The sequence below is a fragment of the Hordeum vulgare genome, chromosome 5H, assembly GCF_904849725.1.
Source record: "Hordeum vulgare subsp. vulgare chromosome 5H, MorexV3_pseudomolecules_assembly, whole genome shotgun sequence".
In the NCBI taxonomy this organism is placed as follows: Eukaryota; Viridiplantae; Streptophyta; class Magnoliopsida; order Poales; family Poaceae; genus Hordeum; species Hordeum vulgare.
Genome location: NC_058522.1, coordinates 95,674,818 through 95,746,906, shown reverse-complemented (window position 1 = coordinate 95,746,906; position 72,089 = coordinate 95,674,818). Strand labels below are relative to the sequence as shown.

General features: G+C 44.0%; 2 protein-coding genes across 3 annotated transcripts; one reads left to right on the top strand and one right to left on the bottom strand.

Annotated features, from left to right (window-relative positions):
* Positions 1-23,891: 23,891 nt before the first annotated feature.
* Positions 23,892-30,695, top strand: LOC123398613 (diaminopimelate epimerase, chloroplastic). Of its 2 annotated transcripts, XR_006610220.1 has the most exons (11): positions 23,892-24,247; positions 24,413-24,580; positions 25,286-25,356; positions 25,548-25,605; positions 26,148-26,327; positions 27,143-27,227; positions 27,306-27,365; positions 27,633-27,706; positions 27,792-27,908; positions 30,012-30,068; positions 30,303-30,695. XR_006610220.1 is itself a non-coding variant. In XM_045093067.1 (10 exons), the coding sequence occupies exons 1-9, from the start codon at positions 24,005-24,007 to the stop codon at positions 27,906-27,908; spliced, it is 1,056 nt and encodes a 351-aa protein (XP_044949002.1). In that variant the 5' UTR covers positions 23,892-24,004; the 3' UTR covers positions 30,303-30,695. The 2 variants fall into 2 exon arrangements, 1 of the variants encoding a protein (XP_044949002.1); XM_045093067.1 differs by lacking the exon at positions 30,012-30,068.
* Positions 30,696-35,395: 4,700 nt separating this feature from the next.
* Positions 35,396-38,700, bottom strand: LOC123398612 (myb-related protein MYBAS2-like). Its single transcript, XM_045093066.1, has 5 exons — positions 38,528-38,700; positions 36,639-36,730; positions 36,469-36,579; positions 36,214-36,343; positions 35,396-36,122 (listed from the first exon to the last, which is right to left on the bottom strand). The coding sequence occupies exons 1-5, from the start codon at positions 38,683-38,685 to the stop codon at positions 35,660-35,662; spliced, it is 954 nt and encodes a 317-aa protein (XP_044949001.1). The 5' UTR covers positions 38,686-38,700; the 3' UTR covers positions 35,396-35,659.
* Between the last annotated feature and the right edge of the window lie 33,389 nt (positions 38,701-72,089).

Below are 72,089 nucleotides of genomic sequence, written 5' to 3'. Positions count from 1 at the left end.
GGGGGGGTGAATAGGCTATTTAAAAACTTCTTCGGATTTGGCTTAAACCTAATGCGGAAATAAACTAAGAGGATACTTTTCAAGCACAAATCCTAAATGCAATAGGCACCGCAACGTGTACCAACAACACGATCTACCAAGATAGACACAATACGGTTACTGACAAGCACAAGTAAGTTACACAAACTTACTTGAGCTATATCACACGACAAGTAGGTGAACGACACAAGATACTAGATCACACTATAGCACACGATATATCAAAAGTTGCAAGTGTGAACGTGTGGATATAGAGGGTATGCTTGAACGATTAATCTTGTACAAATAAATAGCCAACACAATATAATGAGCACAAACAATATGCAATGTATGTATGCTCAAGTAACACAAGTAAACCACAAGTAAGGAGTTAGGGTTAAGGATAACCAAGGTCACTGAGACAAAGATGTATCCCGATGTTCACTTCCTTGGAGGGAAGCTAGTCACTGTTAGAGAGGTGGATGTTACCACGAAGGCACACCAACGCCACGAAGGCTCACCCTATTCTCCCTTTGAGATAACACCACGAAGGCGTTTCTCAACCACTAGTGGTAAGCCTTTGAGGTGGCTTCCAAACCCTCACAAACTTTTCCAGGGGTAATCACATGGATTGATTCCTCTCCGAAGAACTCCTACCGCCTAGGAGTCTGCAACCTCCAAGAGTAACAAGATCACGGGGAATGCTCAAAACTTGCTCAAATCTCAAATAGCTTGGGTTGAGAGGACGAGAGGGACACGATCTATCTTTTGATTGGAACAACTCTCAAAGGGGCTCAAAAATGCTCTTGGGATCTAAGATTTGGTGTGAGCAAATGTGTGTGAGGTAGAAATGTGTTCTTATGAGGATATGACTGTGTTGGGCACCCTCTCACGAAGTGGGAGGGGGTATTTATAGTGGAGAGGGGAAAGTGACCGTTGGGGTCACTTAAGTCTAACAGTGGTCGGACGTCCGGCGGTTCTCGGATGTCCGGACGCCCACAAGGCGTCGGACGTCCGACAGCGGTCGGTCGTCCGAGAGATGTATATATATCAGGAACCACTGTATAGACGAACAGGGACCGGACGTCCGGAGGGAGCCGGATGTCCGAGACTTTGGCTCTGTTCACGGGCACCGCTTTTCCAAAAGCGGTCGGACGTCCGGCCCTCGGACGGCAGGGGGAGGCCGGAAGTCCGAGTTATTTGACTCTGGATTTCTCTCGTGCAAGGTTCCGATTTTCCGAAGTGGTCGGGCGTCCGGCCCTCGGACGTCCGGAGGGAGCCGGAAATCCGAGTTATTTGACTCTGGATTTCTCTGGTATAAGGATCCGGATTTCTGAAGTGGTCGGGCGTCCGACCCTTGGACGTCCGGAGGAAGCCGGATGTCCGAGGCATTGGTTCTGTTTTCAGATAAAAGCAGAGCAGTGGAGATGTGGTATGAGCAGAAAAGTAGAGATGTAGTTTGAGCAAGTTCATCGCAAAACCTGTGATCCCCTCTTAATAGTGGGGGATCCCTAAAGACTCAAGAATCATAAAAGGGTACTGATGATCCATAATTGAGTGTATACTTTTATTCACTCATCATCACACCGCACCACTAACGTCAAAGGAACTGATACCTTTGAGTTAGCCCTTTCACTTGAGCTTGATCTTGTTGTTCCTTCTTGGCTCAAGTTGAAAGCAAGACATGATGAAGTCTTCAAGTAGCTCTCCCATACACAATGTGGAAAGCCTAGGTTATGTATTCATCTTCATTTGTCCACCATGTGAACATCCACAAGAATCAAACATGTAGTGCTCAGGAATGCTTATCTTGATCTTGTCCTTGTTAGCACATGAGCTTGTCCTTATCCACACATGATCATTAACTACAGCTTAAAGGGGATTAGTGATTAGTTATCTATATGTGTGTTGTCAGCAACACCAAAACACGATTAAGGGCATGACTGCACTTTCAATCTCCCCCTTTTTGGTAGTTGATGACAACATACATATAGCTCTCAAAAATAGTAATAAACATGTGTGGCTTAGGAGAGATTTGTTACGATGCTTATGAAGCTCCCCCTGATTATATGCATAGTAAAATAGGTAAGTCCGGGAGATCCCCCTTAGTGCATGCTTTGAAGATAACAGCATGATATAACATTACACCATAATAGTTCAACAATACATAGCATATCATATGAATCAAAGCATATCATATGAATCAATAGGATAGCATAAAACTCATCATCATATGACACAATGATAATAATATGATATCTCATCACCACATGATAGTTCAATACATCATCCATAAGTGATGGCATAGCACATCATCCATAAGTATCGTTACATGATGAGTTGATGACACATCATTAAGTTCGACATACTACATCATACCATACATTATGAGAGAAACCAAAATCGAAACTAAGACAAGATAATGTCCTCCCCTTTGGCATCAAGGACCAAAAAGGAAGGAACCCGGCAATGCTACCACATACTCAAATATCACCCTCATCAACATCATCATCATCAGGCAGGCCACTGCCACCAGCCTCGTGAAGGAAGTCAGCCCACTCAGGGCCAGATGGGAAGCCAAAGTCAGAAGGAAGAGCAGCAGGAAGATCCTCATCCTCACTCACATCAAGAGCGCCCGAGTCTCTCAGACGAGCCTTTAGGGCATTCTTGGAGGAGATGAGGCGAGAAACCACATCATGAGTTTGACCGCACTGGAAAGAGAAAGCCTTCATCGTGGCAGAATGTGCCTTGCCAATGAATTTGGCAAAGCGACCGAGAGGAGCTGAGCTGGATGAAGGGGTTGCTGACCAGGCAGCAGTGCGGTGAGTGGAGGTGGATGAGGTTTTCTTAGGAGTGTAGTCATCCGCCATGTGATTGGGAATGGCCCACTTGTGATTCGTGTGAGTGGGAGCAACAGTGAATTCAGCAACATGGTAAGTAAAGGCCTGGATGAAGGGGGCATGAGGGAAGGCTCGCTTGTATTGAAGACTAGCGAGCCGAATATCATGCCAGAGAAAGTGAGGCACGTTAATCTTGCGCTTGGGGAACTCGTGTAAATGTGACATGATATCAATACAGTAGCCGCTGCAGGTTCCCCTGTCACCCATCTTGGGATAGATGGTGCGAATAAGACACTGAAATATGATAAAGAAGGGAGAGCGCCAGATGGATACTTGGTTAAGATCCTTCATTCGTTCGTCTGCATCAAGTTCACGAAGTGGTTTGAGGAGAAGGCCACACGCCTCAACGGGCTTATGTGCATGGTTAGGATCATTCTTATGGATTTTTGTGCCGGAGTCGGGGAAACCGAGTGCGGCAACAAACTCAGCATAAGAGGCTATGAACTCAACATCAGAAGTCATCCAGCGAATAGTGTTGTTTGAGCCAAAGAAACACGTGGCATAAAATTGATGAATAGCGGCACTGTTAAAATCGCACCGAAAGCAAAGGGGGCAGCGAGCCCCGATGACTCAATGAGCTCAATGGCACCCGGGTATTTCGCCGGGTGAGTGCGAATATGCTCAAGATCAATATAATGATGTACTGAGATACCCTTAGGAACGATGATAGTAGAAAAGATGTCTGATTGGACGTGTGTGTGGAAACGTGAGTCCATAGAGTCATGTTCAATAGAAAAATGGTTAACATCGCGGCGGAATGTAAAGTAGGAAGACTTAGGAACCTTGGTGAAGTCCTTGACTTCACGACCTAAAGCAGGAGGAGGTTCAAGGGAGATGCGACGAGCATCACCTTCAGGCTGTTCAGGAGGAGGCGGTGGCATGTATGAGGGCCTGCGAGTCCCCGGCTTCGGCATAGTCTTCCGAACGACAACGTATTCAGCATGTTCCTCAGCTGCAAGCTCATCCTCGAAGTCAGAGCCATCATACGAGGAGTGGAGCTGTGGAGGAGGACGTGGGGCGAGCCGTTTGAAGGGACGGCGTGGTACATCGGAGTCATCCGATCCCGTGCCAGGAGGGGCACGAACGGATGAGCCAGCAGAGTTCTTCCAGGCAGTGTGCTTAATCTTGGGCATGACGGAAAAAAGGCCTACATGATTGGAAACCCAAGGGGGACGGTCACGGTCAAAACACATGAACGAACACATGAACTAGTGAGAAAGGGGAACCAATCATGAGAGAGACCGGGAGGATACCTGCAGATCGAGAGAGGAGAGGAATGGAAGAAGGATCCCACGGAGGAGAACGGCCAGATCGCGGGGCAGGGCCCCTGTGGCGGCGAGGTCGCAGGGCCGAGTTCCTCAGGCAGCTCGCGGCGGCTGTGGAGGCGGCTGTGAGAAAGGGGGCGCGTGGGGGCTAGGGCAAGGCCCAGCCCGCGCCCCTCTATTTATCGAGGCTCCCGATGTGTCGGACGTCCGACACGCGTCGGATGTCCGGAGAGCATCAGCCGTCGGACGACCTACATGTGCCGGACATCCGAAGTGTGTATAGCCGTCGGACATCCGAGACTCGTCGGACGACCGAGAGAGAAGTAGGCAGAGGCAATTTCTGGGATCTGGATGATGAGGTGATTTGACATGGTTTATCACAAGGGACACCCAACAGTGTTGCCTACCAGAATTATATATACTACTTGTGGAAGGTAGTTGGTTTATGCATATTATAGGGTTAAAACAAAAATTATGACGTGAGATGGTTCAAGTGAATAGAGTGGAGGTAACATCCAACAGTATTTCATATAGTGACTATACCTTCCCAACGCTCGAACAATGGAGTGTGTGGTGGGTTTAACCACCAAGCTCGAGTGCTACCTCAAGACAGGGACACTTAAGCATTTTCTGTCTCGCTCATGATGGTGAGGTGATAAGGAGTATTCTCGCATGTGTAGCAACCAAGGGCCTCTCAACTAACATATTTTGGACATGGTATGATGTAAATCTTCTAATTCTATTACTATGATAAGTGTGGGTCCAAAATATGGTCAAACGCATGAGTGCATAGAATCATGCACAAGTTATCCTATTATAAGAGCAAGGCACATGACACAAGGGTCATGGCACAAATTTATCTCATTCATATGACCATGAAGTGCTAAGAGAACACCAACACTAAGCATTTCATCAGTGTGATTGACAAGGACATGCAGGAAATTACAAAGTGGAAAGAGTATTATGTTCATGCAATGATGCAACCTACACAAGGTTGACTCTAATGTTATACATGCATGAAGTAAATACTTGTTACCGGAAAAGCATTGGTAGGGCGTAGAAGTAGTCGAGTCCTGTCTTGACTCTAATTTCTTCGTGACCAGCACCATCTTCTTCTGAGAATAAGTCAAGATAGCAATGCTTCTCCAAAGTACCTAAAACACCAATTAAGCACAATATGGTCCCCAAACTTATTGGGTCAGAAGTAGTTAGTCCAACTACAATATATATAGGGTAAGATCACTCAATTATGTGCATAGATATAAGTTTTACTTTCAAGCACACCTTAACCTTTTAATGGATACGTCTGATTTACCATATACATATATTGGATCAAAGATACGATAGACACGGCATGTTCATCTACACATAGTAGATATGCCTACACAAGCCTATCAAAATCCAAGGATATACAATTTGGACAAATGAACACATAATTGTCAATTACAGAACATTCATGTCATCCAAAATGGATCAGAGTGACAAATCAACATATGATAGCACCCCAAGTTCAACACTTGAACCGGTCAAGGCATCAAACCATGTAAGGTATGCATTTTGCACAACCTTACATGCATGTCTCACCCCAGTAGATGTATAAGTGTAGGTAATATGATAATAACTCCCACAACATTATGAAATAAATAGTACGAGCTCAAAGACATGCATGGGAGATTACCGGGAGACACATGAATTTCTCGGCAAGTTATGTAGGTCAAATGAAGACAAAACCGAAATAAAATGACCATGAAAAACACTACCAAGCCAGAGATACCATGTGTGAGAGAACACAATGGTATTTAGAATTATCAGTGGTGGTAGATGCCAAACGAGCACAAAGATCGTTTTATACTCACACAAGTGTGATATGGGAGTTCAACCATAAGCATATTGCTTCGATGTCATACGTTAACATCCCAATTAGTTAGATCATAGTGTAGAGAAATAATTCGAAAGGCATGCATCAACTATGCCCTTCTTTTAGGTACGATCTAGCGGCTAAGCCATGGGTATTGGTGTAGTAGGACGTCATACTCACGCACATCTAAGGGATTTAGACACCAACAGGATTATTATGCGAATTAAGACATGTGGAGCATGACACGCCACACAATTATAGAATAACCCCATGTGGTAGATTCTGAGTGGCATACATCGGATGTTTTATCTTACCAGGGGATGTGACGTGCACAAAGCATATCACACTCCCTTAATGTGATAATCCATGTATTTATCATACAAGGCAATCAATCATCCAACTAAGCTGATAAGTGGATGCCAATTTGAACTTCGGATGGCTTTGACATCAAACGAATTGATTGGATAATCTTTCACCGTGAATACTAGATGGAGACCAATACATATATACACATTTTGGGTTAGTGATGTGCGTAGAGCAGAACACTCCCCTTAATGTGATGAGCTATTAATGTCTCAAAAGACCCACACAACGGTGCAACTAGGATGCAAGTAATGATCAGGACTACACACAACTATATGACATACATAACAACCTACACATGATAGATAACACATAAAAATCATACTAGTAGGTGCAACATGTCAAAGTACATGCTAGGTACCAAACCTAGACATGAGAAGGAGTGGGGCAGGCAACTTCCAATGTAAACAATTTAAGTACAAGTTACCGCAAAGAGGCACATTGGATATGGGATATGGGCTCGATAATCCAAATGACTTGGCTTGAGATAATACGAATGATGAAGAGTCCTCAAATCTTCTTTGTGTATCCAAGTCTCCAATGTCCTCCAAAGTCACCTATTGATCAAGTTTGAGCTTGTTGGTCCCCAACTACGTTGGGTCCTAAGAGGTTAGTCACAATAGGCTTGGCAACCCAAATGGTTCTTTTCTTGACACCATTTTGAGTACCAACAAACTTGGCAAACACATTGCCAACCTTATCCTTCCCAAGGGAATAGCTATCATCAATAGTGATTGGGTTGGATAAGTTACCTCTCGTGCAAGACGAAGCGACGTGACCCTTCTCACGACATAAGGAGCAACATCTACCCTTTGCTTTCTTCCTAGTTGATTTCACACCTCGGGGAGTGTTGGCTTGGGTCTTATTGGGAAGAGGCCTTCATTCAACTTGTAGTTGAGTATGTGATTGAGTTTGTGGCCGCTTCCCTTGTTGCTTGTGACTTTGAGACTTCGTCTTCAGAGGGCAAGATCTAACATGGTGCCCTTTAACTTTGCACATGAAGCAAATGATTTTGGCCGAATTCTTAACTTGTTCTAGTCCACTCTTGTTCTTGTTTGAGTTTACTCCAACATCATTTTTGTTATTCGGAGATGTTTGCTCACACAGGACGTTGTTGGGTGTGGACATCCCTTCATGACACTGTTCCAAGTCTTTCTTCAAAGAAGTGACTTGGGCCTTGAGCTCTTCGATTTCCTCTGCATGGTTATTATCAACGCAAGTACTAGAGGAAGTGTAAGCTTCAATGTTAGGGCAACAAGGCAAGGAAAGTAATTCATCACACAAGGTAGCAACATTATGAGTAGACGAATTACGAGGACTGGCACATGGAAATATAGTACTTTGACTAGAAGTAGTGCCATTGTCCACATGAGGCTCACTTGATGTTACCTTGGTGATGATAGCTTCATGAGCTAACTTTTGCACATTTTGGGATGTTAGAAGATTGGCATGAGAGCTTGTGAGCATTACATGGTTTTATTCCAACTTCCCATAATTGCTAGTTAGTAAATCAAGTTGAGCACGTAGCTCAACATTCTCCTTCAATGTTGATACTTCAAATGAGGTAGAGTTAGATGTACAAGTATCATCAACAATATGAGAGGAGTAAGTAGCAGTTAGAGACTTCTCATGAGTAGATTTAAGCTCATCATAGATCTTAGAGGTTTTGATGAGCTCTCCCTTGACACTATTGCATTCAAGGAGAAGGACCTCAAAATCCTTTTTAAGTTTATCATGAGCAACTTCAATCTCTTCTTTTTAAGATCTTAAGTCTCTACATGCTTGATGACTCTTCTCAAGTTCATGTTCAAGTTGTTCACTTTTAGCTTGTTCATGATTAAGTGAATCATTACAATTTTCAAAGTAAGCAAGAACATCTTGGAATCTTTGAAGAGCGTTATTTTTAGCTTTATGAAGAATTTACTGATCACATAGATATTTTCAGTCAAGTCATCATCATCATCCTTATCGCAAATATCATCGTTATTGCACAGGGAAGATGATACCTCATTATTACCTCTTGCCATGAGGCACATGTGAACTGGAGGAGTTGATGATGATTCTTTTGGTGAATCAGATTCTTCATTAGTCAAAAGTACTTCATATTTCTTGATTTCCCCTAAATGATTAGTCATAGAGCAACTAGGGAGAAACAAGATATTTTGATCAAGAGGACACGGGATAGCAGGCATATCACCACAGACATTTCTCGAGGGATCTTTAGGTGAAATGCATGACCTATCACCACAATAATTTACACTATGTGTGGTGTTAGATATGCTCGTGTCCATAGAGGCTATGAAATTTTTATCAACATATATTTCTTCACTCACCATGTCATTACCTTGTGAGATTGAAGATGCTGCGGTGTGCAAGCAATCGGATATGGAAGTAGTGGTGGACTCTTTATGATCGAAAAGAGTGAAGAGCTCATGCACCAACTCCTTCATCGTAATATCGTCTTCATCAAGATTGGACCCACCATATAAATCTTCAAGTTTAGTCCAAACTTCATGAGCTGACTTGCAAGTCGAGATAGACTTAAACACCTCAGGACTTATGGTTCGATGAATGGCAAGAAAAGCCTCACAATCAAGATACATTTCATTAGTAGATGAAGATGCATCATCCTTTTTGTCGGCAATCCCTACAAGAACAATTTGTAAATTATTTGGGCCCATGGTCCGAAAATGATGAAGCATACGAATTCTCCATAGGGTATAATTTGTGCCATCAAAGTCAAAGGTGTCATTGTGCACTAATCTAATAGTCGACATCGATACTCTCTAGGTCGTGAAACCTAATTAAAGAGAGACCTTGCTCTGATACCAATTGAAAAGACCACGATGACGCCTAGAGGGGGGTGAATAGGCTATTTAAAAACTTCTTCGGATTTGGCTTAAACCTAATGCGGAAATAAACTAAGAGGATACTTTTCAAGCACAAATCCTAAATGCAATAGGCACCACAACGTGTACCAACAACACGATCTACCAAGATGGACGCAATACGGTTACTAACAAGCACCAGTAAGTTACACAAACTTACTTGAGCTATATCACACGACGAGTAGGTGAACGACACAAGATACTAGATCACACTATACCACACGATATATCAAAAGTTGCAAGTGTGAACGTGTGGATATAGAGGGTATGCTTGAACGATTAATCTTGTACAAAGAAATAGCCAACACAATATAATGAGCACAAACAATATGCAATGTACGTATGCTCAAGTAACACAAGTAAACCACAAGTAAGGAGTTAGGGTTAAGGATAACCAAGGTCACTGAGACAAAGATGTATCCCGATGTTCACTTCCTTGGAGGGAAGCTAGTCACCGTTAGAGAGGTGGATGTTACCACGAAGGCACACCAAAGCCACGAAGGCTCACCCTATTCTCCCTTTGAGATAACACCACGAAGGCGTTTCTCAACCACTAGTGGTAAGCCTTTGAGGTGGCTTCCAAACCCTCACAAACTTTTCCGGGGGTAATCACACGGATTGATTCCTCTCCGAAGAACTCCTATCGCCTAGGAGTCTCCAACCTCCAAGAGTAAAAAGATCACGGGGAATGCTCAAAACTTGCTCAAATCTCAAATAGCTTGGGTTGAGAGGAGGAGAGGGAGACGATCTATCTTTTGATTGGAACAACTCTCAAAGGGGCTCACAAATGCTCTTGGGATCTAAGATTTGGTGTGAGCAAATGTGTGTGAGGTAGAAATGTGTTCTTATGAGGATATGGCTGTGTTGGGCACCCTCTCATGAAGTGGGAGGTGGTATTTATAATGGAGAGGGGAAAGTGACCGTTGGGGTCACTTAAGTCTGACAGTGGTCGGACGTCCAGCAGTTCTTGGATGTCCGGACGCCCACAAGGGTCGGACGTCCGACAGCGGTCGGTTGTCTGTGAGATGTATATATATCAGGAACCACTGTATAGATGAACAGGGACCGGACGTCCAGAGGGAGCTGGATGTATGAGATTTTGGCTCTGTTCACAGGCACCGGTTTTCCGAAAGCAGTCGGACGTCCGGCCCTCGGACGGCAGGGGGAGGCCAGAAGTCCGAGTTATTTGACTCTGGATTTCTCTGGCGCAAGGTTCCGGTTTTCCGAAGTGGTCGGGCATCCGGCCCTCGGACGTCCAGCGGGAGCCAGAAGTCCGAGTTATTTGACTCTGGATTTCTCTGGTATAAGGTTCCGGATTTCCGAAGTGGTCGGGCGTCCGGCCCTCGGACGTCCGGAGGAAGCCGGATGTCCGAGGCATTGGTTCTGTTTTCAGATAAAAGCAGAGCAGTGGAGATGTGGTATGAGCAGAAAAGTAGAGATGTAGTTCGAGGAAGTTCATCGCAAAACCTGTGATCCCCTCTTAATAGTGAGGGATCCCTAAAAACTCAAGAATCATAAAAGGGTACTGATGATCCATACTTGAGTATATACTTTTATTCGCCGATCATCACACCGCACCACTAACATCAAAGGAACTGATACCTTTGAGTTAGCCCTTTCACTTGAGCTTGATGTTGTTGTTCCTTCTTGGCTCAAGTTGAAAGCAAGACATGATGAAGTCTTAAAGTAGCTCTCCCATACACAATGTGGAAAGCCTAGCTTATGTATTCATCTTTATTTGTCCACCATGTGAACATCCACAAGAATCAAGCATGTAGTGCTCAGGAATGCTTATCTTGATCTTGTCCTTGTTAGCACATGAGCTTGTCCTTATCAACACATGATCATTAACAACATCTTAAAGGGGATTAGTGATTAGTTATCTATATGTGTGTTGTCAGCAACACCAAAACATGATTAAGGGCATGACTGCACTTTCAATCTCCCCCTTTTTGGTAGTTGATGACAACATACATATAGCTCTCAAAAATAGTAATAAACATGTGTGGCTTAGGAGAGATTTGTTACGATGCTTATTAAGCTCCCCCTGATTATATGCATAGTAAAATAGGTAAGTCCGGGAGATCCCCCTTAGTGCATGCTTTGAAGATAATAGCATGATATAACATTACACCATAATAGTTCAACAATACATAGCATATCATATGAATCAATAATTCATAGCATATCATATGAATCAAAGCATATCATATGAATCAATAGGATAGCATAAAACTCATCATCATATGACACAACAATAATAATATGATATCTCATCACCACATGATAGTTTAACAATACATCATCCATAAGTGATGGCATAGCACATCATCCATAAGTATCGTTACATGATGAGTTGATGACACATCATTAAGTTCGACATACTACATCATACCATACATTATGAGAGAAACCAAAATCGAAACTAAGATAAGATAATGCCCTCCCCCTTTGGCATCAAGGACCAAAAAGGAAGGAACCCGGCAATGCTACCACATACTCAAATATCACCCTCATCAACATCATCATCGTGAAGGAAGTCAGCCCACTCAGGGCCAGATGGGAAGCCAAAGTCAGAAGGAGGAGGAGCGGGAAGATCCTCATCGTCACTCACATCAAGAGCGCCCGAGTCTCTCAGACGAGCCTTAAGGGCATTCTTGGAGGAGATGAGGCGAGAAACCACATCATGAGTTTGACCGCACTGGATAGAGAAAGCCTTCATCATGGTAGAACATCATCATGAGCTCAATGTGACTAAGGAGTTATTCACACGATGACGTGCTATGGAACGAGTAAAGAGACTTACCAGTAACGAGATTGAACAAGGTATAGGTATACCGACGATCGAATCTCGGGCAAGTTCTATACCGACAGACAAAGGGAATTGTATACGGGATTGATTTAATCCTTGACATCGTGGTTCATTTGATGAGATCATCGTGGAGCAAGTGGGAGCCACCATGGGTATCCAGACCCCGCTGATGGTTATTGGCCGGAGAGGTGTCTCGGTCATGTCTGCCTGTCTCCTGAACCCGTAGGGTCTACACACTTAAGGTTCAATGACGCTAGGGTTATAGGGAATTGTTATACGAAGTTATCGAAAGTTATTCGGAGTCCCGGATGAGATCCCGAACGTCACGAGGAGCTCCGAAATGGTCCGGAGGTAAAGATTGATATATAGGACAGATGGTTTTGGACACCGGAAGTGTTTCGGGCATCACCGGTAACGTACTGGGACCATCGGGACCACCGAAGGGGGTCACGACCCCGGGAGGCTAGATGGGCCAAGTGCGGGATGGAACCAGCCCCTAGGTGGGCTGGTGCACCCCCACACTCAGCCCATGGCTCAAGAAGAGGGGAGAGGGGGGAACCCTAGCGCAGGTGGGCCTGAGGCCCACCAAAAAGGGTGCGCCACCCCTCCTCCCCTCCTGGCCGCCGCACCTCCTCCCCATCTAGGGCTGCCGCCCCTCCCAGGAGAGGCAAACCCTCAAGGGGGGTGCAACCCCTCCCTCCCCCTATATATAGTGGGCACTTTGCATTGTTGGAGAGACGAATCTTCCTCTCCCTCGGCGCACCCTGCTCTTCTTTCTCCTCCTCTCCCACGGTGCTTGGCGAAGCCCTGCCGGGAGACCTCGTCTCTCCATCGACACCACGTCGTCGTGCTGCGGAGATCTTCCCCAACCTTTCCCTCCTCCTTGCTGGATCAAGGTGCGGGAGACGTCACCGGGCTACACGTGTGTTGAACGCGGAGGTGCCGTGGTTCAGCACTACACCGCAATCTGAATCGCCGCGAGTACGACTCCATCAACTGCGTTCTAGCAACGCTTCCGCTTAGCGATCTTCAAAGGTATGAAGATGCACTCACCCCTCTCTCGTTGCCGGTCTCTCCATAGGAAGATCTGAATATGCGTAGGATTTTTTTTGAATTTATGCTACGTTACCCAACAGTGGCATCCGAGCCAGGTTTTCTATGCGTAGATTCTATGCACGAGTAGAACACAAAAGGTTGTGGGCGATGATTTGTCAATTTCTTGCCGCTACTAGTCTTATTCTTTTCCGGCGGTATTGTGGGATGAAGTGGCCCGGACCGACCTTACACGTACGCTTACGTGAGACTGGTTCCACCGACAGACATGCACACCGTGCATAAAGGTGGCTAGCGGGTGTCTGTCTCTCCCACTCTAGTCGGATTGGATTTGATAAAAAGGGTCCTTACTAAGGGTAAATAGCTTTGGCATATCATCGTTGTGGCTGTCACGTAGGTAAGAAGGCGTTCTTGCTAGAAACCCAAATCAGCCACGTAAAACTTGCAACAACAATTAGAGGACGTCTAACTTGTTTTTGCAGGGTTTGACATGTGATGTAATATGGCCAAAGTTGTGATGTTGCATGAATGATGTATGAGATGATCATGTTATTGTAATAGGTTTCACGACTTGCATGTCGATGAGTATGACAACCGGCAGGAGCCATAGGAGTTGTCTTAATTTATTGTATGAGATGCAACGCCATGTGCTTACTACTTTTACTTCATTGATAAAGGTTAGCTATAGCAGTAGTGATAGTAGTAGTTGGCGTGACGACTTCACGGAGACACGATGATGGAGATCATGGTGTCATGCCGGTGACAATGATGATCATGCAATGCCTGAAGATGGAGATCGAAAGAGCAAAGATGATAATGGCCATATCATGTCACTATGATTGCATTGTGATGTTTATCATGTTTTTCATCTTATTGCTTAGAACGACGGTAACATAATAAGATGATCCCTCTTAAAATTTCGAGAACGTATTCCCCTAAGTGTGCACCGTTGCGAAGGATCATTGTCTCGAAGCACCACGTGATGATCGGGTGTGATAGATTCTAATGTTCCATACAACGGGTGTAAGCCAGATTTACACACGCGAAACACCTAGGTTGACTCGACGAGCTTAGCATGTACAGACATGACCTCGAATACAAGAGACCGAAAGGTCGAACATGAGTCGTATGGTTGAATACGATCAGCATGAAGTTGCTCACCACGGTGACTTGTCCGTCTCACGTGATGATCGGACACGGGTTAGTCAACATGGATCATGTATCACTTAGATGACTAGAGGGATGTCGATTTAAGTGTGAGTTCATACTTAATTTGATTAAATGAACTTAATTGTCATGAACTTAGTCTATAATTTGTCTTTTTAAATATTGTAGATGGCCAACGTCAACCTCAATTTCAACGCATTCATAGAGAAAAACAAGCTGAAAGATGATGGTAGCAACTATGCGGACTGGGTTCGCAACTTGAAGCTCATCCTTGAAGCAGCTAAAAAGGCTTATGTCCTTGATGCGCCGCTAGGTGACCCTCCCGCACCCGCAGCGGCCCAGGACATTCTGAACGTCTGGCAAACGCGGAGTGATGACTACTCTCTGGTTAGGTGTGGCATGTTATACAGTTTAGAAACGGGGCTCCAAAGGCGTTTTGAGCAACACGGTGCATATGAGATGTTCCAAGAGCTGAAGCTAGTTTTTCAAGCTCATGCCCGTGTTGAGAGATATGAAGTCTCCGACAAGTTCTTTAGCTGTAAGATGGAGGAGAACAGTTCTGTCAGTGAGCACATACTCAAAATGTCTAGGTTACACGGTCGTCTGACTTCACTTGGAGTCGAACTTTCGGATGATGCTATAATTGACAGAATCCTCCAGTCTCTCCCACCAAGCTACAAAGGTTTTGTGCTGAACTACAACATGCAAGGGATGGAGAAGACCATTCCCAAGTTGTACTCGATGCTCAAGTCTGCAGAAGTAGAAATCAAGAAAGAGCATCAAGTGTTGATGGTCAACAAGACCACTAGTTTCAAGAAGGGCAAGGGTAAGAAGAACTTCAAGAAAGACGGCAAAGTCGTTGTCGCGCCCGATAAGCGAGATGCCGGGAAGAAGGAAAAGAATGGACCCAAGCCCGAGATTGAGTGCTTCTATTGCAAGGGAAAGGGTCACCGGAAGCGGAACTGCCCCAAATACTTAGCGGACAAGAAGGCCGACAACGTTAAAGGTATATGTGATATACATGTTATTGATGTGTACCTTACCAGTGCTCGTAGTAGCTCCTGGGTATTTGATACCGGTGCTGTTGCTCACATTTGCAACTCAAAGCAGGAACTGCGGAATAAGCGGAGACTGGCCAAGGACGAGGTGACGATGCGCGTCGGGAATGGCTCCAAGGTTGATGTGATCGTCGTCGGCACGCTACCTCTACATCTACCGTAGGGATTAGTTTTAAACCTTAATAATTGTTATTTAGTACCAGCTTTGAGCATGAATATTGTATCAGGGTCTTGCTTAATGCGAGACGGCTACTCATTTAAGTCAGAGAATAATGGTTGTTCTATTTATATGAGTGATATGTTTTATGGTCATGCTCCGCTGGTGAATGGTTTATTCCTGATGAATCTCGATCATGATGTTACGCATATTCATAGTGTGAGTACCAAAAGATGTAAAGTTGATAATGATAGTCCCACATACTTGTGGCACTGCCGCCTTGGTCATATTGGCGTTAAGCGCATGAAGAAGCTCCATACTGATGGACTATTAGAGTCTCTTGACTTTGAATCATTTGACACATGCGAACTGTGCCTCATGGGCAAGATGACTAAGACTCCATTCTCAGGAATAATGGAGAGAGCAGCCAACTTATTGGAAATAATACATACTGATGTGTGTGGTCCAATGAACGTTGAATCTCGTGGTGGCTATCGTTATGTTCTCACTCTCACCGATGATTTGAGTAGGTATGGGTATATCTACTTGATGAAGCACAAATCTGAGACATTTGAAAAGTTCAAGGAATTTCAGAGTGAGGTCGAGAATCAACGTGACAGAAAAATTAAGTGTCTACGATCTGATCGTGGAGGAGAATATTTGAGTCACGAGTTTGGCACACACCTAAGGAAGTGTGGAATCGTTTCACAACTGACGCCGCCTGGCACACCGCAACGCAACAGAGTGTCTGAACGTCGTAATCGCACTTTATTAGATATGGTACGATCTATGATGTCTCTTACCGACTTACCGCTATCATTTTGGGGATACGCATTAGAAACTGCAGCATTCACTTTATATAGGGCACCGTCTAAATCCGTTGAGACGACACCGTATGAACTATGGTTTGGCAAGAAACCTAAGTTGTCGTTTCTTAAAGTTTGGGGCTGCGATGCTTATGTGAAGAAACTTCAACCAGAAAAAGCTCGAACCCAAAGCAGAGAAATGCGTATTCATAGGATATCCTAAAGAAACTATTGGGTATACCTGCTATCTTAGATCCGAAGGTAAAACCTTTGTTGCCAAGAACGGATCCTTTCTAGAGAAAGAGTTTCTCTCGAAAGAAGTAAGTGGGAGGAAGGTAGAACTTGATGAGGTAATTACACCCCCTCTCGAACAGGATAGTAGCGCAGCGCGAGAAGTTGTTCCTGTGGCGCCTACACCAACTGAAGAGGAAGTTAATGATAATGATCATGAAGCTTCGGATCAAGTTACTACTAAGCCGCGAAGGTCCACAAGGACACGCTCCGCACCAGAGTGGTACGGCAACCCTGTGATGGAAATCAAGTTGTTAGACAATGGTGAACCTTCGAACCATGAAGAAGCGATGGCGGGCCTGGATTCCAACAAATGGCTTGAAGCTATGAAATCCAAGATAGGATCCATGTATGAGAACAAAGTATGGACTTTGGTGGACTTGCCCGATGACCGACGAGCCATAGAAAATAAATGGATCTTCAAGAAGAAGACTGATGCAAACGGTAATGTAACCGTTTATAAAGCTCGACTTGTCGCAAAGGGTTTTCGACAAATTCAAGGAATTGACTACGAAGAGACTTTCTCTCCCGTAGCAAAGCTGAAATCAGTCTGAATCATGTTAGCAATTGTCGCCTTTTATGATTATGAAATTTGGCAAATGGACGTCAAAACAACGTTCCTTAATGGGAACCTTAAGGAAGAGTTGTATATGATGCAACCAGAAGGTTTTGTCGACCATAAGGGTGCTAACAAGGTGTGCAAGCTCCAGCGCTCCATCTATGGGCTGGTGCAAGCATCTCGGAGTTGGAACATTCACTTTAATGAGGTGATTAAAGCGTTTGGGTTCATACAGGTTTACGGAGAAGCCTGTCTGTACAAGAAAGTGAGTGGGAGCTCTGTAGCTTTCCTCATACTGTATGTGGATGACATATTATTGATGGGGAATAATATAGAGATGTTGGAGAGCATAAAGGCCTATTTGAACAAGAGTTTTCAATGAAGGAACTTGGAGAAGCTGCATACATATTAGGCATCAAGATCTATAGAGATAGATCGAGGCGCCTCATAGGTCTTTCGCAAAGTACATACCTTGACAAGATATTGAAGAAGTTCAATATGGAAAACTCAAAGAAAGGGTCATTGCCAGTTTTGCAAGGTATGAGATTGAGTAAGACTCAGTCACCGACCACTGCAACAGATAGAGAAAAGATGAGCATTGTCCCCTACGCTTCAACCGTAGGCTCTCTAATGTATGCCATGTTGTGTACCAGACCTGATATAAACCTTGCCATAAGTTTGGTAGGGAGGTACCAAAGTGATCCCGGTATGGAACACTTGACAGCGGTCAAGAATATCCTTAAGTACCTGAAGAGGACTAATGAAATGTTTCTCGTTTATGGAGGTGACGAAGAGCTCGTCGTAAAAGGTTACGTCGACGCTAGCTTCGACACAGATCCGGATGACTCTTAAGTCACAGACCGGATATATATATGTTTTGAATGGTGGGGCAGTGAGCTGGTGCAGCAGCAAGCAAGAAGTCGTGGCAGCATCTACATGTGAAGCGGAGTACATAGCTGCTTCTGAAGCAGCTCATGAAGGAATTTGGATGAAAGAGCTCATCACCGACCTTGGAGTGGTTCCAAGCGCGTCGGGTCCAATGACACTCTTCTGTGATAACACTGGGCCATTGCCATAGCCAAGGAGCCCAGGTTTCACCGGAAGACGAAGCACATCAAACGCCGCTACAACTCCATCCAGGACCACGTCCAGAGTGGAGTGATAGAGATTTGTAAAGTACATACGGATCTGAATGTTGCAGACCCGTTGACTAAACCTCTTCCACGAGCAAAACATGATCAACACCATAATGCTATGGGTGTTCGATACATCACAATGTAACTAGATTATTGACTCTAGTGCAAGTGGGAGATTGTTGGAAATATGCCCTAGAGGCAATAATAAAATGGTTATTATCATATTTCCTTGTTCATGATAATCGTCTACTGTTCATGCTATAATTGTATTAACAGAAAACAGTAATACATGTGTGAATAAATAGATCACAATGTGTCCCTAGCAAGCCTCTAGTTGGCTAGCTCATTAATCAATAGATGATCATGGTTTCCTGATCATGGGCATTAGATGTCATTGATAACAGGATCACATCATTGGGAGAATGATGTGATGGACCAGACCCAATCCTAAGCATAGCACTAGATCGTATTGTTCGTATGCTAAAGCTTTTCTAATGTCAAGTGTATTTTCCTTCGACCGTGAGATCGTGCAACTCCCGGATACCGTAGGAGTGCTTTGGGTGTATCAAACGTCACAACGTAACTGGGTGACTATAAAGGTGCACTACGGGTACCTCCGAAAGTGTTTATTGGGTTGGTACGAATCAAGATCGGGATTTGTCACTCTGTGTGACGGAGAGGTATCTGTGGGCCCACTCGGTAGAACATCATCATGAGATCAATGTGACTAAGGAGTTAGTCGCACGATGACGTGCTACAGAACGAGTAAAGATACTTATCGGTAACGAGATTGAACAAGGTATAGGTATACCGACGATCGAATCTCGGGCAAGTTCTATACCAACACACAAAGGGAATTGTATACGGGATTGATTGAATCCTTGACATCGTGGTTCATCCGATGAGATCATCGTGGAGCAGGTGGGAGCCACCATGGGTATCCAGATCCCGCTGATGGTTACTGGCCGGAGAGGTTTCTCGGTCATGTCTGCCTGTCTCCCGAACCCGTAGGGTCTACACACTTAAGGTTCGATGGCGCTAGGGTTATAGGGAATTGTTATACGAGGTTACCGAAAGTTGTTCGGAGTCCCGGATGAGATCCTAGACGTCACGAGGAGCTCCGGAATGGTCCGTAGGTAAAGATTGATATATAGGATGGATGGTTTTGGACACCGGAAATGTTTCGGGCGTCACCGGTAATGTACCGGGACCACCGGGACCACCGGAAGTGGTCCCGGGGGTCCACCGGGAGGGGCCACCAGCCCCAAGAGGTAGCATGGGCCAAAATAGGGAGGGCAACCAGCCCAAAGTGGGCTGGTGTGCCTCCCACAAGAAGGCCCAAGGCGCAGGAGGGGGATGGGGGGAACCCTAGGCGCTGGTGGGCCTAAGGCCCACCTAGGGGTGCGGCACCCCTTCCCCCTGCCCCTGACCGCCGCACCTCCCATCTGGGGGGGGGGGGCTGCCGCACCACCTAGGGTGGGAACCCTAAGGGTGGCACCCCCTCCCCTCCTCCTATATATAGTGGGGGGTTTCGGGGCTGTTTTGCACACAATTTTCCATCTCCCTCGGTGCAACCCTGCTCTCCCTTCTTCCTCCTCTCCCACGGTGCTTGGCGAAGCCCTGTCGAGAGACCTCGTCTCTCCATCGACACCACACCGTCGTGCTGCCGGAGATCTTCCCCAACCTCTCCCTCCTCCTTGCTGGATCAAGGTGCGGGAGACGTCATCGGGCTGCACGTGTGTTGAACGCGGAGGTGCCGTGGTTCGACACTAGATCGGAATCACACCGCGATCTGAATCGCCGCGTGTACGACTCCATCAACCGCATTCTAGCAACGTTTCCACTTAGCGATCTTCAAAGGTATGAAGATGCACTCACCCCTCTCTCGTTGCTGGTCTCTCCATGGGAAGATCTGAATATGCGTAGGAATTTTTTTGATTTTATGCTACGTTTTCCAACAAATACATGTGTGGATACATAGACAACACAATGTCCCTAGTGAGCCTCTAGTTGACTAGCTCGTTGATTAAAGATGGTCAAGGTTTCCTGGCCATAGACAAGTGTTGTCACTTGATAACGGGGTCACATCATTAGGAGAGTGATGTGATGGACAAGACCCAAACTATGAACATAGCATATGATCTTGCCAGTTTATTGCTACTGTTTTCTGCATGTCAATGTATCTATTCCTATGACCATGAGATCATGCAACTCCCGGACACCGGAGGAATACCTTGTGTGTATCAAACATCGCAACGTAACTGGGTGACTATAAAGGTGCTTTACGGGTATCTCCAAAGGTGTCTGTTGGGTTGGCATGGACCAAGACTGGGATTTGTCACTCCGTGTGACGGAAAGGTATCTCGGGGCTCACTCGGTAATACAACATCCGAACAAGCCTTGCAAGCAATGTGACTAAGGAGTTAGTTACGGGATCTTGTATTATGGAACGAGTAAAGAGACTTGCTGGTAACGAGATTGAACTAGGTATGGAGATACCGACGATCGAATCTCGGGAAAGTAACATACCGAAGGACAAAGGGAGCAACATACGGGATTAACTAAATCCTTGACATAGAGGTTCAACCGATAGAGATCTTCGTATAATATGTAGGAGACAATATGGACATCGAGGTCCCGCTATTGGTTATTGACCGGAGAGTGTCTCAGGTCATGTGTGCATAGTTCTCGAACCCGCAGGGTCTGCACACTTAAGGTTCGATGATGTTTCGATATACTTGAGTTATATGTGTTGGTGACCGAAGGTTGTTCGGAGTCCCGGATGAGATCCAGGACGTCACGAGGAGATACGGAATGGTCCGGAGGTAAAGATTGATATATAGGAAGTCATGTTTTGGTCACCGGAAAAGTTTCGGGCTCATCAATAGTGTACCGGGAGGGTGCCGGGGGACCATCGGGAGGGGTGTGACGACCCAAGAGGCTCATGGGCTATGAGAGGAGGTGGGCCAGCCCCTGGTGGGCTGGCCTAAGTCTCTCTCAAGGGCCCATGCGAAAAGGATAAAGGAAAAAAGGCAAAAAAGCCAAATTAGGAAGGAGTCCTAATAGGATTCCACCTCCCTTGTGGTTCAGCCGAACCTCCTTGGATTGGAGGCCAAGGCTGCCTCCTCTCCTCCTCCTATATACTACTAGAGGTTTTAGAGGTGAGGGCTAACCCTAATTGCCACGTGCTCCCTCTACTTCATCTAGATCGGTTTCTCCTCTAGTCTAGTTCGGCGGTGCTTAGGCGAAGCCCTGCTGGATTAGTTAACCACCGCCACCACCACATCACCGTGCTGGAGAACTCATCTACCTCTCCACCCCTCTTGCTGTATCAAGAAGACGGAGATCGTCATCGCGCTGTACGTGTGCTGAACGCGGAGGTGTCGTCCGTTCGGCACTAGATCAGGATGGATCGTGATGGGATCGCGGGACAGATCGTGATGAGATCGCGGGACGGGCTGCGATTTGGATCGTGAAGATGTTCCACTACATCAACCGTGTTATATACGCTTCCGCTTAGTGATCTACAAGGGTATGTAGATTCACTCTCCCCTCTCGTAAATGATCATCACCATGGATAGGTATTGCGTGTGCGTAGGAAATTTTTTATTTCCCATGCAACGTTCCCCAAGAGTAGTTACTTTTGTTCTTGAGGCCACGGGAGAAGTCATGTTGCAAGTAGTCATGTGAAGTTGATATTTGTTCGATATTTTGATGGTATGAATGTTGTGATTCCCTTAGTGGTGTTATGTGAATGTCGACTACATGATAATTCACCATCTCTGGGCATAAGGGAATGCATTGTGAAGTAGTTATTAGATGATGGGGTGCGAGAGTGACAGAAACTTAAACCCTAGTTTATGCGCTATTCCGCAAGGGGCTGATTTGGATCCCTGTGTTTAATGCTACAGTTAGAATTTATTCTTAATATTTTTCTCATAGTTGCAGATGCTTGCGAGGGTGTTAATCATAAGTGGGAGGCTTGTTCAAGTAAGAACAACACCCAAGCACCGGTCCACCCACATATCAAATTATCAAAGTACCAAGCACAAATTAATCCAACATGACGAAAGTGACTAGATGAAATTCCCGTGTGCCCTCAAGAACGCTTTGCCTATTATAAGAAACCGTTCCGGCTTGTCATTTGCCACAAAAGGATTGGGCTACCTTGCTGCACTTATTGTTACTATTGCTACTGGTTACTTGTTACAATTATCTTGCTATCAAACAACTTGTTACTGCTATTTCAGTGCTTGCAGAAATTACCTTGCTAGAACCGCTTGTCATTTCCTTTTGCTCCTCGTTGGGTTCGACACTCTTACTTATCGAAAGGACTAAGATTGATCCCTTATACTTGTGGGTCATCAATGTGCATGGCTACAACATGTGCTACTATCTGATTGACGGTATCTATCCTCCGTGGACGGCCTTAGTCAAGACCATCTTTGAGCCAGTTGGTCAGAAAAGAGTTCACTTTGCCCAAAAAACAAGAAGCAACTAGAAAGGATGTGACAAGGGCATTTGGAGTGCTCCAAACTCGTTTTTCAGTTGTTCAAGGGACCTGCAAAAATATGGGATACAGAAACCTTGTGCAAGGTATAACCTATTGTGTGATCTACTACACCATGATTATGAAGGACGGGGGTGAAGATGCTATAGGAGGTTTGAATTTTGAGAACATGTGTGTTCCTATCTAACTTTCAAATCGAAAACTAGAACCCGACTATGTTTGAAGAGTTTGTTCAAATGCATTAACAAATTCATCATCAAGTAACTCGTGAATAATTTAAGAAAAAAACTGATGGAGCAAATTATGGACGCTTAAAGAGGAGAACTAGAATATATGTGCAAGGTGAATTGAAGTTTGAACTATTTCGTTGAAAAATTAGATGGATTGTAATATTTACATTTGAATTATTACCTCTTTGATATTTTCACTCATCGAATATTTAATCTGCTACTATTATTACGAGGGTCGCAGAAAATAGGGGACAAATATTTAGTGGACATGATTGGATGGTCAGTTTTTGTATCACCGTTTGTAAACAAGTCTGGACCAGTCCACATGTGAATATTGTTTACAGTTTGAAGGAATAAATTGACAATGGACTAGCACAACCTAACCTTTTTCTTCTCTTGAGATGGGTCAAGATCCTTCCGCCAACTCAAAAGAAGAAAAATCCCCTAAGAACACGGAAACACTAAATTTGGCATCAGATTTTTTGGCATAGCAAAACTGACGCTTTTAATGGCAAATTATATTGGTGATATGATAATTTCCTGACGAAGAAATTGAACCAAGATGGATTTACTTTGCTTGTGAATTAAACTTGTACTCCCTTCATAAAAAAAATATAAGAACATTTAGATCACTAAAGTAGTAATGTAAACGCTTTTGTATTTGTTTATAGAGGTAGTAATTCTCAAATAATATGATTTGTTATGAAAAAAGTTTGATTTGTCAAGCTAAAAAATCTAACGTGAGATTTGCAGTGGGTTCAAAAAAATAAAACTGGGCCACGTCAACCCAGATAACCCTCGCTATCCATGGCAGTGGGCCAAGGTCTCACGTGGAGCCCGCTTGCATAGAGCTGAAAGCTCCCAGTCATTAGCCGGCAGCGACGGCGACAGTGACCCTTCCCCAAACCCCTCCCCGCTCTCGCACTCGTCGCCATGTCCGCCGCCGCCGCCAGAGTCACATCCAACTTCACCAACTTCACCACCTCCACTGCCCCCTCCTCGGGCGGTCGCCTCCTCCGTCCGTTCCGTGGGACTCCGCCCTCCCGCCGCGCCGTCGCTTCGATGGCCGTATCCACCCCAAGGTCGCCATCCGCCGCCTCGTTCCTCGAGCGCCGCGAGTCCGAGCGCGCCCTCCACTTCGTCAAGTACCAGGGCCTCGGCAACGACTTCATAATGGTAATGCCTTTTCCTCTCTCGTTTTTCTGTTCATTTCAAGCTACCACACGCCGTGAATACATTTGGGGTGACATGCTGCTACCGATTCGTGCTATCATTTTAGATTTTGTGCTGTTGCTACTTTTAATTATGTTATTTTGATGATGATTCTGGTTGGATTGGTAGGTCGACAACAGGGATTCGGCAGTGCCCAAGGTGACGCCAGAGGAGGCGGCGAAGCTGTGCGACAGAAACTTTGGTGTTGGTGCTGATGGCGTCATCTTCGTCATGCCGGGGATCAACGGTGCGGACTACACTATGAGGATATTCAACTCCGATGGCAGCGAGCCTGAGGTGAGCCGCTGTTTCATCACATCACCGAATAACGTTTGGCCATAGGAAATGAGTTATGGGTTGTCCGGCATTATGTTCATATCTGTTATGACCATTCTCTGCCCTGACATCTTTGCCGACGAGCATTGTGCGTAGAAGGAAACATGTAGGATGTAGCTGTACAAGCTCCTGTGATGCTTTGAAGTGTTGTGGGGAAAACTATAGCCTGCAAATCCAGTCTCCATAGACTATAGCTGGTTTTATAGTTCACATTTCTGTATACTGATACAAGTACTGTTAGTCTACTTACATAATACGGAGTAGATCATAAAGTTGGCCATCTAGAGTATGTCCGTACTCTATCCAATATATTGAGGATCTATCTAGAATCATCTACAGTTTTCCTTACATGTCCCGGCGTAATATGCATGTTTTGCATTTTTGTCAAATTGTGAGCTTGACGAACTGTATAGGTTGGGAAGTGCTATTATGTTTGAATCCTACTGTACAAAGCAGCACTTTTGTCGTACACTTCACGCCATGTCAATGAGCTCCCTTCCAGATGGAATTAAAGTTGGCTATGTTTATTTTCTTCTTGTTGTTCACTTGTTCTGCGCGGTGTTCTTTTTCATCTCAATTTTTTGCTAAAAAGATGTTTATTATGGATCTTGTTACCATGAGTTATTTCATATGTAGTTTTCATCTATTATGTATTTTATATTTCAGATGTGTGGCAATGGAGTTCGTTGCTTCGCTCGCTTTATAGCGGAGGTTGAAAATCTTCAGGGAACACATAGGTGCCAATTCATGCATCAACTTTTCAATATCTGTAGATAATTAAATTAGGAGTGAAATGATAGGAAAGTTCCACCTATAGATTTAATATGTTTATCAGAATCTCAGTTTAATATTGTGGGTGCTGGAAATTTGGTGATATAGATAAACCATTATATTAATTGCCCCCTAAAGTTACATTCTCATGTTTCAGCTTCAAAATTCATACTGGGGCTGGATTAATTATCCCTGAAATACAAGATGATGGAAAGGTAAATGCCATTTAGTTTGTTTAGTCATTTGCTATTGTTGTCGTTAAATTTGGAAGCCATACACCGCTGTAGTTTTCCATTCACCTTATTCAGTCATGAGCAAGGTAATCTACTTGTTTTCATCTCTAGCAGCCTGCTATGGTTTGCTCCTGGTTCTGCAGCGGTTCAGGATTGTTTTAAACCTGCCTCAGCTTTCATGCCTCTTGCAGTTTGCTAACACGACAAACTTTTATGCTAACATTGTTGAGTATCTGGTAACAACCTGCACAATGTTAGCGTGTCTGCAAGAACAATATCACGCATAAGCATTTCATAATGATTGTTATAATCTTAATTATTTTCCAAGTTTTGCTATTTTTGTACACTTTAAACTGTTGAATCCCCTGGCGCCTTTTCTTGGCTCAGTTAGCCTTGAGAGTATTCCCTTCCTACCAATTTGAAAGCACCAATTCACCCATTCTTGTCGATATGGTTGTTCTCCAATTCTGGACTTATATTGTTGACAATAATCACTTATTCCAATATATTTTTCTTGTTCCCAGGTTAAGGTTGATATGGGCCAACCCATTCTGCATGGACCAGATGTTCCCACAAAACTGCCATCCACCAGGAATGAAGCTGTTGTTCAAGCTGAACTGGCAATTGACGGGTCAACATGGCATGCAACCTGTGTTAGCATGGGCAATCCTCATTGCGTCACGTTTGGTTCAAAAGAGTTAAAGGTAATGGATTTGTGAATCATCTGTTTACATGTTTTGAACCTTGCTTTATTCTATCCATACGAATGAAAAAAAACCCTGCCTTTCCTCAACAATAGGTTTGCAACATCATTTCCTTCTCTTTCAAATTGCTTTTTGTCAAAGCTCAGAAATTTCTTTATGCCTACCAAATTTCATCTCTGTTCTAACTCCAATTTTTTATTTGACCAAAAGGTTTTTGTAGCAAAGACATAGCGTAGCAATTTATATGGAGTTCTGTTTTGTTTTGTTTTGGCTCTGCAAGCTTTTCTGCCTTCTTCTGATACAAAATGACACAATTTTGGTGAATGTCCGTTCAGGGAAAAAAAAAGTGGACCAGTGGTCTTTGGAAACAGGGAGGGACCGGTTGTCTTTGCATTCCATTTTGTTTATTGCCAGTCGTTACCTACTCCCTCCGTCCGAAAAAGCCTGTCCCTCAAATGGATGTATCTAGCATCAAATTAGTGCTAGATACATCCATTTGAGGGACAAGCTTGGGACAAGCCTTTTTGGACGGAGGGAGTAGTGTTTTTCTCTTTGATAAATTTGTGACAACATCTATGCTGTATGCCTTTTGACTGCAAGGGAAGTTTCTGTAAGATGCCTATTGTTACTGCTCATTTCAAAGTCCATTTTTGCAGATATTGGTAACAAATTGCCTCTACCAACCTGACTGCTGTGTATTTTGCTACAGCTGAAGAGACTGCTATGTTGATTGACTAAATTTGCTAGCAATCATATTTACATTAGCCTACTTGAGTTGTTCAGATGAGTTGATTATTTTATTATCTGGACCACAGGTTCTGCAGGTTGATGATCTGAAGCTTAGTGATATTGGGCCCAAATTTGAGCATCATGAAATGTTTCCTGCTCGGACCAACACTGGTAACTTTTTATGCTGCTATATGCTTAATGCAAATGCCCTTGCATTTGTGTTCTCATTAAATAAGTTTCTTTGTGCAGAGTTTGTACAGGTCTTGTCTCGTTCACACCTCAAAATGCGAGTTTGGGAGCGCGGTGCTGGTATAATTGATATCCCCTTGATCTTCCTTAAATTTTGTAGGATATGCATTGTGCTTGAACATGAGAAATCCTTTCCTCATTGCATTATCTGTTATAAAAAATTAAAAATGTTACACATCTTTTGGTCCTCCAAAACATTAACCCATAATGTAAATAATGTAATTAACTGCAATGTCTGATGATTTTCAGTGAGATATCCTTTTATCTCCAGGCATTTCTTTCATGTAGTGGATATATACAAAATAAACTCTATGATCTGGACTGTAGGAGCAACTCTTGCTTGTGGGACTGGTGCTTGTGCAGTTGTTGTTGCAGCTGTTCTTGAGGGCCGAGCTGAACGGGTCTGTACCTTATTATTTTGTTTACACTGTCAATGTTACCTTGCTTTAACTTATGCGTTAGTGTTTATTTTTTGTTGTGATGCAGAAATGTATAGTTGATTTGCCTGGTGGGCCATTGGAAATTGAATGGAGGGAGGATAACAATCATGTTTACATGACTGGTCCTGCGGAGGCTGTCTTCTACGGATCTATTGTACACTAGGTCAGTTTGCTGGTAGCTGCTCTATGAGGACCTAAGATTTAAGAAAATATTTAGAAGTTTATTACACAACTCATCATAATCAGCGTGCACCAAATATATGTTTCTTTGTTTTGCTAGGACCTTCTGAATGGCAAGATTATTTTATTCTTTGTAGCGAGTCTATTACTATCTTGAAGGTCATGCGTGTTGATTTAACCAAACTTTATATTTTCTGTTGTCTATACTCCATTAATATGTGTTTGTTGAAAATGCATTCCTTGATCCTGACTAGGAAATATTATTAGGGCAACACAAAATCTGATAGGGCAAGTCACCGTTTTGACAATTTTACTTGAGAAACTATAGTTACAGAGTTAGGAATTACAAGGGAATGTCTAACCTGTAGCCTCCTGAAGGAATATGCAATTACAGTAGGGTCCTCCCTCACTGTTCTTGTGAAAGAGTAATAGGCTACTAGGCTGCTGTTTTTCGAGAAAACGCAGAGATGTGCTTTTCTTTGTATTGAAAAGAGGGGAAGTCAGTCTCAGAGGAGACGATTACAGCAGGTTACTAGGCTGCTGTCATCAAAGACTTCTCAATATAGTTGTTTATGGTGTTTTATATATTTTTAGGAAATACTTAAAATAAGTTATAGCTAGCCCTTTTGTTAATAATTCTTCATTAAGTATATCACAACTTGTTTATTACTCGGCACATTAGAAGCCCATATTACCCCACTCAGGCTTTTGTTTTGAAGTACAACCTCCAACTCTCAGAGCAACTCAAAGACCCCCCCCCCCCCCTGCCTGTTTGACTGTGGTTGATCACGGTTTATTCCTACGTGGCCACCACCTCAGATTCTCTCCATATCAGCATGTTTAGATTTCAGCCCAAATTGATAAACAGTTTAGGAGAACATCAGTTATGAAGTTCGTTGCTTCAAATTTTGACTCAAATTAACTGTCCAGAAAAATCTGAAATACAGAAAATACAATATGGTCCTCTGCAATGAGGCACTGATACGGATACACGTATTGGTATTGGGGCGATAAGGATACATAAATTTGTCATTTTTAGAAGCCCATGTACGAGGATACATTTTACTATTTAAAATCACAAATAAATGTATAGTTGCTAGGAACATCAGATTACCTTGTTGTTTGCTCTTGTCCTAAACATACCGAAGCCTCCAAGCCTGAACAATGTAAATATTGTAACTTTGAGGCTCCATTCGGTTCACGGGTGAAGTGGAGGAATTTTGTAGGTTTAGATTCCTCTGGTTTTATTTCCTTCAACGGCGTTCGTTTCAAAGGAATCACAGTGCTCATTCCGTAGGAAGGTTTTCCTATCCTATACTTTTTATGGAAACAAAACATCCACTTGTAGCAAAGGAACACCACGAGAAAAGCTGGTTCGCGCAGTTATCTCGCTCATGGCTCAAACACCCCACTTCTTTTATTCGTCAGTTTTAGATCCCAGTAGGTTTGCACCACACGCGGCAACTCAATCCCTGTACTTTTGTAGGTTAAATCTGTTTTCTTTACCTCCAGTCCGAACAAACCCTGAATAAATGAAAATTGGAAGGTTCAACAGTACATCATTACATCACCTTTGATAGTTTGAAGCATTGATCTGCACTCCAAGTTCCAATTTCCATGTTCCCATCTAGCGACAGCCAACAACAAGTGTAAAACGATGTCAAGCAGTGAGCAATCAACAAGCCAACAACCAAACATAAAAAAGTTTGTATTACATAGCATAGGTGGCAGTTCAGAACTTAAGTTCTAGACATAGATAGCAAACAGATACGAGCAATTCAGCACTTCAGTTCTAGACATTGATACAAACACGACAGGTCAGTACCTATCCGTGTTTTCAAGGTCCTCTGAAAGAACTGTTAAGAAGTCCAGCCCAGACCTAGCAATAGTTTCGGAGAAAATGAGTCCTAAAGTTTTTGGTTCAAATTTTGGCTAAAAAAATCAAATTGCCCTGAAAACAATTCAGAAAACATTACAGAAAATCAAACATGATCCCCTGACTCTACCGTTAAATTTCCAGTCAGAACTGAGCAATAGTTTAAGAGAAAATAAGTTCTCAAGTTTGTTGCGAGGTGCTGACTTGAAGAGGAGCTGAGGTGGCGCCTACGTAGGACAAAACCACGGTTAACCAGAGTCAAAACAGGCAAGGAGGGTACTGATTGATAGTTGTAATGCCATGCACAAGTTAGTACTTATTTAAGTGAAATGAAGATGTTTCTCTGACCTAATATTTAACATAGTATACGTATTTCATTATGTTACAAGTCCTTCTCTAAACCATGATGCTGTTGCACTAGTTTGCCATAATTCATGAGTTGACATTACACATGCAAAGTCTTATCACTCTTTTTTTATTGTACTTGCCAAACTTTTTTAGGTGCTGGGGACGAAGATGGAAGGGTTTACTTAACTCAGAGCCTAAAAATAAGGTCTCTCAAACCACTTTCCTGGTACCAGTGTCACTCCGTTACTGTGGGCAAAAACGAGGGAATGCTATTGGCAGTACTAGAGGCTTTTTTTGGAAGCATTTTAGGTGTACTTTACATTTTAACCTTTTGTACTCCTTCAGTATCATGTTAGAACCCTGTGCTGGGTTATGGATCTGCCCTGTCTTCTTTATTTGCTAATAAGTGGGCTGCCTATGCATAACTTGAATATTGTTCTCTACAAATTTACCTTGATTTACTGCAGAATGATTGGGCTTACCTGTTAATTGGCGAGATTTGGTATTATCAGGAAGTTGTTATATGAATGGGCTTCTGATTGCTGACGTCATGGGTCATTAGTCATTCTTTTTTTCTTTTTTCGAGAAAGCGCAAGATGGTGGCAAGGCTACCCTGAGCCCTTTGGCCCCGGCCCTTGCCCAGCATCTGGACTCATCCTTGATCCTGTCAACAAGCACAACAAGCGATGGGGTTACATGATCAAAACACACGTGTTTCTATGCTTCCATATCATCCATATGGGGTTATTAGTCATTGTTAATTCACAACTATAACTATATATGTAGGAAAGAATACTGAATAAGTGTTCCTTATCTCCAAGATATGTTGGATAGTAATCCATGTTTGCTAGTTAACATTTCTAGTATCGTGGATCTATCATCTGATCAGTTGTTTTGAACTTGACTGGTTAGATGCAACTGCTATGTACCCGGCCCCTGCATATATTTAGAATGTGTGAAAAGAATTTCACCCAAACCAACTGATATGACTATGTCCAGAAAGAAAAAAGAAATAACATCATACAAGTTGGTGAATTTGTTGTTCTTGTTTGCATTTGCTGTAATTTCACTTGAAGACAAGCGTGGGACTTGGTTTGGACCCGTTTGCTCCTCCCTGCTCGGAAAGTCTTTCCTTGTTTTCTCATTTCTTTCTCTCAAGCACTATTATACTTAACATCACTCATGCATCATATCGTTGCACTCGAGTGTGCTCATATTTTAGTAGTCATGTGACCATTCGGATTTAGACCATCGCCATAAAATTTTGACATGTGATGCCTTGGATTCCCTGTTTGAACTTTTGATTGCTAGATTTACAAAACATTTACTTGTAGATTCGTCAAAGAACAATTGAGCAAAGCTGCAGAACACTGTGATCAGGATTCACCCTGCCAATGCTCTCTCCATTTTGTAGCACTGGTGTTCTGCCAATGGAGTAGGCATCTTGGTCAACAAGAGCCTTAGGGATGGAGTTGTGGACGTTAAGAGGCAAGGGGACCGGATGATCCTTGTCAAGCTGGTAGTTGGGGACTTAGTCCTCAATGTTATCAGCGCGTATGCCCCGCAAGTAGGCCACAATGAGAGCACCAAGAGGGAGTTCTGGGAAGGCCTGGAGGACTTGGTTAGGAGGGTACCTATTGGTGAGAAGCTCTTCATAGGAGGAGACCTCAATGGCCATGTGGGTACATCTAACAGAGGTTTTGAAAGGGTGCATGGGGGCTTTGGCTATGGCATCAGGAACCAAGAAGGAGAAGATGTCCTGAGCTTCGCTCTAGCCTACGACATGGTTGTAGCTAACACCCTCTTTAGGAAGAGAGAATCCCATCTAGTGACGTTCAGTAGTGGTCTACACTCTAGCCAGATTGATTTTGTCCTCTCTAGAAGAGAAGACAGACGCGCTTGCATTGATTGTAAAGCGATACCTGGAGAGAGTGTTGTCCCTCAACATAAGCTTGTGGTTGCTGACTTCCGCTTTAGGATTTAGGCGGGGGTACTTTGACAACCTTTACAATGGAGAGGTTGATAGCTCAACCATTGAGCTAGACGACTCCTTTGATGATACCAGCATGTGCTTTGTGCTACGTATTCAGGAGTGTGAGGTTAAGGAGGCGTTAAAAAGGATGAAAGTAGGCAAAGCGATGGGTCCTGATGGTATCCCCATCGAGGTGTGGAGAGGCCTTGGAGACATAGCGATAGTATGGCTAACTAAGCTTTTCAACCTCATTTTTCGGTCAAACAAGATGCCCGAAGAATGGAGGCGGAGTATTTTAGTACCAATCTTTAAGAACAAGGGGATGTTCAAAGTTGTACTAACTACCGCGGAATCAAGCTGATGAGCCATACTATGAAGCTATGGGAGAGAGTCATTGAACACCGCTTAAGAAGGTTAACAAGCGTGACCAAAAACCAATTTGGTTTCATGCCTGGGAGGTCTACCATGGAAGCCATCTTTTTGGTACGATAGCTGATGGAGAGATACAGGGAGCAAAAGAAGGACCTTCATATGGTGTTCATTGATTTGGAGAAGGCCTATGATAAGATACCTCGGAATGTCATGTGGTGGGCCTTGGAGAAACACAAAGTCCCAATAAAGTACATTACCCTCATCAAGGATATGTATGATAATGTTGTGACAAGTGTTCGAACAAGTGATGGCGACACCGATGATTTTCCGATTAGAATAGGGCTACACCAAGGGTCAGCTTTGAGCCCTTATCTTTTTGATTTGGTGATGGATGAGGTCACAAGGGATATACAAGGAGATATCCCATGGTGTATGCTCTTTGCGGATGATGTGGTGCTAGTCGATGATAGCCGAACGGGGGTTAATAGAAAGTTAGAGTTATGGAGGCGGACTCTAGAATCGAAAGGTTTTAGGCTTAGTAGAACTAAAACTGAAGACATGAGGTGCAGTTTTAGTGCTACTAGGCACGAGGATGGAGAGGTAAGCCTTGGTGGGCAGGTGGTACCGGAGAGAGACACGTTTCGATATTTGGGGTCCATGTTGCAGAAGGATGGCGGTATCGATGAAGACGTGGGCCACCGAATCAAGGCTGGGTGGATGAAGTGGCGCCAAGCTTCTGGCGTACTCTGTGACAAGAGAGTGCCACAAAAGCTAAAAGGCAGGTTTTATAGGACAGCTATCCGACCTGCGATGTTGTATGGCGCGGAGTGTTGGCCAACCAAGAGACGACATATCCAACAATTAGGTGTAGCAGAGATGCGCATGTTGAGATGGATATGTGGCCACACAAGGAAGGATCGGGTACGGAATGACGATATACGAGAGAGACTTGGGGTAGCACCGATTGAAGAGAAGCTGGTCCAGCATCGTCTCAGATGGTTTGGACATATTCAACGGAGGCCATCGGAAGCGCCGGTGCATAGCGGACGGATAAAGCGTGCTGAGAATGTTAAGAGGGGTCGTGGTAGACCAAACTTGACATGGGAGGAGTCCGTTAAGAGAGACCTGAAGGTTTGGAATATCGACAAAGACTTAGCCATGGACAGGGGTGCGTGGAAGTTAGCTATCCACGTTCCAGAGCCATGACTTGGTTTCGAGATCTTATGGGTTTCAACTCTAGCCTACCCCAACTTGTTTGGGACTGAAAGGCTTGGTTGTTGTTGTTGGTGGTGGTGTTCTGTCTTGTTTCGTGTCCAAAGCACTTTTGTCTGTCTTATTTTGATCTTTATCATATTTTTAATTCACCCTCATAAGTTGCAACTATAATTTTTGTTAAGGGGAGGTGCACAATCATCCTATCCCTATCGGTGCTACCCCGTTTTTGATTTTTTTGGAGGCACCATACGACAATAATTGTTGGATCCAGGTGGTTAAGCACTAGGGATTTTGTTCAATCAAAAGATAGATGAAGGGTCAGTTTCACTAAAGTAGATGTTACAAAGCTCTATATACGGGTCACGTGTAACCACCTTCCAATTCCCCTATCACAGTGAAATTTCAACTTTCCTGCAGGCATAACCTGCAAGATTGCTAAAGGATTAGCGCAAACCTAACTTTAATGAAATAAAAGAACTAGAATTCTAATGATGTAAAGAAACTAAAGAATAAAAGATAGTCCACTTGCTCTTTTTTAACTTTTCATCTTGTAGGCTAGGGTGTAGACGTTGATACTTCTATAGCACTGTGAAAGGGTGTGGCCACGAGATGATGCGCCCATTGTAGTGCATTCTGTAAAAGAAATAGACAGCTTTTGCTTGCTTGCTGCTGTTTATGACGTGTTTCAGAAGTTTTTTATGGGCTATTTGGCCTGCTTAGATCAAAGATTTTCCCCCCATTTCAAACTTTTAAAGCCAATGAACACTTTTAGGGTCAAATTTTGCAAGCTTTAGCCAACAATTAGTCCATCAATCCGTAGGTTTGGTCATGTAAAAACTAAGGCAATGTAGTTACAAAAATAAAATAGAGCTAAGACCATGTATACTTCTATGCTTGAAAATATCAGTAAAGTACCCATGCTGTGATGTAGATATATTGTCGAAATACATCTCGGAAAACATTAAAAGTTCTGAGCCTTTTATTTAACAGTACAACATCCATGAACTTTGCTTATAACTTTCATGTAGCATATATGGTTACACATTTATTTCCCGAACCACTGTTTCTAGGTAGAAGGTAGCCAACAGGGCCATCAATCTGCTAATCAACTTCTTTGCATGCTTGTGTTGCATTACATGTCAGAATTGACTATTTTGTCTCTTTTGTAACCATGAATCTGAAATCTTGTTCTCCAGCTGTATGATTTGTTCATATGCATGAAGGGTTAGGAAATAAAATGTTAAACTTGAAGAAACGCTTTCTCAATCTAGAGCCTGATTTAAGAAACAGTTCTAATATAGAGTTGGGAGGTTCTGTAAATTGAAAGGTCATTTTTGGTGGAATTAATTATGTTTCATTTGCTCTTCCAGATATCTTGTTCTGTAATGTTTTGCCATAGTCTTTTGGCTGTTCGATCTAGCATTTTATCTTCGAGATGTCGTGGACATGTGGCTCCTGACTCCTGATAACTGTGCCTTTTATTTACCTATCCCATAACTTGCAAGTTGCCACTATGGAATAGTATCACAGCTAGATGGGGACACTAGTTCCAGTTGACTTCTCCCTGGTTAATGCAAAGCAATCTAAAGTGGTTTTACCATTGTTTGTACTATATTTTCAATTAAATCAGCATGATCTTCTCAGTTACAACATTTCTAGATCCAATCTGTAAGCATTTCAGTTGATATAACACCTGCTAATCATGTTTGCATTAGAAAAGTCTTTCAGGGGATAGCTGATTATATCGTGAATACAGAGTGGGAGTGTCCTTGCAGTACATGTCTTGCACACTAGATACTACTACATAGCAGATACATAAAACATGAGCACACTTGGAATGCTAGATAGATATAAATATTTTTTAGATCCATGCTAATGGTTCTTTCTACAAAAGCATTTCACTTCTGCTAGGTTGCAAGTAACTTAGTAATCTGATGCAATATATATGGCTTCAATAACTGGGGCCAATTCCTTTACTGTGACCAACTTGTGGGGCCATTTTTATCTCATCCATCTTCCATCCTGACTCAGGGCTGTAGTAATCCCACATCGGTGATGTTAGCGGAGGGCCAGAGGGGCTGCTGTATGAATTATCCTTCCCGTCATGAAAGTTGACCCCAGAGGGTGCCTCAATCTCCATCCATATCTGATCCATGAGGTATCCATCCATGTCACCAGGCGTGCCCTTCAGTATGCTTGTGATGCAGCTATTGCCACCATGAAGCTCCTGGTCGCCAATTCCAATGATCGATGGCGTCTGTGGCTGACAGGATTGGTATGTCACTGAGGATGAAGATGATGAGGGTGACACGTTCCTCTTCCTCTCCTGTGCTTTCTTCCTCATATGTGTTCTCCAGTAGTTCTTGATCTCATTGTCGGTACGCCCTGGCAGCTTCCGTGCTATCCTGGACCACCTATTGAAGAGCCTCCAGATATATCATTCATACATCATAACAGCAGATGAAAGCTGTTACCCTATTATTTAGGTTGTTCTTTGAATCAAACCTGTTTCCCCACCGAGCATGTAGCTCAAGGATGAGGCGTTCTTCATGAGGAGTCATGCGTCCACGCTTGAGGCCAGGGTGGAGGTAGTTGACCCACCGGAGGCGACAGCTCTTTCCTGTGCGGTTGAGGCCTGCATGAAGATTACAGAGGTTGAAGCAAGAAGAGAGTTATTAGAAAAGGTGACATTTCTTATTGCGACTTGGCGCAAAATACTTCAATATAGCTACCTAATTTTGGGATCCCCACCCCTCAAACCTGATACTTTGGCAATGAAATCCCAACGGCGTTCACCGAACAAACGGACAGTGCATACCAGTTGCATGTCCTCCTGCTCTGTCCATGGCCCTTTGCGTGTCTCTTCTCTCACTGTCACCATATCAACTCAGGAGATATAACGACAGTACCCTAACGTTGTTCGCTCCTACCTTGTATCGGCTGGGAGCCCGTCTTCTTGCTCTTCTTCCTTTGAGTGCTTGTGGGCTCCAGTTTCAGGACGGGATCCTTGATGAACTCCAGTCTGTTTGGAAGAAGAAGAAGAATGAAGCTAGTAGGGAGAGAAGCAAGCTGACCTTTGTTGCCTAAGGGTCTGATGACTTTTGCCTCTCATTTATAGGCGAGGGAGGGAGCTCTTGGCCTCTTGGGAGTCATGTGATCTGGTGGGTGTGATTTGGAACTCCCATAAAGACTCTATATTCCATCATTTGGGCTGTCCTCAGATTCTAACTTATAAAGGCAGCTTTTTGATTGGCTCATGCTGCATAAGCTATATTGCAACTTCATATGTATATTATGAGGTAGTTTTGTTTGGTTAGTGTGTGGATTTCATTAGTGCTAGCAGTATATGCCTTTTGGGGCTTACAAGGTACACACGAGTGCTGATGCATTATACTAGTATATTGGTTGTTAATAGTGGGGTGTGGTTTCAAATTCATGAGCTTCATATTTCTTGTTTGCAACTATACCTGAAAGGCTGAAACCTTTTAGCTCTGGTCAAGCCGTCCAGAAAAATAACTTCTAAATCTTGTTGAATATCATATGCCCACCATTATTCATTATTGCGAGTGTTGATAATAAAATCCTTGTTACAACTGTTTAACTACCATCAATTAGGCAATTAGTACTTCCTCCATCCGGGTTTATTACCTCTCCGTTTAACAAATTTTGATCATAAAAATTATACCGTGGGATACCTCTTTCAAGTACAAATCTAATAGTATACTTTTTGTATCATACATATCATATTATTTTAGTCAAATAGATGGTCATAATTTGAGCCAAAATACGAGGCGATCCAATAAAGCCGGACGGAGGAAGTACGAGTAATAGCTAACTGGAATGTACACAGTACTGGCTAGCAAAAAATAAAACATTTGACTCTTGCTGGTGATAGCCATCTGTTATGCTTTTAAATTTCAAATAGAAACGCTGTTTCCTACATAAATAAGTCAGCAAGTATTTAGTGTTCATGACAGTACTGATTTGAAAGCTCCACCAGGCTGCTAGCCAGAACTTCCTATATTTAACTAATGTTAGACCTCTAACTTTGTACAAAACATGGTGATTCTGAAAGCGTAAGCTGCTGCTTTCTTGGTTCCTTTTCTTCTTCTTTGATGGGAATATGGGATGTGATTCTTTCGTGTTTTCACGAGAAAGAAAAGCTGTTGTGCTTATCAACCTTTTGGTGCTTTGATAGACCACCAACGCATAGAACTATAAGCAGTATTTTCTTTTTGTTGATTGATGTGAGAATTCTAGACCTATAATTACAATCAAACTGGATGGATATCCGATGCTCTTGAATCTTGGCATACTATTTTTTTTCTCAACAAAGGGTTTGCAGATTCACTTGTGTTTGGCGAGGCGTTGTGTGAGAGTTCAGGAAACATACGTTGTTTTTTAATGAATCACTTGTGTTATGTGTTTGCTGAGGCACACATGCAACACTGCATTTTCCTACGTAGAGTTGAATCCTGGAAAGTACTAATGCATAATGGTCTGTGCTTAACAGGAAACTGCTGACTGCTTGGACAAATACACATTAATCAGCATTCAACTGAAAACCCCGGCTGTTTTTCCCTTTTATCTGGCTGAAATGAATGACTTTAAATTGATTGGTGAGTATTAATTCTCCTCCCTTTTGATTGTTCGAACTGCAAAAACGCCTTATATATAGGAACAGAGTTACCCCCTCTGTATCAAAATGTTAGACGTTTTTTGACACTGTTATAGTGTAAAAAACGTCTTATATTAAGTTATAGAGGTAGTAGTACTTTGCAGTGCATGAAACATCTAGTGTATTCTGCTAGAATTTTACCTCTTGCTTGCGATTGGAAATGGGAATCTTGGTGAAGTCTCTATCTGGTTTCCTTGGTTTTCTTTTTCTGTCCTCTTGATATGAAAAGCAGTATTGGCCTTTTTGTAAGCCATTATCATTGGCAGAGAGGACACCATCTCACCTTTTTTGTCAGCCATTATCGAGTCTCGGAAAAAAGATCTTACAAGTTGGTATCATAGGCACACCCCAGCACACCTACTACTGCTGAGTGCCTGCACAAACCTGTCCTTGCAAGAAGTGTCCTTCTAGAGCTGTTTGGGCCAAAGCTGAGATCAAGCTTTTTGTGAATCTGTGGTCACAAGCTGACCGTAGCCTTGGACGGATGCCCATCCTTGTGCTTGTGCAGCCGAAGCGATGCACAATGTCCTGGAAGTTTTGAGCATCCTTTTGAATGTTGTTTCAGTGCCGTCAGGTCAACTTGTGCGCCATTAGCGAGCCCTAAGTTACCTCCAAATTATGGCTGCTTTGCTTTATTAAGGAAGATTTTGCCTCCCCAGGACACGTGTTATGCGGCGAAATGATTGAATATTGATCGGGGTGTTAGGGCATGCTGCTCCATTTTAGTTATATGCTTAATGATCCCTGCATCATGTATCTCGCCTTTTTTTTCCATTGCTGCCATCATCCATGCTGAAGCCTGGAAGTGTTTTGCCTGCATCATGCCATGCTCAAAGATTGCTGTGGAGCGTGGCGACCACTTCAGCAGGGCGGTAGGGCCGTGAGAAAATAATTTGATCCACGGGACCTAACTCCTCCATTACTGTACCACCATTTGTTTGCTTCTCTCTGAAAAGCCTGGTTAACAGACGGGAAATGATTTCCTGGCGTGTGGCTCAGCTGTGACAGCCAAAAAGTCACGGAAGAAGCTAGCTCTGGTCCGATGTGGAGGCCACTCACCCACACCACACCCATCTGTGCTGCAGTCCACTTTGGGCTGCTGCTGCTGCTGCGGGGTGGCCTCCTCTCCTCTCAGCGGCCACCACCTTTTTATCTTGGCATCTTGCTTTTGGGAGCCTCCTCCCCTCCCAACACACTGCAGCGCGGCACGCTACTGTTCCGCCCCACTAGTGCAAAGGAGGCCCGTTCGTTGATCTATTTTCCTTTTGATTTCCCCTCCATTTCTTCTGCTTGGTTGTTTTTCTGCTGTGCTGGACCTCTCTCGTGTCCCTATCGCCTGCCGTGTAGGTGACCGCCTCACCCCGCCCGCCTCTTCTTCTTCTGGCAGTGGCAGAATGCACTATCTTTCATCTTCAGGATCGGCCGGTCATCATCGTCGGTGCGAATTTCAATTTCGGTGCCAATCGAGTGCCCCGTGGAAACCTCCGCACGTACAACCGCAATCCTTCTTTCGTGATGACTTCACTATGCCCGTTCCAGAAATTTCTGCTTTGTGCGCGCTGAATTTGTTAGTGGCGAAAACAGTACAGTGGTGACGTGCCTGGAACAGCCCGGTAAGAAGGGTTCAGTAATCTGTTCCTGGCTATGGGATAGCAGTTGAGTGAAATTTCGACAATTCTTAGTGTGTGTCATGTTCCCTTCATGCCACTGTGGCTGGCTGGGCAATGACAAGCTTGTCCATTCTTCATCAATTCGTCTCTCTCTTTATCTCTGAGCCTGCATGCCTGTTTTTTTTTTGCTTTACCGAGACGTTGGTCGACTGTTCAAGGCCCCAAGAGTCAGTCAGGGTCTCGGTGGTCACCATGCCCCCTAAATTTTCTTCTTCTCATACCCTTGTCGTCTATTTCTACATGTGTGCCATGCCATCTTCGATCACATAAAATATTTCTTGCTTTTGGATTTACACAAAGGAAATATTTCTTTCTTTTGGATTTACTAATACAAAGGAAGACGGGGGCACCCTCCTATTGCACGAAACAAACACATAAAGTTGCACCGTTTATCATGTGACTACACAATATTTCCTGCCCTGTTCTTTGATGTATCGGAGAGTAGTCGTTGTACCACTATTTCCAGCTATTCCCTTTTGACAAAACCGTGTCTTGCCAGTTTTCTTCTTCTTTAATCGTGCAAAAGTGATCGTGTGTGATCCCATGAAAGGCCACTTCATATATTCTGATGAAAATGAAGTTTTGGACGTATTATTCCCCCTTTTTCTTCCCCTTTTCTTTTTTTCCTTACTTATTCCTTCCGTAAGCAGCACGGCCACCTGGTAAAAACAAATGGCACAGTCACGCCACAAACTTAGATATATTCGTTTCTTAACCTTGCTGCAACTGGTTGCCGTCATCAGCCATGATGTTTCAGTTGGATTCCCATGGTTTACAAGGAAAACCAACGGCACCCACGTTTCGAACGTCGATTCGCTTCATCCAGATTCGTTGGAAGGGTGGCGAAACTAAGCGTGGTTATTACATTACAGAGTATCTCGGCTAGGCGATTAGAGTGAGAGCGCGCTTGGTATAGGTGTAATTCAATACATGGGTGTAAGTGTATTTTACTGGACATGAGTGTTTTCTGGCTGGAAATTAAACTGCTGGATGGAGGTGTGTATTTATTTTACAAGAAAACGGCATCCTAAGCAGGGCCTGAATGGTAATAGGAGACGAGTTTGTACCCAACGATGTCGCTTGTGGGCGCCCTTGTGGCCGAGTCTAGCAACGCCGACGCTCGTGGGCACCGTACTTTCCTTAAAGGCGTTCTTTTGGCTCTGATCCGACTTCGTTTTCTTGCTCGGCGGAAATTCCTTGATCCGGCTTACGAACCAAGAGGCGGTGGCGTCATGTCTTCGTCCTCGCCTTGGAGCGTTGTCGAGTTGCTCGAGGAGTCCCGATGACGTTGCTCAGTTTGGTGCCGACTACTTGGTGCCGACCACTGTTCTTGGCGTGGGCCTTCGGAGTGCAATGTAGTTCATCTTCGGTGTTCTCTCAACTACGCCTTCTCGTGGACCGTTCAGACCCTCACGTCCACTTGCCCACTTTCTCTTGGCGCATTGGACGGGGTACGTTGGTCTGGATTGTCTCTGGGTCTTGATATTGTTGTAGAGGTCTGTGACACGACTTTATTGCTCTATGGTTTGCCTCATCGCCATTGACATGAGGTTGGTCTAGGTCGAACATGTATGATAGTACATGTGGTGGGTGTGCTTCGTGGATGGGGTTGTTAATCCATGTGATTGGCATTATAATGGCTGAAAGACTTGTATCCGACTTTTTTGGCTCTTCTTCTATCAATATATGATACAAATGTTTGTGTGTATTCTAGAAAAGAAGTTTTTACCCAAGTTCGGCCTCTCATGATCAAGCTAATACCCTACTTCTGTTCGTGTATATTGTGATTGGGGTGTGTATAAAGTTGAAAGTGCACGATGACACTAAATTATATTTTGGTGTGATGAAAACATGGTTAGTGGAACTAATATTGATTTGTATAGTTCATCTCAGTATATTGGTGATCAAGCTGGAGTTGTGTGACCCCCCAATTCAAAAACGCCATGGCATGGCGTACCAACGACTCGAAGGTTTTCATTTTGATTTGATTTGAGTAGTAGGAAAATTCGCACTATCAAGAGGGGTTATCATGGATAGGTGGCATGTGAAAATGACTCCAAAACTTATACACCAGCCCTCCTACACCTACCACCAAAAATCCATATGTAGTGTGCTTTGCTGAGGTGTCATTGGAGCTTCAGCAGAAACTCTTTGGACACCCCATGCGCACGGGGTGCTTGGAAAGTCTGTTGACACCCCATGCGCACGGGGCTAACTTAGCCCATGTGCACGGGGTCCATCAGGCAAAAATCCTCACCCGACCAAGAACACTATAAAAGACCCCTTCTTCCACCTCCAGCCCTCAACCCAGTGTCTTGTTGAGCTCCTCCATTGCTGCACCTCATTTTGCTCAATACTCTTAATCCCTCCACCCAAACTAGTTGAAACTTTGGGGATTGGGTGAAGAAGACCGATCTACACTTTGACCAAACCAAATTCATGTTCCCTACAATATTTGTTCATCATTGACTTGTTACTCTTGGAGCTTGGGCTCTTAGGTGGTTAGAGGTTACTCTGGAAGCTTCCTTGCTTGTGGTGTGCTCCGGAGACGTTTGTAAAGGTGCAGTGGACGCCTTCAAGACTAACTCGAGTAATTTGAGGCTCATCCGTTGGGGGTGACTCAGAAGAGATACGATGAGCCTTTCGTGGCGTTTCACAAGCTTTGGCTTTGACACCGTTCTAAATTGAGGTTAGCTCTTCCCCAAGGAAGAGTGAATTTTGGGATAAAATCCGCGTCCTCGCCTCACTTGTGCTTCATCCTTTCCCGCACTTTACTTTGCTTTATATGATTTTAGGCTTACTAATTACTTTATTGCATAGCATATTTAGCTCTACTTGTGTTTGCCATATATAGGTTGTGTTCACCTAGTTGCATATTTAGTGGATCATATTTATCTGCATATATCTAAAATTGATAAACAAGATTATAATTTGTAGTCTTCTATTCACCCCCTCTATTCACCATATTGATCCTTTCAATTGGTATTAGAACCTCAAGATCATGAGAATGTGAGAGGTGCCGCACCACTTCCGAGAGTTGATCCAAACCTTCCTCCCGCTGCTGCCAAGGTTGTGATACCTCAAGTTGATGATCACGTAGCCCCCACCAACCTGGTTGCCTTTTTAACCGTGGTGGATGTTCTTTCAATTTTTGCAGAGCTCAAAATCGCAATGTTGAAAGAGATTCGTTCCTTGATTAAAGATGAAATTGATGCACACTTAAAGCCATCAACATCTGCATCAAACTCATTTAATCGAATGAGGTATTTGATGTGGATGATTCAAGAGAACCCCTTGCATCTCCGGGATGCACTCAAGTTCCTAGGTACAATGCCACACAACCTTTTTCATTCACCTCGACCCTTGCAACATCCTCACATTAATCATGTTGGGCCTCCTCCCCCTTTGAAAGGCAATGTGTTTGCTAAGTGGAAGCTAGATATGGAGTCTCACATTCGAAGTGCATCTATGCAACTTTGGTGGATTATGGTCAATAGTTTCGACCCCAAGAACCCAACAAATTTCACTCCAAGAGAAGTGGTTGATGATCAACTCAATGCAACCGCTCACAATGATGATGAATCCTTGATGGCTTTCATGAAAAATCTTCATGGTGAATCTCGTGCTTGTTTTGGTGATCTCCTTAAGTCACTTGCCGAATGCGATGACTTTATTGATAACGTTGAAAACCTCCTTATAGAGGAAAAAGAGAGAGTTGAACTCCTCGAGCACAAACTACATGAAGAGAGTACCATGAGAGCATCACTTGAGGAAGCCATATCTGCCCATAACACTAACTTTGTTAAAACCAACGATGCCTTACAAGTTTCTCTTGGGATCAAAGATGTCCCAAAACTTAAAAAATGAAAAGCCTGTACTTGATCACTCTCGACTTGTTGACAAATGTGACCTCATTGCACTCACTGAGTCGTATGCTCAACTCAAGGTTACTACCATGAAGGCTCTCACTTCCATCTATCACATTGATTTAAATGATGAACCTTGTACAACTAACTTTGTTCATGATTGCACCAAGAAGAGAATAAGAAGTTGAAAACCCAAATTGAGAAAGGGCTTGTGTCGTCCAGGGGAGAAAAACCTCAATGACCTCTTGAGAAACCAAAATGAGTGTGTTGCAAAAGAGGGCATTGGCTTTGATCCCACTTCCAAGGCAAAGAAGAACAATAATAAGAGCAAAAAGAAGAAGACCACTCCTACTCCTCCTCCTCAACAAAAGAAAGTATTTGTCTAGAAGGGCACATGGAGAGGGATAATGAGAAAGGGAAAGTTTGGGATGACAAGGTCGCTAGGGACAAGGGCATTTCCAAAGAGTTTGCACGCAAGAACAATCCATCCTATGTCCTCATGAGAGGAGTGGATGGTTATACTTTTGCAAAATTTGTTGGCACTAAATATAATAATTAAGCATGGACTATTTGGGTTCCTAAGACCCTTGTTGCTAACTCTCTAGGACCCATTGTAAAATTGGGCCTAAAATTAAATCTTGATTCATGTAGGACTATATATCTGGTGGAACACAATGGGTGATCGATAGTAAATGCACCAATTATATGACCGGAGATAGAGAGATGCTTTGTGGAGTTCGTTGATTCACTGACGGCATCCTCAAACATTTCTTTTGGTGATAATAACAAGGGCAAGGTAACGGGATTGGTCAAAGTGGTAATATTAAGTGATGTGTCACTCTCAAATGTCATGCTTGTTCAATTCCTTTACTACATTTTACTTTCAACGATTCAATTGACACATGTTGGTCATGATTCTCATTTCCGTGAATTTCATGTGACCGTCTTTAAGAGGATAAAACTCAAAGTTGTCTTTTTTGGCCATGTTGAGGACAAGCTTTATGTGGTTGATTTATCAAAAGAGAAAACTCATCTTGCAACATGCCAAATGGCCAAGGACTACGTGGGTGTCTATGGCACCGACGGCTAGCCCACGTTGGCATGAGAAATTTACAAGCTCTCTTAAAGGGAGAACACATCCTTGGACTAACTAATGTGTATTTTGTCAAAGATCGTCCTTGTAGTGCTCGCATTGCCGGAAAGCTACATGAAAAAGCTCATAAGGTGAAGATTGTCATTACCACATTGAGCCCCCTTGAGCTCCTTCACTTGGATCTCTTTGGATCTCCATCTTATGATAGCATGGAGGGAAGAGGTATTTCCTTGTAATTGTCAGTGATTATACAAAATACACTTGGGTATTCTTTCTCGAGACAAAAGATGAACCCAAGAAACTTTCATCAACTTTGCAAAAGAAGCTCATTGTCAACATAATTGTGAGATCATGGCAATTCAAAGCGACAATGGCACCGAGTTCAAGGATTACACTATGGATGATTCTTGAGTGATGAGGGGATCAAGCACCAATATGCCGTGGCCTATACTCCTCAACAAAATGGTGTTGTGGAAAGGAAGAACTAGAATCTTATTGAGATAGCTAGGACCATGCTTGATGAGTACAAGTCTCCTTACAAGATTCGTGACAAATCCATCAACACCACATGCCATGCATAAAACCAACGTTATCTCCGCAAGCTCAAGGAAAAGACCCCCTATGAACTCCTCATTGGGAGAAAGCCAAATGTAAACTACTTTCGGGTATTCGGTTTTAAGTGTTTCATTCTAAACAAGAAAATCCACTTAGTTAAATTTGAGCCTAAAACTTATGAGGGCATATTTGTTGGGTATGCTCAAACTCCCGCGTTACCGTGTTCTCAATAAATCCACCGAATGCATTGAAGAGACAGTGAATCTGTAGTTTGATGAAGATAACGACTCGTGCGGAGTAAATTGATCCTGGTGTTGTAGGTGATGAGGCTCCTTCACATGCTATAAGGACCATGGGATAGGTCACATTCTTCCACAAGAAACACCCTAAGTCCAAGTAGAAGAAGGAGTAAGAACCCCTCTCGTGGAATCCACACAAGAGAAGTCATCACCTCCACCACAAGTGCAAGATGCTTTGGGAGATCGTGAACCTATCCAAGAACACGATCAAGTACATTCATGATCCCGAGAAAGATATAGGAGAAGCTCAACCAAGTGGTGATGAACCAAATATCGAGGTCCAAGATCAAGATCAATACCAAGCCCAACCTCAAGTGTCTCTCATCGTGCCAAATTCGTGTGTACAAGAACTTGAGGTTGTGAAGAGAAGGTTGTCATCAAGACTCAAACACGCTCGAGGTCAAGCATCTTATAAGTTCAAAACCCAATGGTGAAGAGCTTACACTAAAGGAGCAAAAAGTGGTCGCCAAGTTAAAACGCCTTCAACATATCATCGATAACATTTATGGAAGCATTAAAAGGGGGTAACTACTCATGGACGTTTGGGAAACTTTTTTGAACATCGCTCATTTGTCTCTTGTGTTGAGCCCCTTAAGGTGGAACATGCTCTTGACGACCCAGATTGGGTAGATGATATGCATGAAGAATTCAACAAGTTCACCCGCAACAAAGTATGGACTCTTGTAATGAGACCCAAAGAGCATCATAATGTCATTGGAACCAAGTGGATCTTTAAGAATAAGCAAGATGAACATGAACAAGTCACAAGAACAAAGCAAGGTTAGTGGCACAAGGCTTCACCCAAATTGAAGGTTTGGATTTTGGTGAAACATTTTCCCTGTTGCTCGTCTTGAGTTCATTCGTATATTGCTTGCATATGCATCTCATCATAATTTCAAGTTATATCAAATGGACGTGAAGGGTGCATTTATTAATGGTACTCTTATGGAGTTGGTGTATGTCAAGCAAACCCTCGCTTTCAAAAACCCCGATCACTCCTCTCACGTCTATGAACTCCATAAGGCTCTCTATGACTCAAACAAGCACCTCATGCTTGGTATGATCACATTACGACGTTCCTAGGTGAGAAGGGGTTTCAGGTCGGGTTGATAGATTCCACTCTCTTCACGAAGAGGATAAAAGGATAATTGTTGGTGTGCCAAATATATGTTGATGATAATATTTTTGGATACGGTAACCATGCTATTAACCTTGAGTTTTAGAATCTTATGACCAAGGAATTTGCTATGAGCATGATGGGTGAGTTGAAGTTCTTCCTAGGATTTCAAGTGAAGCATTGAGAGGAAGAACTTTACTCAACCAAGCATTATACATCCAATACATGCTCAAGAGATTCAAAATGGCATATGTCAAGCCCATGAAGACACCCATGCCCTCCAATGGACAACTTAATCTTGATCCCAATGTAAAGTTGTGGATCAAAAGGTATACCGCTCCATGATCAGTTATTTGCTTGACCTTTGTGCATCTAGACCGGATATTATGTTGAGTGTATGTATGTGTGCAAGATTTAAATCCGCTCCCAAGGAGAGCCATTATATGGCGGTGAAAAGAATCCTTCGATATTTTGTTCATGCCCCAAACATGAGCCTTTCGTATCCCAAAGGATAAACATTCAAGTTAATGAGATATTCTGACTCGGATTGGTGTGGAGACAAGATAGACCGCAAATCCACATCCAGCTTGTGTTAGTTCCTTGGAAGGGCCTTGGTAAGTTGGTCATCATAGAAGCAAAATTGTGTGTCTCTCTCAACCACCGAAGTCAAGTACATTGTCGTCTGGAGTTGTTGTGCACAATTATTATGGATGAGGCAAATTTTTATGGATTATGGTGTCAAATGTGACAAAGTGCCTCTTTTGTGTGACAATGAAAGTGCAATCAAGATCACTGACAATCCCGTGAAACATAGTCGAACCAAGCATATTGATATTCGTCATCATTTTCTTCGGGGTCATGTGACAAGAGAAGACATTGAGATACTCCATGTTAACACCGAGATACAACTTGCCGATATTTTCACAATAAACTTAATGAAGCAAGATTACGCGAATGAAGGCATGAACTAAATATCTTGGATATAAGTAACTTGGGTTGAGATTATTGCAAACAAACACATGTTCAACTAGTATCTTGTTTAGATGTAGGCACCTATGTAGGGGGAGCTAGCTCAACTCATGAGGTACCTTATCCTACTAGTGCATAAATTGAACATAATCTTTCACATTATCCATTTTAAGATGACACTTGTGCTTCAAAGATGAGTATTGGTCTTGGGACCAAGGTTCGTATATTCGTGGTACCATACCAAATAAACTCAAACATGCTGGCTACGACCACTGCCCTCCCTTGGAGGTTGGATATTAATTTGACTATTATATGCGTATTTTTAGACCTTGTGTTAGATTTCTTATTGATTCACGTTTGATGTTTTTCATCTAGTGCAAGTGATACACATACAACTTTCTAGTGGTGTTGGATTTCTTGTGTGACATATTCATAAGTGAGACGGGAATATACCTTGAGTGTTAGTGAGGGTATTCAGCCTACCAGGCCTCAGTGGAAAGTTTGTTGTTAAAACCCTCTGGATACCCTGTGCTCACGGGCTTCTACTATGCGCACACGGCCCTTGTGCACATTGAAAGTGCAGTCATGCCCCTAATCGACTTTTGGTGTTAATGACAACACATACATAGGAAACTAATCCTATTTGTTGAGTGTATCTCAGGATGGCAAGTACTTTAGTAGATTGAGAATTATGTGCCAAGGTGGTCTGAGAAGATCGGGACTTATATGTCAAGAAGGCTCGGGATTGAGAAAAGATGATGTAGACTATCCTTTAAATTTACTATTCTTGAGTATAGGGATCCCGCACTATTAAGAGGGGATCACAAGTTTTGCGATGAATTTGCTCATACTACATCTCTACTTTTCTTTTCATACCACATCTTCACTACTCTGCTATTATCTCAAAACAGAACTAATGCCTCGGACATCCGGCCTCCTCCGGGCGTCCGAGGGTCGGACGTCCGACCTGCTTCGGAAATCCGGAATCGTATACCAGAGAGATCAGAGCCATATAACTCGGACTTCCGGCTCCCTCCGGACGTCCGAGGGCCGGTCGACCGACCAGCTTTGGAAATCCGAGCTCTGCACCAGAAGAACTTGAGCCATATAACTCGGACTTCCGGCTCCCTCCGGACGTCCGAGGACCGGACGTCCGTCCCCTTTCGGAAATCCGGAATCTTGCACTAGAGAAGTTTGAGTCGAATAACTCAGACTTCCGGACTTCTCCGGACGTCCGGTCCCTGTTCAACTCCACAGTGGTTCCAGATATATTTACAGCCCTCGGACGACCGACCCCTGTCGGACGTCCGACTCCTTGTGGACGCCCGGACATCCGTGAACTGCCGGATGTCCGACCCCTGTGTGACTTAAAGTGTCCCCAACGGCTGTTTTACTCTCCCCACTATATATACCCCCTCCCACTTCGTGAGAGGGTGTCCAACACAGCTAGAACACATACAAGAACACCTTTCTTCTCACTCACTCTTGTCTACACCCAATCTTAGATCCCAAGAGCATTTGTGAGTTCCTTTGAGTGTTGTTCCAATCAAAAGATAGATCGTCTCCTTCTCCTCCTCTCCACCAAAGTGATTTGTGATTTGAGCAAGTTTTGAGCAATCCCCGTGATCTTGTTACTCTTGGAGGTTGGAGACTCCTAGGCGGTAGGAGTCTTCGGAGAGGAATCAAACCATTGTGATTTCCCTCGGAAAGTTTGTGAAGGTTTGGAAGCCACCTCAAGGCTTACCACTAGTGGTTGAGAAACGCCTTCGTGGAGTTATCTCAAAGGGAGAATATGGTGAGCCTTCGTGGCGTTGGTGTGCCTTCGTGGTAACATCCGCCCCTCTAACGGTGACGTAGCTTTCCTCCAAGGAAGTGAACATCGGGATACATCCTCGTCTCTCTTGGAGTTTCGGTTATTCCTAACCCTAACTCTCTACTTGTGTTAATCCTTATTACGTACTTGTATTTGATTATTGTTTACCGGTTGCCTTACTTCACTCTAAATAACTTACTCCTTGTCATAGCAATTCTTAGGCCTACGCTCATATTCCGCACCTTTGCCTAAAATTGCTAAGTAATTATTAAAATTTGGAACTGTACCTATTCACCCCCTCTAGGTCCATCTCGATCCTTTTCAATTGGTATCAGAGCCTCGTGCTCTATTCTTGTGGCTTAACCGCCCTAGAGCGAGATGGACGGGATTCCCACTACTATAGCTCCAGTGGAGAGGGACGACACTTCCACAGAAGTCAAGTCCTTCACCTCTGAGGACCTGGAACGGGCCCTTGCCAAGCAAAAAGAGGAGCATGATGCTTCTCTTGAGGCCTTGGTCCAACTAAGACTGGCATCATTAACCACGGGGACAACCACATCCCCGAGGGCCTCAGGGCCACATGTGCATGGTTCTTCATTTGGCCAACAACCTCCGGAGAGGAACCCAACCAGTGTTCCATGGCTTTATGCTAGATCTCAAGTTGATAAACCTAAGTACAATCCTGGAGGAAAACCTTCCTTGCTTGATGACAATTCCGATTTTGCTTTGTGGAGAGTTGGTATGCATGATCATCTTAGGTACGCCAATGATGAGATGTTGGACATCCTCGAGCATGGGTACAATCCTGTAGATCCAAGGTGCCTCACTCCCAGAGAAACTTATGACAAGAATCTCAATGACACTGCGATCATGTGCATAAGAAAAGGAATGAATGACAAGCAACGGAGACCTTACATTCACATCACAAGTGCCAAGGAACTGTGGGATAGCATTATAAGGACCAAGACCGGTACCTCCACTCTTCGGCTTGCTCAATATGAAATTGCCAAGGGGCAATTACAGAATTTCTGTATGGAAAAGGGTGAATCTCCCAAGCAACTGCTAGAACGGCTCATGACTCTCGCCGCAGACATTGAGTCCTGTGACTGTGACAAGACGCAAGATGGTTTCAATCTGACCAAGAGATTTCTCGTGGACAAGTTACTTCATGCTCTTGCTCCGTACCACCATCAAATGGTATGGGACATGACGCAGCACCATGGCTTCAAAGAAATGACTCCATATGACATCATATCCACTTTCCAATTATTTGAAGAGTCAAAGGCAAATGCAAAAAAGTACCTTGCCATGCATGGCACTTCAACATCAAAGATCAATCTTGCTTTGAAAGCCAAGCATGAATGTGATGAAGAAGAAAGTGATGAAGAAGAGGGTGATGATGACTGCGAAGATGGTGATGATGTTGACTCTGATGAAAGCCCATCTTATGAGGACATTGCTCTCTTTGTAAAGAAGTTCAGTGCAGGAAAATTCAAGGGAAGATTCCCAAAGAAGAAGGTAAGGAAATGCTACAACTGTGAGGAAACCAACCACTTCTCCAATGACTACCCTTATGAGAAGAGAGAAGATAAACCAAGGTTTCCGAAGACCTTTGTAAAGAAGAAGTTGCCAAAACCTATGAACTCCAAGCTCAAGAGAATAGATGGAAGAGCAATGGTTGCACAAGAAGAATCAGATCCAGAAGACGTTGGTGGGGTTGCCGGAGTAGCTCAAGATACACAAAACACCTTGAGGCTAGTCAACAAAAGTGGTGATGTTGTTCACTACAAATATATGAAAGACTACAAGGGCAACGCCCACAAGTGTTTGATGGCAAAGACTGCCATGGAAGATGAGGAAGACCAAAGCTCCCATGATAAGGTTAAGGTAACTCCACGGTTAAACTCTTTCAGTCTAGTTTCTACCTCACCTGATGAGTATCTTGATGCGGAAGATCACTATGAGGATAATGACTTAGATCATCCCATGTTTGCCAAAATAAACAAATTTATGTGCTCTCTTAAAGGAAAGAAGCTCACTATGTTTCGCATACTTATGGAAATGGTGAGTAAGCACACCAATACCATCAAGGAACTCGAAACCCTCGTCACTGAGGAGAAGGAAAGAAACAAAATCCTTGAGCAGAAAGTCCTGTATGAGGAAGAAAAAAATGATGCATTATGCTCAAAAGTTGGTGAAAACCTTGATAAACATGCTAACGATCTTGCCTCCTTGAAAAAGGCTGAATCTATGTGCAAAGAGTTACTAAATGATAAAAACCGACTAGTGAACTCTCATGCTTCCCTTTCTAAGGACTGTGAGCGTCTATCCTTGTCTCTCAAAGACAAGGAATAGAAACTCACTATTCTTACAAAGAGCTTTGAGGCACTCAAGGTTACTTATCTTGACACTTTAGCTAAGGCTTACTCCTCACCTATTATTAATGTTGATACCTGCACTACTAACTCTAGTAGTGAACTGACATCTATCCTTGAGGAAAACTGTTCGCTAAAGGCACAGCTAGATAGAGGTCTCATGACATGTGCACAAGGACAAAAGACTCTCAATGAGATCTTAAGTCAACACAATGGAGGCTTTGCCAAGGAAGGGCTTGGGTTCAATCCTAGCACCGCCAAGAAAAGTGCATCTCCTCTCAAGTGTACCACTCCGCTTTAAGAAATATTTGTACGAGAGGGACACAAGGAGAAAGGTAAGGTTGTGAGTGGGTCGGCCACTAGGGGTTCGCCTACTCTCAACAAGACAACTGAATTCATGCCTCCATCCTATGTACTTCGCAAATCAAAGGAAGGAGAGGTTTATGCTAAATTCGTTGGTCCCCGTAATGCATTTTGATTTTATGCTATTTGGGTCCCTAAGACTCTTGTAACTAATGTGAGAGGCCCCATGACGAAATGGGCACCTCAAACCAAGTCTTAATTCATTACAGGCTGTTTTCTCTGGAGGAGCCAAATGGGTGATCGATAGTGGATGCACCAATCATATGACCGGAGATAGTAACTTGCTCTATGACTTCATGCAAGCCATTCGACCATACATGAGCATTGTATTTGGTGGAGGGTCGAAAGGGCAGGTAATTGGGCTGGGCAAGGTGGCAATCACTAATGACATGTCTCTTGCAAATGTCATGCTTGTCCAATCTCTTCAATATCATTTACTTTCAGTTTGCTAATTGGCTTCCGTTGGTTATGACACATTATTCGGACTAACGGATGTGAAAGTCTTTAAGAGAGACACTCTCGAAGTGGCCTTTGTTGGAGAGTTGGATGGCAACCTTTACACGGTTGATTTCTCGAAAGAGAGCACCTTCCATACAACTTGTCTAATGGCCAAGGCCGACATGGGATGGTTGTGGCATCGCCGGCTCGCCCATGTCGGCATGAGAAATCTTCAAAATCTCTTAAACGACAATCACATCCTTGGACTAACAAATGTATCTTTTAAGAAAGATCGTGTGTGCAGTGCCTGCATAGCTGGGAAACAACATCAATCAAAACATCCACCCAAGAACATTGTATCCACTTCAAGGCCGTTAGAGCTCCTTCATGTGGATCTGTTTGGGCCTCCTTCATGGGCAAGTCTTGGAGGGAAAAAGTATGGCCTAGTCATTGTTGATGATTACTCAAGATACACATGGGTATTCTTTCTCAAGTCCAAGGACGAGACGAAGATCACCTTCATTGATTTTGCCAAACAAGTCCAGCGGAAGTTTGACAAGGACATCAAGGCAATAAGAAGTGATAATGGCTCCGAGTTCAAGAATTACACCCTAGAAGAATTTCTTAGTGATGAGGGAATTGAACATCAGTACTCCGCACCTTACACCCCTCAGCAAAATGGTGTAGCAGAGAGGAAGAACCGGACACTTGTGGAAATGGCAAGGTTCATGTTAGGCGAATACAAGTCACCACATAGTTTTTGGGTTGAGGCTGTCAACACAGCATGTCATGCATCAAACCGGCTCTTCCTTCGATCAATATTGGAGAAGACTCCATATGAGCTTCTAACCGGGAACAAGCCCAATGTTAAGTACTTTCGTGTGTTTGGATGCAAGTGTTTCATCCTCAACAAACGGGAACAGTTAGGAAAATTTCAATCCAAAACAACTGAAGGGATTTTTGTTGGCTATGGATCAAACTCTCACGCCTACAGAGTCTACAACAAATCCACTGGATGTGTAATAGAAACCTGTGACGTGACGTTTGATGAATTTAACCGCTCCCATGGGGAGCAAGTTGATCTAAGTGATGCAGGTGAAGAAGATTCCTTGCAAGATATCTTGTACATGGGTGTAGGTGCACTTCTTCCCATGGAACAAAGACCCCATGATGATGATGAAGATGATGAGAGTATTTCTCATCCTCAAGACAGTTCACTGCCCGTACCTCCACAAGATACTAGCACACATATCATGCCAGTTGTTGAGGATCAAGTGGGAGAACATGTCTCTCACTCTGATCACACTCAAGAACAAGTTGATCTTCAAGAGCTAGACCAAAGTATGGATATGCTTGATGATGAACCTCAACAGGTGCAACGCGAAGAGGAATGTCTTCCACCGCACGTAAATGATCCATATGTTGAGGACGTTGATGATGGAAACGAAGTCGAACCTCGTGAAACCCTGACCTCCATCATGCCACGTGTGGCCGGTCGTGTTGATATTGATCAAATCCTCACCGGCGTGTCGGAAGGTAGAGTGACTCGTAAACAATTAACAAACTTTTGTGCTCACTTTTCGTTTGTCTCTAGTACCGTGCCACACAGGGTTCAGGATGCATTGTGTGACAATGACTGGCTCCTTGCTATGCAAGAAGAGTTAAACAGTTTACACGCAACGAAGTATGGTCATTGGTAGAACGAACAACTGAGGAACACAATGTCATTGGAACTAAATGGATCTTCAAGAACAAGGAAGATGAGAATGGGACTGTCCTACGCAACAAGGCAAGGTTAGTAGCACAGGGGTACTCCCAAGTTGAAGGTTTGGACTTTGGTGAGACTTTCGCCCCTGTTGCTCGTCTTGAATCCATTCGCATTCTATTGGCCTATGCTGCTTTCAATGGTTTTACTTTGCATCAAATGGATGTGAAAAATGCTTTTCTTAACGGTCCTCTACAAGAAGAGGTATATGTATCACAACCACATGGGTTTGTTGACCCTCACCACAAAGACCATGTATACAAACTTCACAAGGCTCTGTATGGCCTCAAACAAGCACCCCGTGCTTGGTACGATCATCTTAAGAAGTTCTTACTCGATGATGGCTTTGTGGTGGGGGTGATCGATCCCACTCTTTTTACTAAGAGGGAAAATGGTGATTTGATCTTATGCCAAATCTATGTAGATGACATCATTTTTGGTTCTCCTAACATCCATTTATGCAAGAAGTTTGCGGCCTCCATGACCAAGACCTTTGAGATGTCACTCAACACGGACTTGAAGTTCTTTCTTGGGTTTCAAATACAACAATTTCAAGAAGGAATTTTCTTGTCTCAAACTAAGTACCTAAAGGACATTCTTGAAAAATTTGATATGACAAATGCTAAACCAATGAAGACACCCATGGCCAGAGATGTAGTTCTAAATGAAGACACCAACGGTATTCCTTTTGACCCATCTACTTACCGCTCCATGATTGGTTTGTTACTTTATCTTTGCGCATCTAGACCGGACATCATGTTAAGTGTAGGCATATGTGCTAGATTTCAAGCTTCCCCTAGGGAAATCCATCATACGGCGGTTAAGCATATTCTTAGATACCTTGTTCACACCCCAAAGTTAGGCTTATGGTACTCTAAGGATGCAAAGTTCGATCTTATTGGGTACTCCGATGCGGATTGGGCCGGTGACAAAGTGGGACGTAAATCCACTTCCGGTGCATGTCAGTTTCTTGGACGCTCCTTGGTAAGTTGGTCCTCGAAAAAGCAGAATTGTGTTTCTCTCTCCACGGCCGAGGCCGAATATATTGCAGCCGCAAGCTGTGCAACCCAACTGCTATGGATGAGGCAAATCCAAAAGGATTATGGTATCACGTATCGACACGTGCCTCTTCTCTGTGATAATGAAAGTGCCATAAAGATCTCCGAGAACCCCATTGATCACCCTCGCACCAAACATATTGATATTAGGTATCATTTCTTGAGAGACCATGTGCAAAAGGGTGACATTGATATTACCCATGTGCGTACCGACATGCAGCTCGCTGACATTTTCACGAAGCCACTTAGCGTAGCAAGGTTCTGTCAACTTAGGCGTGAACTTGGTATCTTGGAGCTTGATAACATAACTTGAAATCTTGTACACATACACACACTCACATTATGTTCTTGTCTTGATGTGGGCATGCATTTAGGGGGAGTCACTAGGACTTACGTCATAATTCTGTGTTTTAATCCTACAAAATATGCATAAATCAGCTTTTGTCCACAAGTAGTATATGTAATTCTTGTAGGCAACTGTGTTCGTGTCCTTTGTGATAAACCATGTTAAGGCAACTTCTGTCAAATCATCTCATCATCCAAAATTCCAGAATCTGCCTCTGCCTACTCCTCTCTCGGTCGTCCGACGTGTCTCGGACGTCCGGTGGCTAAACTCATTCCGGACGTCCGACCAGTGTCGGTCGTCCGACGGCTAAATCCACTCCGGACGTCTGACGCCTGTCGGACGTCCGACACATCGGGGACCCTATAAATAGAAGGGCGCGGGCTGGGCCTTGCCCTAGCCCCCACGCGCCTCCTTTTCTCCCAGCCGCCGCCGCCGCCAGCACCAGGGGAGCTCGCCCGCGCCGCCACCTCCGGGATCTGCCTGATCTCCTCCGCGGGATCCGATATCCTCCGCGGGATCCGTATCCTCTTCCTCTCCTCTCTCGATCTGCAGGTATCCCCTCCGCCCCCTCGCGCTTGGATTCCTTTTCTCCCAAGTTCACGTGTTCGTTCATATGGTTTGCCCGTGACCGTTCCCCATTGGGTTTCCATCCATGTAGGTTTTTGTGCATCATGCCCAAGATTAAGCACTCCGCCCGGAAGGACACGGCTGGCTCATCCGCTCGTGCCCCTACTGGCACGGGGTCGGACTCCGAAGGGCAACGTCGGCCCTTCAAACGGACTTCCCGACGTCCTCCGCCTCAACAGCTCCCCTCGTCGTCCGATGGCTCTGACTTCGAGGATGAGCTTTCAGCTGAGGACCGTGCTGAACAACCCGCCATTCAGAAGTCTATGCCAAAGCCTGGGACTCGCAGACCCTCCTATGTGCCACCACCTCCTCCTGAACAGCCCGAAGGTGAAGCTCGTCGCATCTCACTTGAACCTCCTGCTACTTTAGGTCATGAAGTCAAGAACTTCACCACGGTTGCTAAGTCTTCCTACCTGACTTTCCGCCGCGACGGTGATCAATTCTCTCTTGTACGTGACTCTATGGACTCACGTTTCTGCACAAACGTCCAGGCGGACATCTTTACTACGGTCATTGTTCCTAAGGGTCTCTCTGTCCATCACTTTATTGATCTTGAGCATATCCGCATGCACCCACGAAATACCCGGGTGCCATTGAGCTCATTGAGTCATCGAGGCTTGCTGCCCCCTTTGCTTTTCGGCGCGATTTGAACGCTGCTGCTATTCACCAATTTTATGCCACATGTTTCTTTGGTCCAAACAACACTGTTAGCTGGATAACCTCTGACGCTCAGTTCACATCCTCTTATGATAAGTTTGTTGCCGCACTTGGTTTCCCCAACTCCGGCTTCAAAATCCATAAGAATGATCCTAACCATGCACATAAGCCAATTGAGGCGTGTGGGTATCTCCTCAAACCACTCCGTGAACTTGATGGAGACGAACGAATGAAGGATCTTAACCAAGTATCCATCTGGCGCTCTCCCTACTTTATCATCTTTCAGTGTCTTATCCGCACCATCTATCCCAAGATGGGTGATAAGGGATCCTGCAGTGGCTAATGTATTGACATCATGTCACATTTGTACGAGCACCCCAAGAGCAAAATTAATGTGCCTCACTTTCTATGGCATGAGATTCGGCTTGCTAGTTTTCAATACAAGCGAGCCTTCCCTCATGCCCCCTTCATCCAGGCTTTTATTAACCATGTTGCTGAATTCACTGTTGCTGTCACTCACACGCATCACAAGTGGGTCATTCCCGCTCATATGGCGGATAACTATGCTCCCAAGAAAACCCCACCATCCACCTCCACTCGCCGCATTGTTGCCCGGTCAGCAGCCCCTTCATCCAGCTCAGCTCCTCTCGGTTGCTTTGCCAAATTCATTGGCAAGGCACATTCTTCTATGATGAAGGCCTTCTCTTTCCAGTGCGGTCAAACTCATGATGTGGTTTCTCGCCTCGTCTCCTCCAAGAATGCCCTCAAGGCTCGTCTGAGAGACTCGGGCGCTCTTGATGTGAGTGACGATGAGGCCCTTCCTGCTGCTCCTCCTTCTGACTTTGGCTTCCCATCTGGTCCTGAGTGGGCTGATTTTCTTGATGAGGCTGGTGGCAGTGGCTTGCCTGACGATGAGGATGATGATGATGATGATGTTGATGATCTCTGAGCATGGTTGCTGCTGTTGGTGCCTCCCTTTTTGGTACTTGGTGCCAAAGGGGGAGTAATGTATCGTAGTTTTTAGTCTTTGGAGATTTAGTCTCAATTTGCATGTTTGTGGAATGTAATGGATAAACCTATGTATGGCTACCTATGAATGTTGTGATTGCTATGGATTGCTATGATATCATCGTAGACGTTATGTTTTGCTCCACTACTTCTATGATGATCTATTATCTTTACATGATGATCCATTATCTTTACTAAGTCACATGATATTTTCGAAACACACATTAAAAGGGAGCTCTGATATTTCACCATGCACATACTAAGGGGGAGCTCCGTACTAAACCTCTCCAAAGCTATAATGTATGTTAAATCTTTTGAGACCTATGTATATGTTGTCATCAACTACCAAAAAGGGGGAGATTGAAAGTGCAGTCATGCCCTAATCGACTTTTGGTGTTAATGACAACACATACATAGGAAACTAATCCTATTTGTTGAGTGTATCTCAGGATGGCAAGTATTTTAGTAGATTGAGAATTATGTGCCAAGGTGGTCTGAGAAGATCGGGACTTATATGTCAAGAAGGCTCGGGATTGAGAAAAGATGATGTAGACTATCCTTTAAATTTACTATTCTTGAGTATAGGGATCCTGCACTATTAAGATGGGATCACAGGTTTTGCGATGAATTTGCTCATACTACATCTCTACTTTTCTTCTCATACCACATCTTCACTACTCTGGAACTAATGCCTCGGACATCCGGCCTCCTCCGGACGTCCGAGGGTCGGACGTTCGACCTGCTTCGGAAATCCGGAATCGTATACCACAGAGATCAGAGCCATATAACTCGGACTTCCGGCTCCCTTCGGACGTCCGAGGGCCGGTCGACCGACCAGCTTCGGAAATCCGGAGCTGTGCACCATAAGAACTTGAGCCATATAACTGGGACTTCCGGCTCCCTCAGACGTCCGAGGGCCGGACGTCCGTCCCCTTTCGGAAATCCAGAATCTTGCACGAGAGAAGTTTGAGTCGAATAACTCGGACTTCCGGCCTTCTCCGGACGTCCGGTCCCTGTTCAACTCCAGAGTGGTTCCAGATATATTTACAACCCTCGGACGACCGACCCCTGTCGGACGTCCGACTCCTTGTGGACCCCGGACATCCGTGAACTGCCAGATGTCCGACCCCTGTGTGACTTAAAGTGTCCCCAACGGTTGTTTTACTCTCCCCACTATATATACCCCCTCCCACTTCGTGAGAGGGTGTCCAACACAGCTAGAACACATACAAGAACACCTTTCTTCTCACTCACTCTTGTCTACACCCAATCTTAGATCCCAAGAGCATTTGTGAGTCCCTTTGAGTGTTGTTCCAATCAAAAGATAGATCGTCTCCTTCTCCTCCTCTCCACCAAAGTGATTTGTGATTTGAGCAAGTTTTGAGCAATCCCCGTGATCTTGTTACTCTTGGAGGTTGGAGACTCCTAGGCGGTAGGAGTCTTCGGAGAGGAATCAAACCATTGTGATTTCCCCCGGAAAGTTTGTGAAGGTTTGGAAGCCACCTCAAGGGTTACCGCTAGTTGTTGAGAAACGCCTTCGTGGAGTTATCACAAAGGGAGAATAGGGTGAGCCTTCGTGGCGTTGGTGTGCCTTCGTGGTAACATCCGCCCCTCTAACGGTGACGTAGCTTCCCTCCAAGGAAGTGAACATCGGGATACATCCTCGTCTTTCTTGGAGTTTTGGTTATTCCTAACCCTAACTCTCTACTTGTGTTAATCCTTATTACGTACTTGTATTTGATTATTGTTTACCGGTTGCCTTACTTCACTCTAAATAGCTTACTCCTTGTCATAGCAATTATTAGGCCTACGCTCATATTCCGCACCTTTGCCTAAAATTGCTAAGTAATTATTAAAATTTGGAACTGTACCTATTCACCCCCCCTCTAGGTCCATCTCGATCCTTTTCACACATGGGATCTGTACCGTGCACACGAGGTGTGCGGTTTCTAGCGCCTAATAGGTGGGATGTGGGGGATTATGGTTCATTGCTATTTAAAGTTTTGACCTCTTCAATCCCGCCTTTATCAATCTTAGCATTAAGATCTATAAACTTGAATCATTGGGACGCCTTTTAACTAAAGTTGACTCATCTCTAGTCCCATATTTTCAAGATTTATACTAGAAAACAAAGATTCAATAGGAGTCACATCAATCACTTTAAGATCTTCATCATTATTATCACGAGAAAACACATTTTGCCATTCACGCTTAGCACGTATTCTAGCGGCTCTTTACTTTCACTCATTAATAGAAATTCTCATAGCTTTTAAAGACTCATTAATATCATGCTTGGGTGAAATATATCTAATTTTCAAAGAATCAATCTCAAGAGAAATTCTATCAACTTTCCTAGCCAAATCATCAATCTTGAGCAATTTTTCTTCAATCATAGCATTGAAACCTTTTTGCGAGCTAATGAACTCTTTAATATTATTCTCAATATCAGAGGGCATATTATTATAATTTCCATAAGAATTGTTGTAGGAATCACCATAATTGTTAGAGGAATTTCTAGGAAACGGCCTAGGATTGAAATTACCTCTATATGCGTTATTGTCTAAATTGTTCCTACAAACAAAATTCACATCCATAGATTCATTATTATTTCCAATCAAATAATACAAAGGAATATCATTGGGATCAATAGGAGAACTTTTACTAGCAAACAATATCATCAATTCATCCATCTTTCCACTCAAAGTATTTATTTCTACAATAGCGTGCACTTTTTTACTAGTAGGAGATCTTTCGGTATGCCATTGAGAGTAATTTGCCATAATATTATCTAGAAGTTTAGTAGCTTATCCTAATTTGATTTCCATAAAAGTACCACCCGCGGCGGAATCTAAAAGATTTCTAGAAGGAATATTCAATCCCGCGTAAAAAATTGTATAATCATTCATAAACTCAAACCATGCGCGGGGCAATTCCTAACATTAGTTCCATCCTCTCCCAAGATTGTGCAACATGCTCATGATGACGAGTTGATGGATATACTTCTCGCCCCTCGTTGGATACCCCAAGTGAAAGGTGGAGATGTAGTCAACAACAAATTTCCCTTACACGAAGACTGTAAGGTTTATCGAACCAAGAGGACTCCTAGGCTCAACAAGTAGGTGTCTTCCACCTTAGCACTAGCAGAAGACGTGGACCTGCACACACAACAAATAACTTTGTCCCAACGAGTACAAAGAGGTTGTCAATCTCTCCGACCTTGTAGTTTGCAAAGAATCAAAACACAAGCGGGAAAGTAATAGTGATTGCAACGGAAAAGTAAATGAAAGCGATAAATGATGGAGGTGTAAACAATGATGGTGATATGGACCGGAGTCACATGATGTTCACTAGTGATGTCTCTCTCCCAAAAGACGATAAACAACTATGCTTGGGTAAACAAATCACAGTTGGGCAATTGACAGAATTATGATCGCACCGCAATGCTAATTATGCTCCTTAATAGTTAGAGGTTCAATAGTAATGGGCAGTACGCCGAGACAAGTATATCGTTTATTCACCAACATCTATTTACTAATCATCCACCTTGAGGTATCTATCCAGAACATCTCTCCGTTATTAAGTTGCGAGCCCCACCCAAAGTGTAAACTCAAAGCAACGAACAACTGCATTAGCGACCTATGCGTAAGGTAAACAATCCTTGCAACCATGGTCAGAAGCACCGTTGATTTATCCCTGGTGGCAACAAGCACATCCCCTAGTCTCATGTTTCTGCCACTCAAACTAGACATCGAGGGGCATGAACCCACAATCATGCATAACGCTCCCTCTTGGAGTTACAATCTACTACTCGGCCAAAGCAATAAAAAGCAACGGAGAACATGCATGAATCACTAAGGAACATAATATAAAAGGATAATCAAATATATAACTCATAAAAATTTGAACATAATCTCATAATCCATCGGATCCCAACAAACCAAGCATAGCAATAGCAAGAGAGTTACATAGATGCCTTGATCATGTAGGGCAGCTCACCAGGACTAACCATTGGAGCACAAGATTGGAGAGAAGACATCACATAGCTACTGGTCATGGACTCATGATCCAAGGAGGACTACTCACGGCACGTTCGGGAAGCGTCCATGGCGGTGGAGAAGCTCCCGGAGGTCAATCCTCCCCCCGACAGGGTGCCGGGAAGAGGTCTCCTAACGCTCCCGATCTCAGAAGCGCTGCGGCGGCGGAACGATGGAGAAATTCGCGATTCCAGAAAGTCTGCGAGGGTTTCCTCTCGTGACTCTAAATATAGGCCAAAGGAGGGCATCGGAGGAGGTGGGATGCACCCAGGCGACCTCCTGGCGATGCCTAGGGCCTGGCCGCGCCAGCAGGCCGCCTGGGAGGCCCCTGGCCCCCCTCTGGCCCTCCTTCGGTGATCCGGAAGCTTCTGTTTCGCTGATTTTATATATATTTTTTCTGGATTTTGTTTGGGCTTCGGAAAATTGGGTAAAAGCCCGTGCAAAATAGATATCAGCAGGAAAAAACTAGCACTGGGTGCACTGAGTTAGTAGGTTAGTCCAAATATGTGTAAAATGATATAAAAGTGTAGCAAAACATATAACAATGTCACCCAAAAGATCATGAGACAAGCAGAAATTATAGATACGTTTGGGACGTATCAGCTCATGATCAAGTTGCTTAAAATTCATTATATCGTTCCTATGGGAGATAATCTTAGCGGACGGAAAGTACTTCGAAATAAAAGCATCTTTACACTTATTCCACGAATCAATACTATTTTTAGGTAAAGATGAAAACTAAGTTTTAGCACAACCTCGTAGTGAGAAAGGAAAAAGCTTCAATTTAACAATTTCATTATCCACATCTTTCTTCTTTTGCATATCACACAACTCAACGAAAGTATTTAGATGGGATGCGACATCTTCACTAGGAAGGCGAGAAAATTGTTCTTTCATAATAAGATTGAGCAAAGCGGCACTAATTTCACAAGATTCCACACTAGTGGCGGGAGCAATCGGAGTACTAATAAAATCATTATTATTAATAGTGAAAAAATCACATTACTTGGTATTCTCTTGAGTCATCGTGACAAAGCAAGCAATGTAGCACACAAGCAAACAAACGAAAGATGAACGGAAGAAGGGCAAATAAAAAAAGGCAAATCTTTTGGGTATTTTCTGAAAATCGTTCTGGAAGTGGGGGAGAGGAAAACGACAGATAAAGTAAATGCAAGAGATGAGTTTGTGATGGGTACTTGGTAGGCTTGATCTTGCTATGTGTCCTCCCTGACAGCGGCTCCAGAAATCCTTCTTGCTACCTGTTGAGCTTGTGTTGGTTTTCCCTTGAAGAGGAAAGGATGATGCAACAAAGTAGATAAGTATTTCTCTCAGTTTGTTGAGAACCAAGGTATCAATCGAGTAAGACAAACAAGCAAGGCCCCAATTGTAGTACCTACACAAACAATCAAACACTTGCACCAACGCTAAAAAGGGGTTGTCAATCCCTTCGAAGTTATTTGAGAGGATGAGATCTGATAGAGATAGATAAAATATTGCTAGAACTAAAAGTAAAACAAAAGTAAATAAATAGCAGCAATATATATTTTGTATTTTTGGTGTATAGATCTGAAAATATAATATGGAAAATAGACCCGAGGACCATAGGTTTCACTAAATGCTTCTCTCATAAAGGAAAATGATACGATGGATGAACAAATTACTGTCGAGCAATTGATAGAAAAGAGAATAATTATGAAGATATCCAAGGCAATGATTATGCATATAGGCATCACGTCCGTGTCAAGTAGACCGAAACGATTCTGCATCTACTACTATTACTCCACACATCGACCGACTCCTGCGTGCATCTAGACTATTAAGTTCATGAATAACAGAGTAACGCATTAAGTAAGATGACATGATGTAGAGGGATAAACTCATGCAATATGATGAAAACCCCATATTTTTATCCTCGATGGCAACAATGCAATACGTGCCTCGCTACCCCACTTTGTGAGTGGGTGAGGACACCGCAAGATTGAACCCACAACTAAGCACTTTTCCCATTGCAAGAATTACCAATCTAGTTGGCCAAACTAAACCAATAACTCGAAGAGACTTGCTAAGATATGAAATCATGCATATAAGAATTTAGAGAAGATTCAAATAATATTCATAAATAATCTGAACATAAACTCATAATTCATCGGATCTCGACAAATACACCGCAAAAGAGTATTACATCGGATAGATCTCCATGAAGGTCATGAAGAACATGGTATTGAAGAACAAAGAGAGAGAAGAAGCCATCTAGCTACTAGCTATGGATCCGTATAGGCCAAGGATTAGGATTAAGAGAGTTGTAGGGGGGCCACAAGCCAGGGGGGCACGCCCCCTAGTGCGCGCCCTGCAGGCTTGTCGCCTCCCGACAGGTCTCCTGCCCCCTTCTCCAAGTGTGACAGATGTCTTCTGGTCCAAGAAAAATCATTCCGAAGATTTTATTCTGTTTAAACTTCGTTTAATATTCCTTATTTGCAATACTGAAAAACATGAAAAAACCAGAAACTGTCACTAGGCTCTAGATTAATAGGTTAATAGAAAAATAATATAAAATAACATATTAATGCATATAAAACATCCAAAATAGATAATATAATAGCATGAAACAATAAAAAATTATAGATACGTTGGAGACGTATCACTCGCTGCTTCCCCTCCGGCGCAGCTCGAACGTCGGCGTTGGCCCCTCCCGGTCCGTGCGTAGCTCCGACAGGCGGCCTGCGCAATCCGCTGCTCCCCTGCACTGTCCCCTGGCCCCGCAGGCTGCTGCTCCCCCACATGGGCAGCGGGTGCTTATGCCTGTCGCGTCGGCCCGGACACGCACGCCAGAATGAGAGGCGCGCGTCGCCCGCCGTGAGCGGAAACGAAAAAGGAAGAGGTCGAAGGCGGAGCAATCCGTGCGCCGCCGCCGCGGGATGGAGGCACAGCCGGACAAGGACGCACGGCTCCTCGAGTGGATCGATCGTCGGTCGCTTACGACCACGAAGACGGACGCACGGCGGATTCGGTGAAAGAACACGAAGGCGTTGCGCATTGCCATTGAGCAGCCCGAGCGCGAGAAGGCGGAGGCAGTGACGGAGGCGGCTCAACTTGCCAAGCTTAAGCGGGAGCAATACAGGGAGGTCCGACGGCTAAAAGGGCCTGTCATCCTCTCCCACGACGAGGATGACGACCTTGGCTCCCCGTGCGATTCACCACCAGCCGCCGACTACTACAGGTGCGCCGATGACTGGAAGGGCAAAGGGCCGGCGAGGAAGTGGTGATTGTCCTCATCTCCATTTATATTTTACGTATGTTTAGCTAGTTCACAGTTAGGATTTGCCGATGAACTTCAATAAACTATGCTTCTTTTGTCCAACCAATCCGATGAACTTCGATGTTGATTTATGTTTACGTAACGTAACATGAATCATATGGTTTGAAGATATGAATATGAGGAACGTGGATATAAAAAACAATAAATAAAGAACACCTGATCAGTGTGTACATAGTCGGGCGTTTGATGGGCCGGATTTACAAGGTATGGCTGTAGATGCTCTTAGCCAAAAGCGACTCGAGTGTCGCACCGACTGGACTATCGGTCAGTTGCTCTGACACGGGACACGCACCCTCACCCGCGGAGCGGCGGAGGAACCAACAACCACGCCTGTCCGTCCGTCCGTCCTTCTCCACCAACCACGTGAAAGAAGCCGGCATGCAACCACGCACGCCCGCCGCCGCCGCGACATGGACACGACGGTTCACGCTGCTCCGGCGGCGACCTGCACTCATGCATCCCCGCGAGGCCGCGACGTCGGAGGCGACACACCTCCACATCGTCCTCCGGCAAAGCGCGACGTGAGGACACGCCTCTCTTTTCATCTCCGTGGTGAGGATCGCGGCAACCATGAGAAATGCCTTTCCAGGACCAGGAGAACCATGCGGTGAAAGTAAACCGGTCTCTAGTGGCTGGAATCTCTACCGTGAACGGCTGGTATTCCTTTCCGTGGTGCTCTGACCCTGGCCGCGACCTGTGACGGGGATGGGTGCAGCGCAGGCCGACAAGCCATCCGATCACCGCCAAAAAGGGGTGGATTAGAGCGACAATTAAGGAGGAACTACAGGTAGAGAGAGAGTCCGGGTTTTCCTTCTTAATCCCGATTTGCGGAGCGGTTAGTGGCGACGACGGCCATCAACGGCGATAGATGTGAGTGAGTGAGGGAGCGAGACTGCAGCCCCTGAAATAGAAAAAGGCATCACCCTGCCTAGTGGCGGGGTAAGGGTGTCCATTGTCACACCGTTGGCACCTAGCCCTAGGGACTACGCTACATGTTTATCGTCAACACACGACGTTGATCTTTCAGTTCATACCGCCTGTTGTGTATACAGGAAAAAAAAATCGCACTATAGCAATTCTGCTCGCAAGTCCCGGCTCAATATGGATTTTCAGGGAAATGTGAGTGAAAGTCACGAAATTTACATAGAAATATATAAAAAAAACGATTCATGGCTCTCAGAAGCTCATTGATTGGACCTGGTGGAGATGTATCCTACTCCCTCCTTTTTTAAATATAAGTCTTTTTAAAGATTTCACTAATAAACTATATACGGATGTATATAGCCATCTTATATCTTATATTTCATAGAAGTATTTACTAATTGAATGCACCATACGAGGTTTCACGTTAATCCTCACAAACTAAGAAAATTATCCATCGGATCTCTAAATTAATTATCTACATGCGTTGGATGAGGTACCTTAGGAGTCCTAGACGGTAGTCCCACCTGTACCTATTATAAGAAAAAAACATAAATTACATGTAGGAAAATCTTTGTGCTACGTCCTCATGGATTAATTAATCCATTTCATCCTAAATTGAATGGTCAAAATCTATTATACTAGAATTAAAGAAATCCTCACGTACATGAGGTATTGAACCTGTACACATAAAAAAACACCACGTCCCCAAGGGTCACATGCACACAAGTAATAACTTATCACTATGTACTTTAAGAAATTAAACTTAGACGTCCAAAAAAAAAAAGAGTCCTCAACACCCACGACTAAAGAAATAGAAAACTCAACACCAACGCCAAGCCAACTAAAAAACACACCCAATGTCCAAGTTTAAAAGAAAACACTCCTTTTTAGGACGTGTGAGTTTTTTTCCTATTTGCAAGTTGCAAATAGGAAAAAAACTCACACGTCCTAAAAAGGAGTCCTTAACACCCACGTTCAAATAAATAGAAGCTTCAACACCCATGTACAATCCAACAAAAAACACGTCAATTTAAAAAACATGTTCCGTTCCTTTACGTACCACTAAATGGAAAAAAATATTGTACAACTAAATATTGTTCTGACCCCGCGTATAATAGAAATAAAACAATTGTTACTAAAACAGAAAACACATGCATGTTGTTTATCTCTAGATGATGTACCGGCTTAGTCTTACGAGGTGCTCATAGTGATAGATGTGCATGCATGTGTTCATAGAAATGAATGTATGTGCGTATATATGAAAGTGTGTGTGTGTTTGTACAGTATTAAAAAATATTTCCATTTCGGCTAAAATAAAAATAAGTCTTTAAACCTAATGGCTTCCAATTATCACCAACACCGGGTCATTATTTTAAAATGTGAAGTCACCGAACTGTAATACATGTAGGGAAATTCGCATAATTAATGTAGAAACATGGGACAATTTATCTACGAATTACGTTCTTCAGAATATATTTGTTTTGATAAGGGTTGGCAAGGGAGACGATTGTGTATTTCGAAGTGAAATATTTCACAACCACATCCATATTATTTCTATGCTTAATTTTTTTGAATTATAGCTCCCTGATAACAACTTACAATACAACTATAATACAACGGAGAGATTAACAAGGCTTCCTTCAAGACAATGATAGTTGCTTGCAATGCGAAAACGGATGCATTTGATACATGTGTTCATTATGTGTTACATTGTTTGAATAACTTCACATCTCCTCAGTTGTACTCTTCCAGTTTATATCTTAATTTAAATAATTATATATCCATATAATAGCTAGGACGTGCAGGTGCACGGGTAAATGACTAGTATTTTAGAATATACATTCAATCATTTTGCTTCATACGTAGACCCCTAATGAAATTTCTTAAAAGACTTATATTTAAAAACGAAGGGAGTAATAAGGATAATGTCTTTCACATTTTTCTCGAATACCCATAATCATGTGTATCAAAAGAAATTAAATACAATGCCTTCCGGCTATTACAATGCTAATCACAAGAACTAGTCTTCACATCCATCACGCACACACCCACCGTACCTACTATGATTCAAGCTTCCCTAGTTTAACCTTATGCCAAAAACAATAAGGCAAGCCATAGAGCAACCTAGTTACGTTACAACCAACGCCGAGACCTCTACTTTAACCTTATGCCAAAAACAATAAGGCAAGCCATAGAGCAACCTAGTTACGTTACAACCAACGTCGAGACCTCTACAATAAGACCAAGACCAAATGCTAACACAAGCGAACTTATCGCCACCCATTTGCGCCAAGAGAAAGTAGGCAAGTGAATGGCAGCGCTTGGGCGGACCAAGGAAAGGTGTCGTCGAGAGAGCACCGGAGATGGCGTACATTGTGCCAAGGAGGCCCACACCCAGAGAGCAACCGACCTTGACTTGAACCGCACCATCGATGCTCCTCAAGCAACAAGAGAACACATCTAAGAAGGTAACGACACCTTGGCTCCGTTGTTGTTCGGTCCGAAGGACGGACCAAGGTTTTCCCCGAGATCGAGGAAGGTGGTTCGACCGGGTCCAAGACAACGCCTTCAGGAAGGGAAAGACGCGAGCGGGCGTCGCCGTTGTCAGCCTCATCAAAGCAGGGATTTCTCCCAACCTAGATCGTAGAACCCATCACACACTAGAGCGGCAACAGCAGATCAACCACTGCATCCAGAAAGAGTTGCAATTTGTATCACAGTAGCTCCACCACTATGTCGGCCAGATCCTTCCACGACAGTGCACCACCACCATTGTGGTGCCACTGCGCCACCATCCAAAGCTGCAGCTCGCCACCGCCACCACATCTCCACCGGCCGAGGAAGGGGACCCGAGGCACCCCAGCACACATGCTAGGGCGCCTCCATCGCCAGATCTAGGCGTCGGGCACCAGATCGATGTCGCCAGCCCAATGCTGCCCCATACATCCCCCGACAGCGAAAGGGGAGAGGCAGCACCGCATGCGAGCCCCGGGCCGCCGCCCTGGCTTCTACCGCCGTTGGGAGCTTCCGCACGCCCGCAGCCCACGCAGCCAGATCTGGCCGAGCTTGTCCGAGACAACCCAGCGGCCACACGCCTCCGCGTAGCCCGCCTCGCCCAAGCCAAACGCCAACAAGAACAACCAGCCCCCGCGCCGCCGCCACCGCACCATCTTGCCCTTCCACCGCCTGTTGCCGACATCTGCGCGTGCTAACCTCATGGGTGAGGAAAGGATGTCCCACCGCCATCGGCGCCGACCACACTTTGTCCGGCGGCGCTACTCGATGGCGGCGAGGAGGGGGTACGGGAAGAGGGTAGTAGCCCGACGGTGCTAGGGTTTCGCCCTCCGGGTCGCCGCGCGGGAGCGGCGCGAGACCCACATCTAATCCCCACCTAGGTGGTGTGTCTAGCATTGTCGAAGGGTGTGTTGTGGTGTATCTTCATCGGATCTCGCGAGATTCAGTCGATGCTGATCTTCGATGGATTTGAATTCATTCTTCATTCACCTTCGGTCCTGTGTTTATAGGTTTGATTTTTTCAATCAACATTTCTCTTCATCGACTAGGTTTGTTGTTCTGGTGCGTTGGACCTATGGAGTCTTAGAACGACAACTTTTCAATTATCTATTACAATTGGGTTTGTCCGACTATAAAAAATGAAGAGCGATGACGATGGCGTGCCTTCAACTCAATACAGTGTTTGTAATTGTCGCTATGTGGTCTATGAACATATATCAGAAGTTTTCTCGCACAAAAAAGAGAGAGGCCCATCTATTTTACTCCCTTGTATCTAAATAATTGTAGTTGAGGAGAACTAGAAGTAGAAAAGAACGAAATGGTAGACGGCAGAGGGGAAAAGAGGTAGGAGGTGCCCAATCATATTTCCGGTTAGTTCAGTTAAGCCATGATGTATGAGATCGCTCATGAATATGACTAATCAGAGTCATTTAACAACTCTTTCGGTGGCTAGTGTACGTTGCATTAGCTAGTCCTGTATTCTGGAGCGTTAGGGCATCGCTAACGTGGAACCTTAAAACCGTGTGCAACCGTGGTTCAGATTTATTGTACGATCCAACATGGTACCTCGTTGGTATGCAAATGTGTTTGTTCTTTACATAAATGCGAGTGAAATCACGAAATTTATATTGAAACTTCAAAAAAATTATTCATACTTTCAAGCTCTTCTATTTTAGGGCAGAAGGAACGGTAGACAGGGAAAAGAGGGTAGGAGGTGCCCCGATCATATTTCAGGTGAGTTCAGCGAGCCAATGGCGTATGAGACATTCGTGAATATAACTAATGACAGCCACTTAACAACTCTTTCCATGTCCAACTCCATCACCATTAGTGTGCACTACGTAACTCCCTCTCCACCCCCTCTCGTTAGGGTTTCTCGTTCCTCTCAGCGACGATCGCGACGCCGTTGAGACCTCGTCCCCCTACCTCTTTCGTCGATCGTGGGTGGAGACTTGGCCTCCAGCTGGTCTGGCCGAGGTATCTAGGCCCCCCGCCCGCGGAACTCTATATTTTCACGGGCTAGAGATCCAATGGAGAATGATGGTGGGGGCTCGAGCACGGGTTCGAACAGCGTCGAGGACATGATGAAGAAGCTTGGCCTAACCAAAGAAAATCTGCAAGAGGTGGTGGTCGAAGATGTCGGTCTACCAGAAGAAGCCACACGCTGGATGGCAATTGCCCATGTCCACATCAACAAACCCTACTCCCAATACTGATTCTTTCAAAACATGAGGGTGGCTTGGGATCTTGCCCAGGAAGTGAAGTTTCATCCTTAAGCGACAATCTCTATACACTACAGTTCTCCTGCTTGGCGGATTGGGAACGTGTCATGGAAGAGGGGCCTTGGTCCTTCAAGGGGAAGGCGGTGGCGTTGGACACCTATGATGGGCTAACTCGGTCGTCGACAATCCCCTTCAACAGGATGATGATCTGGATCCAGATCCATGACCTGCCCAATGGCCTCTTCATGTTCATCAACTCGCTCTCTTCCACAGTTGGCGAGTTCGTGTATGCCGAACCCAAGTCGCATGACTTTGAGGGAAATTTCCACATTGCTTGCGTGATAATAGATGTAACAAAACCTTTGAGGAACGCGGTGTTTATTCTTATCAAGCACAAGAGAGAGATCTTCTTGGTAAAGTACGAACGCCTTCCGGACTGGTGCGCCATGTGTGGTCATTTTGGGCATCTTTACAATGAGTGTGGTAATGGCATCCATGCTCCAGCTGCTCGAGCTGCCTCCTGGTTTAGGGGAGCAGGAGATGGTCCGGGAGGCAGAGGACAAGCTGGAGGTAGAGGACGTGGAAGAGCAGGTCAAGGACAAGGGCGTGTTAACTACAAAAACACAACACCTGAGGACGATGGGGGTGATGATGACACGACCATGTTGGAAGCA

What these genes read in the sequence shown, in the direction of transcription:
- LOC123398613 (XM_045093067.1), top strand. Translation starts at nt 24,005, where the DNA reads ATGTCCGCCGCCGCCGCCAGAGTCACATCCAACTTCACCAACTTCACC. An exon ending in TCCTGCTCGGACCAACACTG is followed by an intron (nt 27,228 to 27,305) that starts GTAACTTTTTAT and finishes TTCTTTGTGCAG; the next exon opens with AGTTTGTACAGGTCTTGTCT. An exon ending in AGTTTGGGAGCGCGGTGCTG is followed by an intron (nt 27,366 to 27,632) that starts GTATAATTGATA and finishes TCTGGACTGTAG; the next exon opens with GAGCAACTCTTGCTTGTGGG.
- LOC123398612 (XM_045093066.1), bottom strand. Translation starts at nt 38,685, where the DNA reads ATGGCTGACAAAAAAGGTGAGATGGTGTCCTCTCTGCCAATGATAATG. An exon ending in TTTCCAATCGCAAGCAAGAG is followed by an intron (nt 36,731 to 38,527) that starts GTAAAATTCTAG and finishes TCTTCCAAACAG; the next exon opens with ACTGGAGTTCATCAAGGATC. An exon ending in CATGCTCGGTGGGGAAACAG is followed by an intron (nt 36,123 to 36,213) that starts GTTTGATTCAAA and finishes GCTCTTCAATAG; the next exon opens with GTGGTCCAGGATAGCACGGA.